Source organism: Phyllobates terribilis, unplaced genomic scaffold (assembly GCF_046119375.1).
Source record: "Phyllobates terribilis strain yellow unplaced genomic scaffold, ASM4611937v1 Scaffold_19__1_contigs__length_20705806, whole genome shotgun sequence".
Classification (NCBI taxonomy): Eukaryota; Metazoa; Chordata; class Amphibia; order Anura; family Dendrobatidae; genus Phyllobates; species Phyllobates terribilis.
The window spans coordinates 5,231,540-5,303,628 of NW_027362779.1; positions in this window are offsets into that span (position 1 = coordinate 5,231,540).

The following is a 72,089-nucleotide window of genomic DNA, read 5'->3' on the forward strand; positions in this document are numbered from 1 at the left end:
AGTACTCCATATAGTATGATGCACTCCCCATAGTCCTCCATATAGTATAATGCACTCTCCATAGTCCACTACATAGTATAACGCACCCCATAGTCCTCCATATAGAATAATGCACTCCCCATAGTCCCAAATATAGTACAATGCACTCTCCATAGTCCTCCATATAGTATAATGCACAACTCATAGTCCTCCATATAGTATAATGCACAACCCATAGTTCTCCATATAGAATAATGCACCCCATAGTCCTCCTTATAGTATAATGCCCTCCCCATAGTCCTCCATATAGTATTATGCACTCTCCATAATCCTCTATATAGTATAATGCATTCTCCAAAGTCCTCCATATAGTATAATGCACTCTCCATAGTCCTCCATATAGTATAATGCACTCCCCACAGTCCTCTATATTGTATAATGCACCCCCATACTCCTTCATATAGTATAATGCATCCCATAGTCCTCCATATGGTATAATGCACTGCCCATAGTTCTCCATATAGTATAATGCACTCCCCATAGTCTTCCATATAGTATAGTGCACTCTCCATAGTCCTCCACATAGCATAATACACTTCCCACAGTCCTCCATATAGAATAATGCACTCCCCATAGTCCTCCATATAGTATAATACAGTCTCCATAGTCCTCCATATAGTATACTACACAGCCCATAGTCCTTCATATAGTATAATGCACTTCCCCATAGTTCTCCATATAGAATAATGCACCCCATAGTCCTCCATATAGTATAATGCACTCACCATAGTCCTCCATGTAGTATAATGCACTCTCCATAGTCCTCCATATATTATATTGCACTCCCTATAGTCCTTCATGTAGAATAATGCACTCCCCATAGTCCTCCATATAGTATGATGCTCTCCCCCTAGTCCTCCGTATGGTATAATGCACCCCCATAGTCCTCCATATAGTATAATGCATCCATAGTCCTGCATATGGTATAATGCATCCCATAGTCCTCCGTATAGTATAATGCATCCCATAGTCCTCCATATGGTATAATGCACTTCGCCATAGTCCTCCTGATAGAATAATGCACCCCATAGTCCTCCATATGGTATAATGCACTTCCCCATAGTCCTCCAGATAGAATAATGCACCCCATAGTCCTCTATATAGTATAATGCACTCCCTATAGTCCTCCATATAGTATAATGCACTTCCCCATGGTCCTCCATATAGAATAATGCACTCCCCATAGTCCTCCATATAGTATAATGCACTCTCCATAGTCCTCCATATAGTATAATGCACAGCCCATAGTCCTGCATATAGTATAGAGCACTTCCCCATAGTCCTCCATATAGAATAATGCACCCCATAGTCCTCCATATAGTATAATACACTCCCCATAGTCCTCCATATAGTATAATGCAATCCCCATAGTCCTCCATATAGTATAAAGCACTTCCCCATAGTCCTCCATATAGAATAATGTACTCCCCATAGACCTCCATATAGTATAATACATCTCATAGTCCTTCATATGGTATAATGCACTCCCCATAGTACTCCATATAGTATGATGCACTCCCCATAGTCCTCCATATAGTATAATGCACTCTCCATAGTCCACTACATAGTATAACGCACCCCATAGTCCTCCATATAGAATAATGCACTCCCCATAGTCCCAAATATAGTACAATGCACTCTCCATAGTCCTCCATATAGTATAATGCACAACTCATAGTCCTCCATATAGTATAATGCACAACCCATAGTTCTCCATATAGAATAATGCACCCCATAGTCCTCCTTATAGTATAATGCCCTCCCCATAGTCCTCCATATAGTATTATGCACTCTCCATAATCCTCTATATAGTATAATGCATTCTCCAAAGTCCTCCATATAGTATAATGCACTCTCCATAGTCCTCCATATAGTATAATGCACTCCCCACAGTCCTCTATATTGTATAATGCACCCCCATACTACTTCATATAGTATAATGCATCCCATAGTCCTCCATATGGTATAATGCACTGCCCATAGTTCTCCATATAGTATAATGCACTCCCCATAGTCCTCCATATAGTATAGTGCACTCTCCATAGTCCTCCACATAGCATAATACACTTCCCACAGTCCTCCATATAGAATAATGCACTCCCCATAGTCCTCCATATAGTATAATACAGTCTCCATAGTCCTCCATATAGTATACTACACAGCCCATAGTCCTTCATATAGTATAATGCACTTCCCCATAGTTCTCCATATAGAATAATGCACCCCATAGTCCTCCATATAGTATAATGCACTCACCATAGTCCTCCATGTAGTATAATGCACTCTCCATAGTCCTCCATATATTATATTGCACTCCCTATAGTCCTTCATATAGAATAATGCACTCCCCATAGTCCTCCATATAGTATGATGCTCTCCCCCTAGTCCTCCGTATGGTATAATGCACCCCCATAGTCCTCCATATAGTATAATGCATCCATAGTCCTGCATATGGTATAATGCATCCCATAGTCCTCCGTATAGTATAATGCATCCCATAGTCCTCCATATGGTATAATGCACTTCCCCATAGTCCTCCTGATAGAATAATGCACCCCATAGTCCTCCATATGGTATAATGCACTTCCCCATAGTCCTCCAGATAGAATAATGCACCCCATAGTCCTCTATATAGTATAATGCACTCCCTATAGTCCTCCATATAGTATAATGCACTTCCCCATGGTCCTCCATATAGAATAATGCACTCCCCATAGTCCTCCATATAGTATAATGCACTCTCCATAGTCCTCCATATAGTATAATGCACAGCCCATAGTCCTGCATATAGTATAGAGCACTTCCCCATAGTCCTCCATATAGAATAATGCACCCCATAGTCCTCCATATAGTATAATACACTCCCCATAGTCCTCCATATAGTATAATGCAATCCCCATAGTCCTCCATATAGTATAAAGCACTTCCCCATAGTCCTCCATATAGAATAATGTACTCCCCATAGACCTCCATATAGTATAATGCACTTCCCCATAGTCCTCCATAAAGAATAATGCACTCCCCATAGTCCTCCATATAGTAAAATGCACTTCCCCATAGACCTCCATGTAGAAAAATGCACTCCCCATAGTCCTCCATATAGTATAATGCACAGCCCATAGTCCTCCATATAGTATAATGAACAGCCCACAGTCCTCCTTATAGTATAATGCACTTCCCCATAGTCCTCCATATAGAATAATGCACTCCCCATAGTCCTCCATATAGTATAATGCACAGCCCATAGTCCTCCATATAGTATAATGCACTCCTCATAGTCCTCCATATAGTATAATGTACTCTCCATAGTCCTCCATATAGTATAATGGACTCTCTATAGTCCTCCATGTAGTATAATGCACCCCGTAGTCCTCCATATAGTATAATGCTCTTCCCCATAGTCCTTCATATAAAATAATGGACTCCATAGTCCTCCATATAGTATAATACACTCCCCTTAGTCCTCCGTATAGTATAATGCACTCCCCATAGTCCTCCATATTATATAATGCACTCCCCATAGTCCTCCATATAGTATAGTGCACTCTCCATAGTCCTCCATATAGTATAATGCACTCTCTATAGTCCTCCATATAGTATAATGCACTCCCATAGTCCTCCATATTGTATAATGCACTCCCCATTGTCCTCCATATAGTATACTGCACCTCCATATAATATGATGCACCCCCATAGTCCTCCGTATTCGTATAAATCACAGCCCATATCCTTCATATAATATAATGCACAGCCCATAGTCCTCCATCTTAGTATAATACAAAGCCCATATCCTCCATATAGTATAATGCACTCCCCATAGTCACCTGTGTAGAAGTATGGTCACCATGTACTCACTGGTTTAGAAAGAAAAAAATAAATACTCCCCTGCCCTGCGCTCCCCCTCCGAGCGGCATCCTCTTCTGAAGCCGGCAGCTGACTTCAGAGTACAAGTGACGGGAGCGCATGACGTCAGCGTCTGGCCTCTGATTGGCTGGCAGCATGTATCGCCGTGCATGGACCCGAAGGGTCTGTGCGCTGCAATACACTTCAGCTGAATGTGTGTCCTTTTGACACATGACAGCACATACTCCTACATGTGACGCTATTCGTATGGCATTATACACACTACTGCTATCATAGCATGAGGACTGTCTGGCATTTGCCTTGTGACAGAGCCTTTTTCCCACCTGGGATCTATTATGCCTAACATCTTATTACCACTCATTTGAGATGGGATTTTTTTTGTATCAGTGATTGTCACCATACATGACTGATACACTCATGTGGTTTCATGTGTTATATATTTATTCAGTTGCTTCTGTTGTATTGACATCTGAACTTTGCCAGTGTGGTTACACTTTTTTGTGTTTTTCACCAGCAACCATGTATACTTTTCATGATACTCTATTATTTTTTTTTAAGTGTTTAATAAAGTTAATACATATTTTATGCGCATTATATTTGTTGTTGCTATTACTTATGGGGTATTTAGCTCCTGTTTTTCTCTACTGTTGTCCTAATTGCTTTGGGATTTCCCCCATTGGGGGAAGGGAGGACATAATCGCTGGAGTTCTGAGGGAAGAACGTTGACCCATTCTTGTCTGATGTCGGCTTCTCACTGCTCCTCCTTTGTCGGATTTTTTGTTTCATGATGCTCACAATATTTTCTATTGGTGAAAGGTCTGGACTGCAGGTGGCCGGTTCATCACCAGGACTCTTTTTCTGCAGAGCCGTGGTGTGTGATGTATGCAGGATGTGGTTTACCATTGTCCTGTCAACATATACAAGGTCTTCCCTGAAATAGACGTTGTCTGGATGGAGCAGATGTTGTTATAACATCTCTACACGTAAGGCTCAGCATTGATGGTGCATTTCATGTGAGTGCTGTCCCTATAATAGGCATTAATGCAGCCAGATACTATCAGAGATAAAGAACTGTGTGCCAATAACAAGCTGGATGGTCCCTCTCCTCCATAACAAGGTGGATTGACCCTCTCCTACATGATAAGGTGTATGGTTCCTCTCCTCCATATCAAGCTGGATGGTTCCTCTCCTCCATATCAAGCTGGATGTTTCCTCTCCTCCATATCAAGCTCGATGGTTCCTCTACTCCATAACAATCTTTATGGTCTCTCTCCTCCATAACAAGCTTTATGGTCTCTCTCGTCCACAGCAAGCTGGATGGTTCATGTCCTCCATAACAAGCTGGATGGTTCCTCTCTTCAATAACAAGATGGATGTTTTTTCTCCTCGATAACAAGCTGGATGGTCCCTCTCCTTGATAAAGGTCCCTCCCGTTGATAAAAAGCTGGATGGTCCCTCTCCTCCATAGCAAGCTGCAAATGCCCTCTCCTCCATAACAAGCTGGATGGTCCCTCTCCTCCATAACAAGCTGGATAGTCCCTCTCCATGATAACAAGCTGGCTGGTCCCTCTTCTCCATAACAAGCTGGATGATCCTTTAACTCCATAACAAGCTGGATGTTTACTCTCCTCCGTAACAAGCTGGATGGTCCCTCTCCTTGATAAAGGTCCCTCCCCTTGATAAAAAGCTGGATGGTCCCTCTCCTCCATAACAAGCTGCAAATGCCCTCTCCTCCATAACAAGCTGGATGGTCCCTCTCCTCCATAACAAGCTGGATGGTCCCTCTCCATGATAACAAGCTGGATGGTCCCTCTTCTCCATAACAAGCTGGATGATCTTTTAACTCCATAACAAGCTGGATGTTTACTCTCCTCCGTAACAAGCTGGATGGTCCCTCTCCTTGATAAAGGTCCCTCTCCTTGATAAAAAGCTGGATGGTCCCTCTCCTCCATAACAAGCTGCAAATGCCCTCTCCTCCATAACAAGCTGGATGGTCCCTCTCCTCCATAACAAGCTGGATAGTCCCTCTCCATGATAACAAGCTGGATGGTCCCTCTTCTCCATAACAAGCTGGATGATCCTTTAACTCCATAACAAGCTGGATGTTTACTCTCCTCCGTAACAAGCTGGATGGTCCCTCTCCTTGATAACAAGCTGGATGGTCCGTCTCCTCCATAACAAGCTGAATGGTCCCTCTCACTCTGAGGGCACAGCGTCTGTGGTTTCCATAACGAATTTCACATTTTGATTTTTCTGACCACAGAACAGTTTTCTATTTCGCCTGAGTCCATTATAAATGAGTGCAGAGAAGACTACAGCGTTTCTGGATTGTGCTGATATTCTGCTTTTTCTTTGCATGATAGAGCTGTCATTTACATTTGTGGAACGCATGGTGAACTGTGATCACAGACAATGATTTCTGGAAATTTTTTTGAGCCCATGCAGTGACTTGGATGACTGAATCATGTCTTGATATCATGCAGAGCCTTCTCAGGGTCCGTACATCATGAGCATTCAATATTGACCATCAGCCCCATTCTTTGTGCACATGGATTTTTCCAGAATTTTTTGATGATTTTATGGCCTGTAGATGGAAGATATTCAAAGTCTTTGTAATTTCACATTGAGGAAAAATTTCCTGAAATTATTCTACAATTATTAGACGCAGTTGTTCACAGATCGGTGACCTCTGACCATCTTTGCTTCTGGGAGGCTCTGCCTCTCTAACATGCTTTTTTTTATACACAGTCATGTGATTTAGTTAGAAATTGACCCTCCATTTGTTTTTCATTACTTATACTTACTTTTACAGCCTTTTATTAACCATAATAAATACATTGATCTGACATAGATAGATAACATAGAAAATGAGATACATAAAGATGAAAACTAGAAATTAGGATGATCTGGATAGATAGAGAAAAATATGTGAAAACAAATAATAGCCGCACCGTGGAATATTGGGTGCGATCCCCTCGAAACCGTAGTGAGGTCCACTGTATAAAATATAAAAAAGGCAGGTGTTAGAATCTATATTGTTTTACTATCGGCCATCTTGTTGTGGTTTGCTGGCTTCTAGTCTTTTCCTCTGGTGCTGGGTGTCTTGGTCACGTGATCTCTTCACTCTTTATTACTCAGCACCTGTCTCCCATTCCCCGCTAGACATCAGTGTTGTTACGCTTGTGCTCTGGCTAAGTTTCCTTGCTAAGTTCTCTGTGCTTTGGACAATTGATATGCTGGGACTTCTTGTTGCACCAGTTTTGTTCCCTTTAATCTTCGTTTCTGCAACTAACTTTTCTATTAGGAGGTCTCCTGTTTTTTCTCCTAGTCCTTAGATCTGTTAGGGACCCCTTTTCCCCTTCCTTCAGGTCTTTGTTTGAGTTCAGTGCAGGAGTTTCGGTGGGGCTATTCACAAGGAATAGAGCACCCACCCCAGCGTAGAGTTTAGCTGAGTCTCAGTGCAGGGACAGCTTTTCCCTCCTATTCTTTAGTTCTAAGCTGCAGAACATAACAGCAGTCAGCGCTCTGATAAAAGCTCGTGAATTTTCTGCATAGGAAAGCTAACAGTGTTTTTCATAGATAGCACTCTTACCTGTAATACGACCTGCAGGTTCAAAACCAAACAGGTTGATAGCGTTATCTGACATGACAACTTCCCTTTAAGTGCTCTGGGTGCGGCAGGCACTTTACGAGCCTCCGCCTCCTTGGGGTAAAAATTTCTTATCCCAAATATATATTATAAAATGTAATTGATTCTGTTGTCTATGTCTAAATGAGCGGTGCACATATTACATGTCTGTATACCTCCCACCTGTCTGTCCATACATTATATACAGCCCCCTGCACCACCATCTGCCAGTCCTCGCAGCACATGCCTGAATTATAGGCTTCTCCAGCGCAATGACATCACTCCATCGCACCGCCTGCAGCTACAGACTGCGGCACAAGGACAGCACCACTCGTTGTGGGAGAAGGGAGTTTTCATTTATTTTTATTTTATTGCCAGGGCACTGGATGGGAGGATGTAAAGGGGGGATTACAATTGTATGGAGGCACTAGTAATATATAGAATTACAGAGGAGCACTATGCCTGGTATATGGACATACTGCATATAGGCACAGAAGAGGCACTATCACTATATGGAGGAATAGAAGGGGCACTATCACTATATGGAAGCACAGAGGGGGCACTATCACTATATGGAAAAACAGAGGGGGGCACTATTACTATATGGAGGAATAGAAGTGGCACTATCACTATATGGAGACACAGAGGGGGGCACTATTACTTTATGGAGGCATAGAGGGGGCATTATTTCTATATGGAGACATGGAGGGGGCACTATTACTATATGGAGACACAGAGAAGGCACTATTACTATATGGAGACACAGAGGGGGCATTATTGCTATATGGAGGCACGGAGGGGGCACTATTACTATACGAGGACACAGAGGGGGCATTATTACTATATGGAGACACAGAGGAGGCACTATTACTATATGGAGGCACGGAGGGGGCATTATTACTATATGGAAGCACAGAGGGGGCATTATTTCTATATGGAGACACGGAGGGGGCACTGTTACTATATGGAGACACAGATTGGGCACTATTACTATATGGAGGCACAGAGGGGGCATTATTTCTATATGGAGACACGGAGGGGGCACTATTACTATATGGAGACACAGAGGAGGCACTATTACTATATGGAAACACAGAGGAGGCACTATTACTATATGGAGACACAGAGGAGGCACTATTTCTATATGGAAGCATGGAGGGGGCACTATTACTATATGGGGACACAGAGGGGGTATCATTACTATATGGAGACACAGAGGAGGCACTATTACTATATGGAGGCACGGAGGGGGCATTATTACTATATGGAGGCACAGAGGGGGCATTATTTCTATATGGAGACACGGAGGGGGCACTATTACTATATGGAGACACAGAGGGGGCACTATTACTATATGGAGGCACAGAGGGGGCATTATTTCTATATGGAGACACGGAGGGGGCACTATTACTATATGGAAACACAGAGGAGGCACTATTACTATATGGAGACACAGAGGAGGCACTATTACTATATGGAGACACAGAGGAGGCACTATTACTATATGGAGGCACGGAGGGGGCACTATTACTATATGGGGACACATAGGGGGGCATTATTACCATATGGAGACACAGAGGAGGCACTATTACTACATGGAGGCACAGAGGGGAGAGGGGGCATTATTACTATATGGAGGCACAGAGGGGTGCATTATTACTATATAGAGGCACAGAGTGGGAACTATTCCTTAATGTGCCTAGAAAGATTAATATTTCTATATAGTAGCACAATGGGGGCATTTTTACCATGTGGAAGCTCAGACGTGAGACTTTTAGTATATGGAGGCAGAGAGCTGGACACAATTACTGTATAAAGGCAAAGAGGGGTGTACTATTACTGTGTGGGGCAACAGAGAGGGCATTATTACTCTCCAGGGCACTAGAGATGGTTATAGCATTATGCAGTTTGTGTAGAGGTGGGAAAAAGTGGGAAAAGTGCCGGTTAAATAATAATCCAAAGACGTCTGTGCATTAAGTTCTGCAGAGACACATCGTGGATGGAAGAAGTTATCACGGTGATCTGGGCTAAATAGAGGAGAGAAGGGAAAGTGAATGACTATGATCAGCAAGAACATGTCACCGATAAGACTCTGGATTTATCTGTACTGTATATACTTATACCATTCAGAGGCTTCAGATCTACCATAGCTCTTCAGCCTCATTTGCATACCAATTTAAAAGCTGATTTCTCAGTAATGGAGGAACAGTCCGTGAAAGAGCTACATGTGCATATAAGTAGTGTGGAGGGTGCAGGGGTGGATTAAGAGTAGCAAGGGCCCCGGGCAGTTTAGAAGGCGCGCCCCCCCCCCCCACACACACACACACACGCACACGCACACCTGATGTATCACATGTCACATGATCACCTGTGATAGATCATGTGATAGTTCACGTGAAATTAATTTGGCACAATATTAATATATTAATTATAATAATAATTTATAATATTTTTTTTTAGGCTGTGTGCCCACTATGGGTTTTTTAAGCGTTTCCGCTTGGTATCATTGTGGAAAAATCCGCAGCACTACCAATTATTTTGCGGAAGAGCTGCGTTTTCGCCGCCATTGTCTTGCATTGGAACGCATGGTATCCGCATCACTGCATCTGTACATGCGGATTCCATGCGTTTCAATGTGCGGATGGTACCCGGGTTTGGAGAACAGAAGACTCTCCTCCGGACCCGAGTACCATGGAACCTGTAAAAAAATGAATAAAATAAAAAATAAATATTATACTTACCTTCTGATGGCCCCCGGTGTCTTTATCCGATGCGTCCTGCCTCGCCGGCAGCTCGCGGTAGACTAAAGGACCTGTGGTGACGTCATTTAGTCATGTGACGGGTCACGCGACCGCTGACGTCGGCAGGCCATCAGAAGGTAAGTATATTTATTTTTTACCATTCTTTCGGTCACACTATATAAATCCTTGCCGGTTGCATGTATTTATATAGTGTGACCAAGTTGTCAAGTACTTTTCCAAGTGATGCTAAAATCGCTTGGAAAACGCTTGACAACCCGCATGCGAAAATGCATGTGAAGAACGCATCACATCCGCTTGTCCCTGGCAGGAAAAACGCATGTACAATCCGCATGCGTTTTTTCTGCCAGGGAGATGCAGAAACGTTCAAAAAAAATCTGGAGCATTTCTGCATCGTGGGCACACAGCCTAACATTGGATGACTTAATATTGAGCACACGTAGCCCTCTATACTCAGCAGGAGGCCGCACGTAGCCATCTATACTCAGCAGGAGGCCGCACGTAGCCATCTATACACAGCAGGGGGCTGCACGGAGCCATCTATACACAACAGGAGGCTGCACGTAGTCATCTATACACAGCAGGAGGCCGCACGTAGTCATCTATACACAGCAGGGGGCTGCACGGCGCCATCTATACACAGCAGGAGGCTGCACGTAGCCATCTATACACAGCAGGAGGCCGCACGTAGCCATCTATGCACAGCAGGAGGCTGCACGTAGCCATCTATACACAGCAGGAGGCCGCACGTAGCCATCTATACACAGCAGGAGGCTGCACGTAGCCATCTATACACAGCAGGAGGCCGCACGTAGCCATCTATATACAGCAGGAGGCCGCACGTAGCCATCTATACACAGCAGGAGGCCGGACGTAGCCATCTATACACAGCAGGAGGCAGCACGTAGTCATCTATACACAGCAGGAGGCCGCACGTAGCCATCTATACACAGCAGGGGGCCGCACATAGCCATCTATACACAGCGGGAGGAAGCACGTAGCCATCTATACACAGCGGGAGGAAGCACGTAGCCATCTATACACAGCGGGAGGCCGCACGTAGCCATCTATACACAGCAGGGGGCTGCACGGCGCCATCTATACACAACAGGAGGCTGCACGTAGCCATCTATACACAGCAGGAGGCCGCACGTAGCCATCTATACACAGCAGGGGCTGCACGGCGCCATCTATACACAGCAGGAGGCTGCACGTAGCCATCTATACACAGCAGGAGGCCGCACGTAGCCATCTATACACAGCAGGGGGCTGCACGGCGCCATCTATACACAGCAGGAGGCTGCACGTAGCCATCTATACACAGCAGGAGGCCGCACGTAGCCATCTATACACAGCAGGAGGCTGCACGTAGCCATCTATACACAGCAGGAGGCCGCACGTAGCCATCTATATACAGCAGGAGGCCGCACGTAGCCATCTATACACAGCAGGAGGCCGGACGTAGCCATATACACAGCAGGAGGCTGCATGGCGCCATCTATACACAGCAGGAGGCCGCACGATGCCATCTATACACAGCAGGAGGCCGCACATAGCCATCTATACACAGCAGGAGGCCACACGGCGCCACCTATACACAGCAGGAGGCCGCACGGCGCCATCTATACACAGCAGGGGCTGCACGGCGCCATCTATACACAGCAGGAGGCTGCACGTAGCCATCTATACACAGCAGGAGGCCGCACGTAGCCATCTATACACAGCAGGGGGCTGCACGGCGCCATCTATACACAGCAGGAGGCTGCACGTAGCCATCTATACACAGCAGGAGGCCGCACGTAGCCATCTTTACACAGCAGGAGGCTGCACGTAGCCATCTATATACAGCAGGAGGCCGCACGTAGCCATCTATACACAGCAGGAGGCCGGACGTAGCCATATACACAGCAGGAGGCTGCATGGCGCCATCTATACACAGCAGGAGGCCGCACGATGCCATCTATACACAGCAGGAGGCCGCACATAGCCATCTATACACAGCAGGGGGCCACACATAGCCATCTATACACAGCAGGAGGCCTCACGGCGCCATCTATACACAGCAGGAGGCCACACGGCGCCATCTATACACAGCAGGAGGCCGCACGGCGCCATCTATGCACAGCAGGAGGCTGCACGTAGCCATCTATACACAGCAGGAGGCCGCACGTAGCCATCTATACACAGCAGGAGGCCGCACGTAGCCATCTAACCTACCTTTCCTTTACCTGACTTTTACTAACCTACCTATATCTGACTTTTACTATCCTACCTATACCTGACTTTGCAATTTCTTTTAGGTGGTGCCACCATAACTCCCACACATGTCACCTGCACCTTAAAAACATATCCAGAATTCAACCTTTTCGCACCTTTGATACTGTAAAAACTCTTACTGTGTCTCTGATTAATTACTGCAGCTATCTTCTAATCAATTTCCCTCTAAACAAACTCTCTTCTCCAATCCTTTCTGAATGTAGCAGCCAGAGTCGTATTTCTATAAAGGGCAGCACGGTGGCTCAGTGGTTAGCACTGCAGCCTTGCAGCGCTGGGGTTCTGGGTTCAAATCCCACCAAGGACAACATCTGCAAGTAGTTTGTATGTTCTCCCTGTGTTTGCATGGGTTTCCTCTGGGTTCTCTGGTTTTCTCCCACACTCCAAAGACATACTGATAGGGTATGTAGATTGTGAGCCCCAATGGGGACAGTGCCCATAATGTCTATAAATTGTCTGAATTGTAAAGCGCTGTGGAATATGTTGGCGCTATATAAATAAAAAGATTATTATTAGTGTTGAGCGAGTATGTTCTATTAACCCTTTCGGCGAGTATGCTCGGGCCGAGCTCCGTGTATTTATAGCTGCTCGGTGATATGGTTGAATCGCTCCCGTGTGCATGATTTGCGACTGTTTTGACAGTTTTATTACATGGAAGTAATGTCTATTTCTTACACATTCCTCACAAGTAATAAAGCTGTCAAACAGTTGCAAATCATGCACCCGGGAGCGATTCAACCATATCACTGAGCAGCTGTAAATACTTGGAGCTCGGCCCGAGCATACTCGGACAGAACATACTCGCTCAACCCTAATTATTATTATTAAGCCGCTTCACCGAAGCCTCTACCCTTTGCGAGTCATTGCACTGGTTAGGTTAAACAATCACTACAGAATACAATACAAACTCATCTCTTTCACCCACCAAGCTCTCCACAGTTCTGCACCGGCCTATATCTCTTCCCTCATTTCTGTGTATCACCCCTCCCATGCCCTCCGTTCTGCAACTGATCTAAGACTGACATTCTCCTTAATCAGAACCTCACACCTCTGTCTACAAGACTTCTCTCGTGCCGTGCCAGTTTTCTGTAATGCCCAAGTCGGCTTGTGTGCCAGACTGCCAACAGCCAAGACTTCCCTGTTCTCATCAAGAGGACTTTTGTCCATGTTCTCTTCCTCCTCCTCATTATCACCCAATCCGCGTCGGGATGAGATGAGGCTGGGCTGAGTAGCATAACCCTGTATAGCTCCTTGCTCCACCTGCAATGCCTCCTCTTTAATTGTGAGCAGCGATTGTTCCAGTACACAGAGAAGCGGGATGATGATGCTAATTATGGCGTCATCGCCGCTCACCATCTTGGTGGAGTCCTCAAAGTTTTGGAGGACGGCACAGATGTCAGACATTCATGCCCACTCATCAGCTCTTATGTGCGGAGGCTGACCTGAATGCCGACGGGCGTATTGAAGCTGGTACTCAACTGCTCTCTGCTGCTCAAAATCATTCCAAACATCTGCAACTTTGATTTCCAATCCGTGGTCACATCGCACACTAGTCGGTGATCTGAAAGCTGCTGAAGCCCTGCCAGAGCGGTGAAAGCTGTAGCTGACTTTCTGAAATGGGCACACATGCAGCGTACTTTCACAAGTCGCTGTGGCAGACCTGGGTAGGTTTTGAGAAACAGCTGAACCACTAAGTTGAGCACATGGGCCAGGAATGGCTCGCGTGTGAGCTTGCCTAGCTTCAGAGCCGCCACCAGGTTCTCTGACACAGCTTTCAACAACTCTGCAATGGTGTGTGGTTTGTCAACTAAGCATACAGTCCTGCTTATTGTTATTGGCACCTACAAAGTTTTAGTACATAATCTGGAATATCTCCTGAAAGAAATGAATCAAGTGATGGAGATGGAGGCTGAAGAGGAGGAGGTGGTGCAGGAGCTGTAGAATGTGGGGGCAACCCTGGTTGACCCAGGGCTTGCAATCCTCTGCGTCGGGAGTACGCATTCCGTCCCAAGGTCCCACTGGGTCCCGGCTTCCAGAATATTAACCCAGTGAAATGTGTCAGTGAGATGTACCATCCCTGGCCACATTCACTTGTCCATGTGTTTGTGGTTAGGCGGTCCTTCACACTAAGTGCGCTGAGGAGGGCACGGGTAAAGTTCTGGGACCCGTGCTGGTGGAAGGCGGGGACAACACCAGGAGAAATAATGGTGGCTGGGGACGTGTATGGATACCCGGCTGGAAAGCTTCCACCTCCACGAGCCTAAAAGGCCATATTTCAAGTGCAAGTGTGTCACCCTGGCCTGGATGCCACAAGTGTAAATAAAGCTGTGTCTGAGAGCAAGGGGGAGGTTCTCTAGTCAGGGGAACATTAGCATGCAATGCCTCCTGTCTCAGGCCAGTAGGGGGAGCAGGCTGCCCCTATAAAAGCTGGTGCTGGGGGCAGGGTTAGGGAGAACTTGATGGCCTGTCTCAGCAATGAGACGTGTCCCAGAGCAGAGCAGGGACAGACAGTTGTATTGCACCTAAGAGGAAGTGTGGCAGGACGAGAGCCACAAGCCAGAGACAAGAGGCGAAGAGAGCCTGTCCTGGCAGATAAAGGACTTAATTTACCAAACTTTGGTGTCTGAGGCTGGGAGGATTCTACATCCTCCAGCAGATAACCAGTCCGCAGGGGACTGTATATTCCTTGGCCTAAGAAGCCTGGAGGCCCTGCCACAACCGAAGGGACCAGTAAAGCCGTACAAGGCTGGGAGCAGAAAGGAACCCACGTCGCAGACCATACAGGCGAGAATACACCGAAAGCTCGGAAACGTGGGCAGTTACCCTATAACGAGGAGATAGCCAGAAGGAGCGCAGAAAGCACGGTAGGCCTACACCCTCACCCTGACCAGGGCCAATTTCCCCGTTGCTCTCAGACATCCAGGTCCCCTCCTAGCTGGGACTGTTTGTGGGTCAGTTTACCTGTTTTAGTAAAGACCCTGGACTGCAACCTGTTGTCTGTGTGCTCCTTGCTCCTCCAGCACTATCAGCACTGGGACTCTCACTACCATCACTCCCACCATCCACTATACTGCCCTGGGGCCGCACTCTTCCCGTGGGGAGTCACACTACCCTAGCTGCACACCTCATCAGCCCCAGCGGTCTGCATGCAGCGGCGGTTCCTAATAACCGCAATCCACGGGTGGCGTAGTCGGACATAAACATCAGCACATAACGGACTACCACTGGCCTGACCACCCTGAGCCACGGAACCGGGTTGCCACTACTACTCCCACCGTTTCCCTAATTGCCCGGATCCGAGTGCCCCACGGCTCAGGGGGCGAGTCAGCTTTGGCGTAGTCGGCAGGATTTCGTGCCCGCAACCACCGGGTACTGCGTGCCTGAAAAAGACTTTTGTAATTTACCTGTGGCGAAGTTTCCCACCGTCCGGAGTCGTTTCCCGCCATCCGGAGCCGATTCCCGCCATCAGACGCCATCTTGGACCTTTTCCCGCCGTCTTCTGCCGTCTTCCCGCCATCTGCAGCTGTTTCCCGCCATCGGACGCCATCTCCAGGACGCCGCGCGGGAAGAAGAGGGGCGTGGACGTCAAAACCGCGCGAGATCCGAAGCTCCGCCCCACGCACCGACGCTGCGCAAGGTCCTGGAAGGGAGAGAGAGCGATGCTGACGTCACCAGGATGCGACGCCAGGTCCTCGTCCATAGCAGCAGCAGCGGAGCCGCGGCCTACAGAAGAGGATCGTCGGAAGGTAGGCCACGCTTGACTAGGGGGGAGGAAGATGTCGGACACAGAGGCCCCCACTACCACCAAAGCAGCTGCAGCAGCGCTGATGCCCTTTTCCCTGCCCTACATCCCTGGAGCGGCCTGGCTGCCCAAATACTCAGGGGAGCCCCATGCCCTAACTGACTTCAAGGAAAGGCTATACAGTTTGTTCCACGTTTACCCCCTGACAGAGGAACAGAAGGTCAGCATATTGACAGGGCAGTTAACTGGCGCAGCCCAAAGGGAGGTAAAATCATGGCCCACTGAGGAGAAAAGGACTGTGAAGGGTATTCTGGCCCGGCTGCGGGGTACCTTTGACACACGTACCTCCGCTGAGATTAAAATGAGGTTCTATGGATGTAAGCAGCGGGCACAGGACAGCATCAGAGACTATGCCCTAAATCTGCAGGAAGCCTTGAGGGCTATTCAACAAACTGACCCTGGCAGTGTGCAGGAAACGGATAAGCTGCTAACAGAACAATTCATAGAAGGTCTGCTGTCTAGCACCCACAGGGCCCAACTGCGCCTCATGTTCTTTCAGAACCCCGACCTGACCTTTGCCCAATTTAAGGACAGGGCCATAAGGGTGCTCCGTGAATCTGCAACTAGTGGCGCTATAAACCCCCGGTGCCCTGCTCTCACCTACCACCAGGAGGCGGCGCCCTCCTCTATGGACTCCGTGGAGGCTGATGCACAGGCCCTGAACCAAGCCCCGTCGAAAGACCTGCACCACCAAGTCCAGGAGCTGACCAGGAGTGTCGCGGCGTTGACCAGGACCGTCCAGGCGTTGCAAGTGGACCCGTCAAGACCCATCGAGCTGGCTTCAAGTCCGGAGGATGTCCCGTGGCGTCGACAGAGGAGGATCCCGTCGTTCCGAGGGAGGCCCACAGACCGCTACGCAGAGGATGGACAGCCCATTTGCCGTCGATGCAACCAGCCCGGACACATTTCCAGGTACTGTAATTTAAACGGGTCCAACCTGGGGCAGAGGGCCAACCCCCAGGCATAAGATCACCAGGCCCTTATAATTGGCGTGATAAGTACGTTGGGGGGCGCCCGGTTTTACCCGTGGTGCTGGACGGTATCCCCATGAGCGCCTTGCTGGATACTGGGTCGCAAGTAACCACTATCCCTTATGTACTTTTTAAGCAGTATTGGACTGATGCTGATATCACACGGTATCCAGACAGTAACTTGAGCATCATCGCTAGTAATGGCTTACCCGTGCCGCAGATGGGGTTCAAGGAGATGACCATTAAAATTGGTAAAGTTGAACTGCCGGCACAGGGAGTAATTATTGTGGACATTGACCGTCGTGAAAGTCACCCTAAAATAACTGTGGGTACTAACGTAATTGAAAATTGTCTTTCAGAGGTAATTGTAATCTTACAACAGGTGGCGGTGAATGCTAGTTCCAGCCAACAGAGAGTCCTCAACAAGGAGATAAAAGCCCTGATGAGACGGCAGCAGGTAGAACTGTCTGGTGGTGAGATCGGTAGCGTAAGACTGAGTGACCCATTCCCCATTTCCATGCCTCCCAAAAGTGAAATGATGATCTGGTGTCGGACTGCAATCGGGTTGAGAGGTAGAGACTACCAAGCCATGGTAGAACCCATGTACTCAGACAGCAGGCCCACCATTTTGACAGCCCGGGGGGTGGTTGATGTCCGTCATGGGAGGGTGCCCGTCCGCATCCTCAACATTGGGGAGAGGGAGGTTCACTTACCCAGGTACACTACACTCGCCAAACTGTTTGTTGTCGAACACAAAGCTATCAGGGCCGTGGAACCCTTGCCTCCATCTCCTCAGGCGGAGGGTAATGGCTCCCAGAAACAAAAGGAGGACTGGTGCCAGAAACTCAATGTGGGTGCTGACTCCACTCCCCTGCACCAAAAACAAGGAGTCTACCGGGTGGTACAGGAGCACGAGAGAGTCTTTAGTAAGCACCCGCTAGACTTCGGCAGAGTAAAAGGGATAGAACACCACATCCCCACAGGGAGCCACCCACCAATAAAAGAGAGGCACAGACCTGTACCCCCTGCACATTATCAGAACGCAAAGGGCATGCTAAGAGAGATGAAAGAAGCTGGGGTCATTAGAGACAGCTGTAGCCCCTGGGCAGCCCCCTTGGTTCTGGCCAAAAAGAAAGACGGCACCATGAGAATGTGTGTAGACTATAGACAAATCAACCGTATCACCCACAAAGACGCATACCCGTTGCCTAGAATAGAGGAGTCTTTAGCCGCACTAAAATCAGCTAACTTCTTTTCTACTTTGGACCTTACTAGCGGGTACTGGCAGGTTCCTGTGGCAGAGGCTGACAAGGAGAAGACCGCCTTCACCACCCCGATGGGACTGAGTGAGTTCAACTGTATGCCTTTCGGGCTCTGCAACGCACCAGGGACCTTCCAGCGGTTGATGGAATGCTGTCTAGGGCACCGAAACTTCGAGACGGTTCTCCTTTACCTGGACGACGTGATCGTCTATTCGAAGACCTACGAGGACCACCTAAAGCACCTGGCCGAGGTGTTCGAAGCCCTGGCAGGCTACGGCCTGAAGGTGAAACCATTGAAGTGTCACCTGTTGAAACCAAAGGTCCAGTACCTAGGGCATGTGGTAAGCGCGGAAGGAGTGGCCCCCGACCCTGACAAGGTCACGGCAATCAAGAGCTGGCCAAGACCCTCGAACATCAAAGAGGTGAGACAGTTTCTCGGGTTGGTAGGCTACTACCGAAGGTTCATCCCCGGGTTCACCAAGATGGCAGCTCCTATGCAGGACCTCCTGATCGGACAGTCTAAGTCCAGGAGCCAAAAGCCGCCCTTCAAGTGGGATAAACCGGAAGAGGAGTCCTTCCGCCAGCTAAAGATGGCCCTCACAGGGGACGAGATCTTGGCCTACCCTGATTATGGCCAGCCTTTCATTCTCCACACAGATGCCAGTAATGTGGGACTGGGAGCTGTACTGTCCCAAAACCAACAGGGCAGAGAAAGGGTGATTGCGTACGCCAGCCGGAAGCTGAGGCCCACCGAGAGGAACCCGGAGAATTACAGCTCCTTCAAGCTAGAATTCTTGGCGGTGGTATGGGCCGTGACGGAACGCTTCAAGCATTACCTGGCCTCCGCGAAGTTCACCGTGTACACGGACAACAACCCGTTGACACACCTGGACAATGCAAGACTGGGTGCCCTAGAACAGCGGTGGATGGCCCGTCTCTCAAACTATGACTTCGTGATCAAGTACCGGGCAGGAAAAACCAATGCCAACGCGGACGCCCTATCAAGGATGCCTCACTTACCTGAAGGTGACGAAGACCCAGAAGAGCTGGAGGAGGTAGAACTCCCCGCGTTTCACCGGTATGGAGCCGCTCAATACTCTCACCGCGTGAAGGAGGAGGATCTAACCACTGTGATAATCAATCCCCTACCTCACCACAGCTGGGCCGAGACCCAAGATAGTGACCCTGCAGTCCGCCTGGTGAAAGATCTGCTGACCCGGGAAGACGCCCGCTTAGATCCAGATGCCCCAGAGGAAGCCAAGCAGCTATGGAAGGAGAAGAGCAAGCTGTTCCTCTACGAAGGCAAGTTGTGCAGAAGGATTGTTAACCACCGGACGCACGAGCTGACCTGGCAAGTCGTGGTCCCAAGACGGGATGCAGCCATGGTCCTGGGGGCTTACCATGACAGAGCGGGACACTTCGGATGGAAGAAATTGGAGTTCCTGCTAAGAGGAAGGTTCTTTTGGGTCGGCATGAGAGGAGCTGTAGAAAAGTGGTGCAGAGATTGTGGCCCTTGTCACCTGAGGAGGAAGGACCGCACCAGCCAGAAGACACCCTTGAGGCCCATCGTCACCACGCAGCCTCTTGAGCTGGTAGCTCTGGACCACGTCAAATTGGCTCCAAGCCGGTCTGGATACATCTATGCCCTGACAATCGTGGACCACTATTCCCGTTTTCTAGTGGTGGTCCCGGTAAAAGACTTGACAGCCCAAACAGCGGCCAGAGCCTTCCAGCAATATTTCTGCCGTCCACACGGGTATCCGGAACAGGTCCTGACAGACCAGGGTCCAGCGTTCGAGGCTGAAATCTTCCAGGAGTTCTGCAACCTCTATGGCTGTAAGAAGATTCGGACAACGCCTTACCATCCACAAACCAACGGGATGTGTGAGAAGATGAACAATATGGTCATTGATCTCCTGAAGACGTTGCCCCTGGAGGAACGCAGCCTGTGGCCAGAAAAACTGCCGGACCTAATAGACCTATACAACAATATCCCGGTGAATGCTACAAACTGCACCCCGGCTTACCTGATGCGAGCTAGACCAGGTAAGCTGCCCGTAGACCTGGAGATGGGAGTCCTAATACCTGAGGACACCTCCCCGGATGCGGACTGGGATACGGAAAGGCAACTGCAGTACAAGAAGGTACAGGAGAGTGTGGAGAAGAGCCTGGCCCAGGTGAGAGAGAGGCAAGAAAAACTCTTCAATCAACACGCCCCTGCTGGTCCCCTAGAACCTGGTGAGCAAGTCCTAAAGCGAAAAAGAAGGCTACATAAGTTGGACGACCAGTGGGAAAGGGAACCCTACACCGTACTGCAGTCTGACCACGACAACCCAAAGGTGTGCGTAATCACCAAGGACGGAGGAGAAACCACTAGTGTCGTCTCCAGAGACCACCTCAAAAGGTGCCCCGAGCAACTCCGTAGTGCAGAAGAGGATCAGAGTGACCTTGAACCCGCAGAGGACAAGGAAGAAATGATCAGCACCGTTCTCGGAGAGTTCCCTCAGTCCTGGACTCGCATAAATGATGCCATAGTGGTACCCGTCCTGCATTTCCTGCAACCGGCACAGCAACAACCAACACCAGAGCCGGAAGGTGAAGAGGAGCAAGCAGTTCCAGGGCAGAAGAGCCTGTACCAGCAGCCCAGGAGAGTCAACCCTCTGCTGACAGTGAGCCTGCCATGCCTGCGGTAAGCCAAAGGACTCGCAGATAGCTGCCTGCCCTACCTGTACACCCAGCTGGTAGCTGTACCCCTAACGCTAGTGGGGAAAGCCAGGTTGGTCCACCACCAGACAGTGGGCTACGTAGGTCAACCAGGAGCACAAAGGGGCAGATACCCGCTCGCTGGAGAATATAGAGCGCGCTAAAATTGTAAATGACCCTGTTGCCAAATGTTGAATTGTTTGCCAAGTTACATGCTTGTTTGGTAATTCTGTGTTTCAGTTTCTTGCAGCTACCGTAAGGACTCAAAGGTTATGGACTTTTTATAACCGGGACCTTGTATGGACTGCGTTTGGAGCCTAACCCAGGAATGAACTAAGACTGTGAAGGACTTGGGGTAGGACAGACTCCCACCTGGTTATGGCTCCCCGTTGTGCTGGTGATATGGACACCCGGTCACAGACCACACTGTGACCTTAAGAACTCAATTTGTGCGTCGTCTGTCTATTAATGTTTTATTGTTATGAATATTGTCTTTGTTTATTGTTTAGTCCCGGAGTACTAAATTTCACTAGGGGGGAATGTGTCACCCTGGCCTGGATGCCACAAGTGTAAATAAAGCTGTGTCTGAGAGCAAGGGGGAGGTTCTCTAGTCAGGGGAACATTAGCATGCAATGCCTCCTGTCTCAGGCCAGTAGGGGGAGCAGGCTGCCCCAGAAAAGCTGGTGCTGGGGGCAGGGTTAGGGAGAAATTGATGGCCTGTCTCAGCAATGAGACGTGTCCCAGAGCAGAGCAGGGACAGACAGTTGTATTGCACCTAAGAGGAAGTGTGGCAGGACGAGAGCCACAAGCCAGAGACAAGAGGCGAAGAGAGCCTGTCTTGGCAGATAAAGGACTTAATTTACCAGACTTTGGTGTCTGAGGCTGGGAGGATTCTACATCCTCCAGCAGATAACCAGTCCGCAGGGGACTGTATATTCCTTGGCCTAAGAAGCCTGGAGGCCCTGCCACAACCGAAGGGACCAGTAAAGCCGTACAAGGCTGGGAGCAGAAAGGAACCCACGTCGCAGGCCATACAGGCGAGAATACACCGAAAGCTCGGAAACGTGGGCAGTTACCCTATAACGAGGAGATAGCCAGAAGGAGCGCAGAAAGCACGGTAGGCCTACACCCTCACCCTGACCAGGGCCAATTTCCCCGTTGCTCTCAGACATCCAGGTCCCCTCCTAGCTGGGACTGTTTGTGGGTCAGTTTACCTGTTTTAGTAAAGACCCTGGACTGCAACCTGTTGTCTGTGTGCTCCTTGCTCCTCCAGCACTATCAGCACTGGGACTCTCACTACCATCACTCCCACCATCCACTATACTGCCCTGGGGCCGCACTCTTCCCGTGGGGAGTCACACTACCCTAGCTGCACACCTCATCAGCCCCAGCGGTCTGCATGCAGCGGCGGTTCCTAATAACCGCAATCCACGGGTGGCGTAGTCGGACATAAACATCAGCACATAACGGACTACCACTGGCCTGACCACCCTGAGCCACGGAACCGGGTTGCCACTACTACTCCCACCGTTTCCCTAATTGCCCGGATCCGAGTGCCCCACGGCTCAGGGGGCGAGTCACAAGCAGCTGTCAAAAATTTGGCAGTATAGTATTGCAGCCTGTGGGTGGGTGGGTGAGCGACTGGCTATATACTTGCGCTTGCATTCCAGGGACTGGGGTAGGGACAACTGAACGCTGCAAAGGGACAAGACGTGGACGGTGATGGTTGCAAGTCTGCAATGACAGGTACAGGGTGGGAGGCATCTTCACATGCACCATGGAAAAGGATTGGAGTGCACGCACAACAGCGGAAGAGGCAGTGGTGTCACCCACAGACACTGTTTCTGGACCTTGGCATTCGGCCCAGCTAGTCAGGTTCTTTGCTGTCATGCGCCTGAGCATGCTGGTGGTGGTCAGGCTGGTAGTTTTGGTGCTCTTGGTGGCCTGGCAGATGTTGCAAATGGCCTTTTTGGGGTTATCTAAACAGTCTTTAAAAAAGAACCAGACTTGGAAAGACCTAACAGTTGAACTGGCAACTTCCGTCATGTTGGTGTTCCGCGGAGCAGTTGCCCGCCTTGTGTCTGTGGCCACCACACTGCTTGTTCCTGCCTATTGTGGTGCTACGCCTCCCTCCCCCTGTATGCTGCTGTCCTCGCTCTGCATGTCCCCTTGCCAGGTCGGATCAGTGACTTCATTGTCCACCGCTTCGTCTTCCACTTCCGCACCCTGGTCCTCCTCCTGACTTTCTGTCCATTGTGTCTTATCATCAATAGTGTTGAGCGATACCTTCCGATATCAGGAAATATCGTATCGGATTGGATCGGGCCGATACCCAAAAAGTATCGGATATCGCCGATTCCGATACCGGAAACCAATGCAAGTCAATGGGACACAAATATCGGAATGAAAATAAACCCTTTCTTTCCTTGTAGGTTAATTCTACATGAAGTAAAACAACTAAGAATAATGTAGAATGACATGAAAAGCCGGCAATTCATCAGCGGCATACACCGGTACCCGACAATTTACAACAGAAAGAATAGAGCATCACACATAGATTAGATAGATAGAAACATGTCAGTCACATATATATGAAGTACAGTGACAGTGTTGCTTACTGTACTTGTCATTTAGTGTAAAGGATTTATTAAAAAAAATATTAGTGTTTTCGTGCACCGTCTCTTTAAAAAAGCCGGCCGGCAATTCAGCAGCGGTACCCGACAATTTATAACAGACAGAATAGAGAATCACACATAGATTAGATAGATAGAAACATGTCAGTCACATATATATGAAGTACAGTGACAGTGTTGCTTACTGTACTTGTCATTTAGTGTAAAGGATTTATTTAAAAAAATAATAGTGTTTTCATGCACCGTCTCTTTAAGAAAGCCGGCCGGCAATTCAGCATCTGTACCCGACAATTTAGAACAGAAAGAATAGAGAATCACACATAGATTAGATAGATAGAAACATGTCAGTCACATATATATGAAGTACAGTGACAGTGTTGATTACTGTACTTGTCATTTAGTGTTAAAATAAAGGATTTATTTAAAAAAAAATTGGCGTGGGGTTCCCCTTAATTTTAGGCTCTAGCGGAGGTTAAGCAGACAGCTGGGGCAAATGTTTGAAGCCTGGGAAGGGGGTAATACCCACGGAGCTTCCCAGGCTACTAATATCAGCCCCCAGCTGAATACCTAGCCTTTACTAGCTATTAAAATGGGGGAACCCCCCCAAAAAAATAACGTGGGGTCCCCCCTAATTTAATAGCTAGCACAGGCTAGGCAGACAGCTGGGGGCTGATATTAATAGCCCAGGAAGGGTGCCATGAATATTGGCCCCCTCCCAGGCTAGAAACACCAGCCGTCAGCCGCCCCAGAAATGGCGCATCCATAGGATGCGCCAATTCTGGCACTTAGCCTCGCTCTTCCACGCTGCCCTGGTGCGGTGGCAGGGGGTAATAGGGTTGGGGTTGATGTCAGCTTATAATGCCAGCTGACATCAAGCCCAGGTTAGTAATGGAGAGGCGTCTATAAGACACCCCCATTACTAACCCCATAGTCAAAGTTAAAAGAAAACACAAACACCCAGAGTAAAGTCCTTTAATTGAAATAAAGACACAATTCTTTATTGTTCTAAATTAAACCATACTTACCATCACACCCATTCCAGCTGAAGCCAACGATCTCCTGCAATAAAAGAAAAATAATAAAGCAACCTCATCCTTACCTTTCGATGGTTCCCAGGACAGCTCCAGCTCTGCTACATCGAGATGACAGGCTGGACCGCAGCAGAAAGCTGCCATCCAGCCTGTCATCCCGCAGACACTGAGAAGCGCAGGCATGCTTGCGCTCCTCAGTGTCTCTCTGTGACGTCATCCAGATGAGCCGAGTTCATGTCCAATGAACTCAGCTCACCTCATGCACGTCACTGACAGCGTGGGAAAGTTCTCCTGCACTCAGCGCTTCAGCGTGAGAATTCTCCCACGCTGTCAGTGACATACATGAGGTGAGGTCATGTCCAATGAACTCAGCTCACCTCATGCACGTCACTGACAGTGTGGGAAAATTCTCACGCTGAAGTGCTGAGTGCAGGAGAATTTTCCCACGCTGTCAGTGACGTACATGAGGTGAGCTGAGTTCATTGGACATGACCTCGGCTCATCTTTATGCCGTCACAGCCAGACATTGAGGAGCACAAGCATGCCTGCTCTTCTCAGTGTCTGCGGGATGACAGGATGGATGGCAGCGTTCTGCTGCGGTCCAGCCTGTCATCTCGATGTAGCAGAGCTGAAGCTGTCGTGGGAGCCATGGAAAGGTAAGGATGAGGTTGCTTTATTATTTTACTTTTATTGCAGGAGATCGTTGGCTTCAGCTGGAATGGGCGTGATGGTAAGTATGGTTTAATTTAGAACAATAAAGAATTGTGTGTTTATTTCAATTAAAGGACTTTTTTCTGGGTGTTGTGTTTTTTTAAATACTTTACTAGAAATTCATGGTGGTCATGTCTAATATTGGCGTGACCCCATGAATTTTGGGCTTAGGGCCAGCTGATAATACCAAGCTGGCCTTAACCCCTTTATTACCCAGTGAGCCACCGCACCAGGGCCCTGGATGAGTTGGGTACAGCGCCAGAAGATGGCGCTTCAATGAACGCGCCATTTTCTGGGGCGGCTGCGGACTGCAATTTGCAGCGGGGGTGGCCCAGAAAGCTTGGGTCTCCCTGCGCTGCGGATTCCAGCCCCCAGCTGCATAGTTGTATCTGGCTGGGCACAAAAATAGGGCGAAGCCCCAAGCATTTTTTTTTTTTTAATTCATGAAATTCATGGAATAATTAAGAAAAAAAGGGCTTCCCTATATTGTTGTGTCCAACCAGGTACAAATAGGCAGCTGGTGGTTGGGGGCAGCCTGTTCCTGCCTGCTGTACCTGGCTGGACACAAATATAGGGCGAAGCCCCACGTCAATTTTTTTTAAAATAAATCCTTTATTTTAACACTAAATGACATTTGAGGACTTAATAAAGATGCAGTCCCTAAATTATTATTTATTTTTTAATTAATTTTTCCCAAAATTTTTGACGTGGGCTTCGCCATATTTTTGTATGCCAGCCAGGTACAGCATCCAGCTTCTATGAACGCGCCATTTTCCGGGGTGGCTGCGGACTGCAATTTTCAGCGGGGGGGGGCAGAAAGCTTGGGCCTCCCTGCGCTGCAGATTCCATCCCCCAGCTGCCTAGTTGTACCTGGCTGGACACAAAAATAGGGAGAAGCTTCACGTATTTTTTTTTTTTAATTATTTCATGAAATTCATGAAATAATTAAGAAAAAAAGGGCTTCCCTATATTGTTGTGTCCAACCAGGTACAAATAGGCAGCTGGTGGTTGGGGGCAGCCCGTTCCTGCCTGCTGTACCTGGCTGGACACAAATATAGTGCGAAGCCCCACGTCAATTTTTTTTTAATTATTTCAGGAAATTCATGAAATAATTAAAAAAAAATTATGTGGGGCTTCGCCCTATATTTGTGTCCAGTCAGGTACAGCAGGCAGGAACGGGCTGCCCCCAACCACCAGCTGCCTATTTGTACCTAGCCGGACACAACAATATAGGGAAGCCCTTTTTTTCTTAATTATTCCATGAATTTCATGAATTAAAAAAAAAAAAACGTGGAGCTTCGCCCTATTTTTGTGTCCAGCCAGGTACAACTAGGCAGCTGGGGGCTGGAATCTGCAGCGCAGGGAGGCCCAAGCTTTCTGGGCCCCACCCGCTGCAAATTGCAGTCCGCAGCCGCCCCGGAAAATGGCGCGTTCATAGAAGCGCCATCTTCTGGCGCTGTACCCAACTCATCCAGGGCCCTGGTGCGGTGGCTCACTGGGTAATAAAGGGGTTAAGGCCAGCTTGGCATTATCAGCTGGCCCTAAGCCCGAAATTCATGGGGTCACGCCAATATTAGACATGACCACCATGAATTTCTAGTAAAGTATTTAAAAAAAACACAAACACCCAGAAAAAAGTCCTTTAATTGAAATAAACACACAATTCTTTATTGTTCTAAATTAAACCATACTTACCATCACGCCCATTCCAGCTGAAGCCAACGATCTCCTGCAATAAAAGAAAAATAATAAAGCAACCTCATCCTTACCTTTCCATGGCTCCCACGACGGCTCCAGCTCTGCTACATCGAGATGACAGGCTGGACCGCAGCAGAACGCTGCCATCCATCCTGTCATCCCGCAGACACTGAGAAGCGCAGGCATACTTCCACTCCTCAGTGTCTGGCTGTGACGGCATCCAGATGAGCCGAGGTCATGTCCACGGGAGTAGTAGTGTCACATCGGCCTATGTCTGCCTGCACGCACAGACACCCCGCACACACACCCCGCACACACACACACCCCGCACACACACACCCCGCACACACACCCCGCACACACACACACCCCGCACACACACACCCCGCACACACTAATCATGACGGGTCTGGGAGGTGAGGCTGACCTGTGCGGCCGTGGGAAAGTTCATGTGAGTTCATGCAGTCAAGCATGAACTCACATGAACCCTCTGAGGGCACCGCGGCTACTTCAAATGAACAGCTGATCGGCATTACCTGATACCTCAGCTGTTCATTTGAAATAACCGGCGGGAAAGCGCAGCACAGAACGGGAAAGCCGGCGGTGAAGTCTTTTCACTGCCGGCTTCCCCGCCCGGGTCCTTCGCTCCTTGGTGCTGCGCTCCCCGCCCGGTCCTAATTTACGATTGGGATTGGAGGTGGCGAGGGGAGCGGAGGATCGGGGTGGGAGGCTGCGGGGAAGCAGTATGGGGCTGTGTGATTGTTTAAAAGCCGGCGGCTTTTTACCGCCCGCCGGCTTTTAAACAATCAGGAGAATTCTCCCACGCTGGGATGGCATTCTGATGACAAGCTGGATCGCAGCTGAGCGCTGCCATCCAGCTTGTCATCCTTCACAGACACTGCAGAGCGCAGGCATTATGGGAACTTCCGATTCCGGTATTCGATATTATAAAAGTATCGGAATTAAGTATCGGAATTCCGATACAGTGAATATCGGCCGATACCCGATATTTCAGTATCGGAATGCTCAACACTAATCATCAACCATCTTTTCAACAGTAATTGCAGTTTCCCACAGTCACCTTCGGGTGACCAATGCTGCTCAAATCGCTACATGCGATCTTCTGTTGCCCTGCTTGAAACTGGCCGTCCGAGGGGCCCGAATCTATCAATGGAAAAGTGAACAGCTCTTGGGGTAACCCTGGACTCTAATCTCTCCTTCAAACCACATATCCAAGCTCTTTCCACTTCCGTGCGGACCGAGCGAGAGGCCAGAATCTATAAATGGAAATATGAACAAAACAGCTCTTCGGAGAGTCCAAGTATGGGATCAGTTGTCTCAGGGCACTCGGAATGGTGGGAGGAAAGAGGGTGAGGAAGATGCCGACTTAAGTAAAAAAAATCTCCTGGATCCGCACATTCCTCAACCACGAATCTACAAAAACACTAGTGCACGCCCTCATCATCTCCCGTCTCGATGACTGCAACCTCCTGCTCTGTGGCCTCCCTTCTAACACTCTCGCATTTCTCCAATATATCCTAAACTCTGTTGCCAGACTAATCCACCTATCCCCCCGCTATTCCCTGGCCTCTCCTCTCTGTCAATCCCTTCACTGTCTCCAGTTCAAAACCCTAACCTTGGCATGCAAAGCCATTCACAACCTGTCTCCTCCATACATCTGTGACCTAGTCTCCCAGTACTTACCTGCACGCAACCTCCGATCCTCACAAGATCACCTTCTCTACCCTCTTATCTCCTCTTCCCACAATAGCATACAAGATTTCTCCCGTGCATCCCCCCAACTCTGGAACTCTCTACCCCACCATTTCTGACTCTCACCTACTGTTGAAACTTTTAAAAGGAAGCTGAACACCCACCTCTTCCGACAAGCGTACAACCTGCAGGAACCCTCGCTCCACCACACCGTTGCACGATCAGCTTTGTCCTCACCTACTGTATCCTCATCCATCCCTTGTAAACTATGAGCCCTCGCTGGCAGGGTCCTCTCCTCTCCTGTACCAGTCACTGTCACATTTTTGTTCAAGATTATTGTAATTGTTTTTGCAATGTATACCCCTTTTTCACATCTAAAGCGCCATGGAATAAATGGCGAAAAAGTAACAATAATAATGTGGTCCAGACTCACGGCTAATGAGACTGGACCACATTATTATTGTTACTTTTTCGCCATTTATTCCATGGCGCTTTAGATGTGAAAAAGGGGTATACATTGCAAAAACAATTACAATAATCTTGAACAAAAATGTGGAAGACAGGGTGGTGGTGGCAAAGTGACTGGAAGCATTATCTGCTATCCAACCAAAAACCTTTTCTCACAGCTCTGGCTTCAATAGTGGTGTTCCGCGGCCCCCTAGAAATTGGGACAGGAAGGTAGTTCGACATGATGAGGGTGTTTGTTGTGCTCCCTCAGCAGGCACAGTTTCATCTTGCCCACGGCCTCGGCCTCTGCGTGCACAATCACCATAACATCCACTTCCCCGTCCCTTGCCACACAGTTTAATATTTGTCACGTTGACAAAAATGTCTGTATTATTACCGCAGTAATATAGGATCAAGTCTGATGACCACAGTGTTAGGCAGTGACCTGGAAGTCAGAGATGCTTCCAGGGGTCTTCCCCATGCTGTTCCCATGTCTTTTCAGCAATGTATGCATGTGTCTGATGATGTGTCACACACCACATGGCCAAATAAGGTAGTAAATAGTGATGAGCGAGCATGCTCGCTACTGCTCGGTGCTCGCCCGAGCATCTCACTGCTCGAGATGCTCAGTGCTCGCCGAGTATTTTCGGGTTGCTCGGGGGGGAACTCGGGTCCCCTCCCTGCATGTTTGGCGCTCTTTAGAGAGCCAATGAACATGCAGGGATTGCCTGCCATGCACTGTAATGCAGTAGCCATGTTGGTTGTGGGCATTACAGTGATTGGCTGGTCGCACAGTGTCATCAGGTCTATATCAGACCTGGCGCCGCCATGTTCGTCACAGTCCCTTCGGAATCAGGCAGTGTAGGGAGAGCTGCTGCTGCGATAGGGAGAGATTTGATTGTGTATTAGGTAGTGTAGGGAGAAAAACCGTACATTACACATATCCATCTTAACAAACAGTCCTTCTGAGGACTAATTCATCTGCAGAGATATCAGGCAGGCAGGGTGTATAGGCAGACGGTGTATATAGCAGACTGCAGTACATATAGCACAAGAGTCTCCATTCCATTTCTGCCTTCTGATGCTGTTAGATATTTCTATACAAAGGCCCAGGTCTCAGGGGCCAGGAATACTTTTCTTTGGATCTTAATCCTCATTATTTGCTTAAAAAGCAATCCAGAGAACACGGGATTTTTTTTGCTTGTTGGCACGGCAGAATACAGCCAGGTCCTTTCCATATTAGAGCTCAAGAAATTCGGCTATTAAAAACTGTGTTTTCTCCGTCAAACGGATCACATATACGTTGTCAGAAAATACTGCCATTTCTGGCCTCCATTAAAAATTTCCTTTAGTGTGTCAGTGAAGCAATTCACAGCAGTTTGCTGTTCAAACTACTTACCTACAGGCCAGGTATTTAAAACTTTGTTTTCTCCATCACACGGATCACATATAAGTTCAGTCCAAACTCAGTCATTTGTAGTGAGCATGGAAGATACTGTCCTCCATTTAAAATGGGCAAGGCACGTGGCAAGGGACGGGGAACTGGACGTGATGGTAATGGTGCATGCAGAGGCCGAGGACAAGGCCGTGGGCAAGCCAAAATTGTGCCACAACAAACACCCACATCTTCTCGCCTGACCTTCCTGTCCCAATTACTAGGGGACCGCAGCACACCACTATTGAACCCAGAGCAGTGTCAAAAGGTTGTTGGTTGGATAGCGGATAATGCTTCCAGTCACTTAGCCACCACCACCACCACCCTGTCTTCCACACGGTCAAGTCTCAGTAGCCGTGAGTCTGGACAGCATATTCCTCACCCTGATCCTCCTTCCTCCCACCATGCTGAGTACCCAGAGACAACTGATCCCACACTTGGACACTCTGAAGAGCTGTTCACTTTTCCATTTATAGATTCGGGCCTCTCGCCCTGTTCATTTGAAGCGGGGCAAGAGGAGATCGCGTGTAGCGATGCCCAAATAGAGTATTTGAGCAGCCACGGTCACACCAAGGCGACGGTGGGAAAGTGTCACAAGAGATGGATGATGATGAGACACAATTGCCAGAAAGTCAGGAGGAGGACCAGGGTGCGGAAGTGGAAGACGAGGTGGTGGATGATATAGTAACTGACCCAACCTGGCAGGAGGACATTCAGAGAGAGCACAGCAGCACACAGGGGGAGGGAGGCAGAGCACCCCAACAGGCAGGAAGAAGCAGTGTGGTGGCCGCAGACAGAAGGCAGGCAACCGTTCCCCGTAACACCAACACGAAGGAAGTTGCCAGTACAACTGTTAGGTCTTCCCGAGTCTGGTTGTTTTTTAAAGACTCTGCCGATAACCCCAAAAAGGCCATTTGCACCACCTGCCAGGCCAGCATCAGCAGTTGTGGCAAAACGACCAGCCTGACCGCCACCAGCATGATCAGGCACATGGCAGCAAAGCACCTGACTTTGTGGGCCGAACCCCAGGGTCCAGGAACAGTGTCTGCGGGTGGCACCATTGCTTCTTCCGCTGTTGTGCATGCAAGCCAATCCCCTGTCCATAGTGCATGTGAAGATGCCTCCTGCCCTGCACCTGTCGTTGCACACTCTCAAGTAGCAGCATCAGGAAGCAAGTCCATGTCCTTGTCCCAGCGCAGCGTTCAGTTGTCCATACCCCAGTCCTTGGAATGCAAGCGCGAAAATGCAGCCAACGCCCCACAGGCCACACTGCTAAATTCTCACATTTCACGACTGCTTGTGCTCGAAATGTTGCCTTTTAGGCTCGTGGAGGCGGAAGCATTCCGCATCCTGATGGCGGCGGCCGACCCTCGGTACTTGGTCCCCAGCCACCACTATTTCTCCCGGTGTGCCGTCCCCGCATTACACAAGCACGTGTCCCAAAACATTAGCCGTGCTCTCAACAATGCAGTTACCGGTAAAGTCCACCTAACCACGGAGACGTGGATAAGTGTGTTAAAGATAAGATTCTAAAATCTACTAGAAAACATTATATGAAACTCTGATGTATACTAAATATCTATACTTATATTCTGTTATATGTTATGAATCTTGTTTTGCATATATCTGTTATATTGGATATCATTTAGTCATATATACCCTCACTTTAATATATATTATGAAAACCTTGATATATATATATATCAGATATCTGTACTCGTGTGTCACTATATAAATATCCTGAAAGGATTAGTTGGAGCTGGTTATAGAGGTGGACTTTCAAATTGTTTACAAGAAGGAGACGAGACAAAGGATTCAACATGACACCTCCCAAGAGAATATCCTGAGGAATGAGGAGAATATCTGGGGAGGAAACATTTAACCCCATAGGACAAGATAATGAGACTTATCTATACCATGGGCCAGAGACCACTGTGATTGCTCAATTGCCTCAGGGCAACACCCTATTGGGACTTTCCTCCATACTGAACATATATATGTTATGCTGGAATAATAAACACATCTTTCCTGCGCCATTTCTCTTCAAGAGAAGTTCAGTATCTGACTTTGTCTGTCCGATATCAAAGCTTCACGTATACACTTGAATAATTTAATTTGGCAAGGGATAAGCAAAGGGTTGGGGTCCTTTGAACCTCACTTCCACAATTGGCGCCCAACATGGGGCACCACACGGGCACCACACCAGGGCAGACCGAATGAAGGTGTCCAGCTGTGGATCGTGGATGACTGGATGGGCCTGATCACCCCCCTTACACGGTAACTCTAGTTAATTACACTGTAATTACAGACTTGCTTGTGTTTCCAGTCGTTCATAGATTAGCAGAGGGCACGAGTCGGTCTGTTGTGGTAATCCTTAAGTGGGGATAGGGGTGACCCTGCTGGTGTTATCGAAACCCACTCACATTCCAATCCACTGTAACCTTTGCTTATTCTAATTTGTTTGTGTTTGAGACTGACTTAGTGGATGAGCTGTCGTGTGTGACTTGTGAACGGAGTATTCTCCTGGATGGAATCCCACATTGCATTTCCATATACCTCCTGTTCTTGAGAGAACGTAGGGGGGATGATGTGAGGAAGGTTTAAAAAAAAAAAAGAAAGTTTTGCAGTTCTGTATCGCTCCCTAAAAAAACATCCTGTTCTTGGAAGATAGAACGCACGAGGGTAGGAAACAGAAGCTAGGCTGGCCAGCTAGTATCTGCGGTTATTAATAAGGAGATTATTCTGTTTCATTGAGTCATACTGACACAAGAATTCACTTTGTCTGGTCCGTCTTTCTGTTTGTATTGTGTCAACGTTCGTCAGCCATGCATAAATTCTTGAGACTGTTCACAAAGAAAGTTGGTGTCGAATAACAGCTATACGGCTCAAACACTGGTAGCTGACAGGGAAGGGGTTTAAGTATGTTGCTAGGGTTAAACAGTTAATGGACATTGTAGGAATGAATAGGAGGGGAAGACTTCAGCGGGGGCTGTGGAAAATAGCTTTAAAGAAAAAAAAAAAAAAAAGGGTAAACTAGAGGAAACAGGTTTATTATCTGTGGCTATGGCAAATGACATAGCAAAAGAGGGATGGGAAGAGGAAGAGAGAACAGATGATAATGATGATGTATATTACATGTATGTTAAGAACCATGTTTTTAATGTTGCTTTGAAAACTGTTGAGCCACCACCTTATAATGGCCTCAGGGGGTGGACATGTTCTAGGAGTGATGTGCAAACTTTAGACTCTGGGGACAATGGTTTACATTGTGGAGTTCATAGACCATCCCCCCTCCCCACTGACTTTGTAGCCACAGCGCCTTCTCTTGACTGCTCTTGGACAGACACACCACCCAGGTGCCCTCCCACCTTTGGAATGCATGACTCAAAGGAAGTCCCACCCACAGGTACTTTCTGTGGCGGCCATCTTACTCCACCCGGAAGGCCTGATAACAATGAGACGACAGATATTCCAAAGCCTAATGCCCAATTAGTTTCTCCACCAGTTTCTATATATCCGGTTGTGACTATGCAAGGACAATATTACACCCCACCTCAGCAATCTACCTCAGCATCTTCCCCACCTCCGACACCAATGTTCCCAGCTCTTACATCACCTGTCTCTCATTCAGGTGAAGGGGCTCCATCTGTTGCCCCATCATATCAACATGTGGATAATGGCAGCTTTGTGTCGGGCCCCCCAGAGGACTGGGATCCTATTTTTGAGAAAATGATTGCCCAGTGTCAGACAGGGGCTGGGGTACTAATCTCTGTGGGTGTAGGGAACATGGTCACTCAGCGGGTGGATGCTATAGTGAATGCTACCAATAGCCACCTGCAGCACAGGGGTGGCCTGGCTAGAAATATTGTCATGGCAGGGGGAGACAGTATTCAAAGGGAAAGTGATAATATTGTATGACGACATGGTCCTTTCCAGCCAGCAATGGTCACAGTTACCGAATCAGGCGATTTACCCTGTAACACTATTATTCATGCAGTGGGGCCCATCTATGACCCTTCCTATCCAGATAATAGTGCACGGCTCTTGTGCCAGACTGTACACGCAGCATTAGACATTGCAAACAAGACTGCTGGCATTAAGACTATAGCACTTCCTTTAATTAGCTCCGGTATCTTTGGATACCCAGTCAGAGCATGTGCAAGGGAGCTAGTACAGACAGTGATAGAAGAGGCCTCTAAGCCTTCTTGCCATCTAACCGAGATATGTCTAGTCAGTAAACAGACTGACACTGCAAGGGCAATGAAAGATGCTTGTCAAACACATGTGACTCCCATCACACCAGTACCAATTAAAAATGATGTGGATGAAGAAAAGTTGCTGCCAAGCCTACCTAGACCACCATCTAATTTAACCCTTAAGCCTATCATACCACCACCTGCTCTTGGCAAACCAGAACCTATCATGTATGTAAAATTCACACCGACTCAAGCCATGACACTCTGCAACCAATTGCCAGACCCAGAGAAACAACCCATGCCTTTCTACCGTGCAGTTTTGGCTATTCAGAAGACATACTCAGCTACTTGGCAAGATTTGTCCTCTCTTGTGTCTGTTAAAGCAGGAGATGCATATCATCCACAAGTGCTTGTGGGCAGGGACGGTACATCTCGCTGGTGGCACACTGGGTTAACATAGTGGAAGCCAGGACCCAGTCGGACCTTGGGACGGAACACGTCCTACCGACGCCAAGGATTGCGGGCCCTAGGTCAATCAGCGTTGCCCCCACGGTCTACAGCTTCTGCACCTCATCCTCCTTAGCCTCCTCCTCCTCTTCAGCCTCCATCTCCGAAATGACCACATCAGTCACAAGCTGGAAGCACTGCAGCACTGCCTCGGCCAAGCTGCAACAGGCTGTGCTGAAGCTAATATGCTTGGGTGAAAAGACCCACAATGCTGAAGAGTTGTGGACAGCTCTGAAAGAGCAGGCAGATCTGTGGCTCACACCGCTGAATCTTCAGCCAGGCATGGTCATGTGTGACAATGGCCGGAACCTGGTGGCGGCTCTGAGGCGAGGCGAGCTCACACACGTACCATGCCTGGCCCATGTGCTTAACCTCGTGGTTCAGCGGTTTCTCAAATCCTACCCGGAGCTGCTAGATCTGCTTGTTAAAGTACGCCACCAGTGTGCCCATTTTAGAAAGTCAGCTACAGCTTCCGCCGCCCTTGCAGTGCTTCAGCAGCGTTTGCAGCTACCGGCTCACAGACTGCTGTGTGATGTCCCCACGCGTTGGAACTCTACACTGCAGATGTTGGGAAGGAATTGTGAGCAGAAGAGGGCAGTTGTTGACTACCAGCATCAACAAGGCCGTCGGTATTCAGTTCAGACTCCACACATAAGACCTCAGGAGTGGACATGGATGTTAGACATATGTACCATCCTCCAAAACTTTGAGGACTCCACCAAGATGGTGAGCGGCGATGACATCACAATTAGCGTCACCATCCCACTTCTCTGTCTTCTGAAACGCTCTCTGCTCACAATCAAAGAGGATGCATTGCAGGCAGAGCATGATGAGATGGAGCAAGGAACCATACAGGGTGATTACACACAGCCCAGCCTCATCTCATCCCAACGTAGATTGGGTGACAATGAGGAAGAGGAGTAGGAAGGACAGGAGCTAGTTTCATGCACTATAGATGGTACTACCTGCACAGCTGTCATACCGTCTGTTCAGCGTGGATGGCCAGAGGACAGAGAGGAGGAGGAGGAGAGCATGGTCAGTCATCCTCTTGGTGAGGACACTGAAGTCTTGCCTGTTAGTAGTCTGGCACGCATGGCTGAGTTTATGTTACGCTGCCTTTCCCATGACCCTCGCGTTCTCAAAATTTTGGGTGACAGTCATTACTGGTTGGTGACACTTCTAGACCCACGCTACAAGGAGAACTTTATATCTGTTATTCCTGAGGCAGACAGGTGTACAAAAATGGGGCAGTACCAGAAGGCCCTTGTTGCGGAACTATTAAGAAAATTCCCATCTGAAAACGCTGGGGGCAGAGGGCACACTTTGTTGGACAACCAAGGAGCACAGGCAAGAGAGACACAACTTCAATCCAGCAGAGGCAGCGGAACACTGTCAAAGTTCTGGGAGAGTTTTCTCAGACCCTCCCATCGCACAGGCCCTGAAGCGCGGGGTACTATCACAAGGAGTGCAAAGTTTGGGAAGATGCTGAGGGAGTACCTTGTCGACCGTACCAACGTCCTCCGTGATTCCTCTGTGCCTTATAATTATTGGGTATCCAAGCTGGATACGTGGAATGAACTGGCTCTCTATGACTTGGAGGTCCTGGCCTGGCCTGCCCTGTCGCCAGCGTTTTATCAGAGCGGGTTTTTAGTGCCGCTGGTGGAATTATAACTGATAAGCGCATCTGCCTGTCAACTGAAAATGCTGACAGGCTGACTCTTATAAAAATGAACAAGGGGTGGATTGGGCCAGACTTCTCATCACCACCAAATGATAGCAGCGTAACATAAACTCCAATCCAGTGTCTTTTCTTGGGAGATGTATTGCCATGCACCTTTTTACACCCACACATGGGTATACACTTACTGATTTTGGCTATTTGCTCTTGTCCTCCTCCTTCTCTTCATCCTCCACCACCATATCACCAGGGTGAACGTGGTCCGTGATGCAACACCCACATAATTTTTTTAAAGGGTGTTTATGATGCCCGTAAAAAATTTTTTTTATACAGTATGTTCATGTATACCCCCCAGGGGTAAATGTTTGTCAGCCCATACACTTAGTGCATGGGCATTACAAGTATAGGAGGCCCGCTGCTTTCTAATGGGAACATTTTTTATGAGGCCCTCCTCCACGTCTCTTCCAAGGGGCATTGAAGTGCCTCCAAATTTTTGGCAGCTCTTGCATTCACTGCATAGGCCAACACTATGGGAGACTCTCTCCTTTCTAATGGGAAATTGTCATTACTGTGGCCCTGCTCTGTGTGTCTTTAAATTCTTAGTGGGGTTTTTCCTAAAATTGGTCAGCCGTTGGACTCACTGCATACCTTATAACTGTATAGCAGACCCTCTCCTTTCTAATGGGAACATGTCGTACCTTGTTACTGTGGCCCTGCTCCGTGTGTCTTTAAATTTTTAGTGGGGTTTTTCCTAAAACTGGTCAGCCGTTGGACTCACTGCATACCCTATAACGGTATAGCAAACCCTCTCCTTTCTAATGGGATCATGTCGTACCTTGTTACTGTGGCCCTGCTCTGTGTGTCTTTAAATTCTTAGTGGGGTTTTTCCTAAAATTGGTCAGCCGTTGGACTCACTGCATACCCTACAACTTTATAGCAGACCCTCTCCTTTCTAATGGGAACATTTCGTACCTTGTTACTGTGGCCCTGCTCTGTGTGTCTTTAAATTCTTTGTAGGGTATTTCTTAAAATTTTTCAGCCGTTGGACTCACTGCATACCCTATAACTGTATAGCAGACCCTCTCCTTTCTAATGGGAACATGTCGTACCTTGTTACTGTGGCCCTGCTCTGTGTGTCTTTAAATTCTTAGTGGGCTTTTTCCTAAAATTGGTCAGCCCTTGCAGTCACAGCATGGGCATTACCACTATAGGAGACCTGCACCTTTATAATGGGAACATTTTTTTTACTGAGACCCTCCTCTATGTCTCTTCAAAGGGGTATTGGGTTGTGTCCAAATTTTTGGCAGCCCTTGCAGTCACTGGATACGCAAAAACAGTATAGGAGACCCACTTGTTAATAATGGGAACAACAAAGCATAACCGGCTGATGGCTGTCTAACAATAGCTAGGGCAGACTGCTGACCTTTTAAGAATAGTGAGGGCCATCTGATGTCCCTATAAAAATAGGCTTTATGACTTTCAGAGTCCCTCCATCATAAATAAAACAGGATGTGTCTGATGATGTGTCACACACCACATTGCCAGATAAGGTTGTAAAATGTTAAAATGACATTTCCCAGTGAATGCATTTGTCTTAAAAAATAACGTAAACAAAACAATAGGATATTTCTTTAGTATAAAAAGCAGCGTCACCAATTTAACCTTAATGTAATCACATTGTTCAGCTCCTGCACCTCCTCCTCCATCTCCGAAATGACCACATCAGTCACAAGCTGACAGCACTGCAGCACTGCCTTGGCCAAACGGCAACAGGCTGTGCTGAAGATAACATGCTTAATGCTTAGGTGATAAACCGCCCAGCTCTGCAGAGTTGTTGAAAGCTGTAACACAGCAGCCTGATCTGTGGCTCTCACCGCTGAACATACAGCCAGGCATGGTCGCGTGTGACAATGGGTGGAATCTGGTGACGGAGAACTGACAGCCGGGGTAGATACGGTTTCACTCTATGCCAGTCCTTTCACCGAGCTAAAGAATATGGCTGTGGTGAAATACAACTCCCACTGATAAGCTGTTTCAGATTGAAAAACATTGCGCCCACCAGAGGATTTGATTCTGACCTTTCTCACCTGCTCAAGAGCCCCATAGCAGCTGCAAAGTTAGCGCTATCATGAACTCTCCTGAGGTAGAAGCCAAGGCACACCAGAGGATTCTCTGCTGGGACCGTCCAACCCTGCCGAAAAGCAGTCCTAAGAAAAGTGTGTGGGAAGGTTCCCGGACACTCTATGGCTGCTTTTTTACTGAGGAGGAAACACACGCAAACACGGGGAGAACATACAAAGTCCTTGCAGATGTTGACCTTGCTGGGATTTAAACCCAGGATCCCAGCGCTACAAGTCTTCAGTGCTAACCACTGATCCAATGCTGCCATTCACCCTCTAATATCTAACAGGCTGGAGAAACTTGCACCTACTGCCATGCTATCTTCAGCTCCTTTGTGAGAAAATGTATTTGGGCAGCCACTCAGTCTACCAAATAAAATTCCTGAGAAGGAAATTGGGGAAGGCTTCGCTACTGGTACTGGGGCAGTGCTAATACCATGGCGTCGTACCATAGTTTACTGGAAATATTCCAGGCTGGTAGGAGGCAAGCAAATTCCCACAGAAAAGTACCAGCAGTAATATTCAGGCCACATTTCAAGTGCAAGCACCTTTAGAGGACTTCCTGGGAGAAATGACATGCAGGGTAGATACGGTTTCCCTCTATGCCAGTCTTTTCACTGAGCTAAATACAACTCTCAGCAAAAAAAGTTGTGGACTGGCTCCATACCGTCCCTGGCCACATTCACCTGTCCACGTGTTTGTGGTTAGGCGGTCCTTCCACTGGGGAGGGCATGGGTAATGTTGTGGGACCCATGGTTGTGGAAGGCGGAGACGATACCGGGAAAAATAATGGCGGCTGGGGACCGAGTATGGATACCCAGTCGCCACCGCCATAAGATTGTGGACAGCTTCCGCCTCCATGAGCTTAAAAACCCATATTTCAAGTGCAAGCAGCTGCCCACAAATCTGGCAGTTTAGTGTTGCGACCTGTGGGTGGGTGGGTGGCTGGCTGCATACTTGCACTTACATTCCAAGTAACAGAAAACTAAGAAGATGGTGGCCTCTATCATCATCATGGCCTCACCTCGGCACTATGAACTCTCCTGAAGGAGAAGCCAGGGCCCGCCGGAGGAGTCTCCGGTTCTCTGGTGGGCCCGTCCAACCCTGCCGAAAAGCAGCCCTGGATACGCAATAACAGTATAGGAGACCCACTTGTTAATAATGGGAACAACAAAGCATAGCCGGCTGATGGCTCTCTAACAATAGCTAGGGCAGACTGCTGGCCTTTTAAGAATAGTAAGGACCATGTGATGTCCCTATAAAAATAGGCTTTATGACTTTCAGAGTCCCTCCATCATAAATAAAACAGGATGTGTCTGATGATGTGTCACACACCACATTGCCAGATAAGGTTGTAAAATGTTAAAATGACATTTCCCGGTGAACGCATTTGTCTTAAAAAATAACGTAAACAAAACAATAGGATATTTCTTTAGTATAAAAAGCAATTTAACCTCAATGTAATCACATTGTTCAGCTCATGCACCTCCTCCTCCATCTCCGAAATGACCACATCAGTCACAAGCTGACAGAACTGCAGCACTGCCTTGGCCAAGCGGCAACAGGCTGTGCTGAAGATAACATGCTTAATGCTTAGGTGACAAACCGCCCAGCGCTGCAGAGTTGTTGAAAGCTGTAACACAGCAGCCTGATCTGTGGCTCTCACCGCTGAACATACAGCCAGGCATGGTCGTGTGTGACAATGGGCGGAACCTGGTGACGGAGAACTGACAGCCGGGGTAGATACGGTTTCCCTCTCTGGTGGGCCCGTCCAACCCTGCCGAAAAGCAGCCCTGGCTAATAAAAGTGTGGGGGAAGGTTTCCGGACACTCTGTGGCTGCTTTTTTAATGTTGATCGGCCATGCTTATGCATGTTATTTCTCAAAATGCATTACAGATCAGGCCATTGTCCAACTCTGTATTCAAGAAATTAAATGCGCAAAGAAAGATGTGTGTGTGTCAAAGCACCACCGACAAGTGCGAGTTGATGTTGGACGGGCTGCCATTGCTTCTGCAACAAGCTCAATTACAGGACTTCCTGGGAGAAATGACACCCAGGGTAGATACGGTTTCCCTCTATGCCAGTCCTTTCACCGAGCTAAATACAACTGTCAGCAAAAAAAAGTTGCGGACTGGCTCCGTACCGTCCCTGGCCACATTCACCTGTCCACATGTGTTTGGTTAGGCGGTCGTTCCCAGTAAGTGCACTGGGGGGGCACGGGTAATGTTGTGGGACCCGTGCTTGTGGAAGGCAGAGGCGATACTGGGAAATATATTGGCGGCTGGGGACCGAGTATGGACACCCAGCCGCCGCCGGCATGAGGTTATGAAAAACTTCCGCCTCCACGAGCCTAAAAGGCTACATTTCAAGTGCAAACAGCTGTCAAAAATTTGGCAGTATAGTATTGCAGCCTGTGGGTGGGTAGGTGGGTGGCTACCTGCATACTTGCGCTTGCATTCCAAGGAATGGAGAAGGGACAAGTGAACGCTGCAGTGGGACAAGGACGTGGACGGTGATTGTTGCAAGTCTGCAACGACAGGTGCATGGCGGGAGGCATCTTCGCATGTGCCAAGCATCTCTTATGATGGGCACACTTTTAGGCAGTGACCTGGGAGTCAGAGATGCTTCCAGAGGTCTTCCCCATGCTGTTCCCACGTCTTTTCAGCACTGTATGCATGTGTCTGATGATGTGTCACACACCACATGGCCAGATAATGTTGTAAAATGTTAAAATGACATTCCCAGGTGAATGCATTTGTGTTGGTTAAAAGCAATGCAAAAGTGTAAAAACGCATCAAAAACGCTACGAGTGAACATAGCCCAAGGTGTGGAGGAGAATTTTTGTTTTTGGTTATTTATTTTGCCTTATATACAAGTCATTATCCTGGAAAGGATGTTCCTTAACATATTTCCCAGGAAAATCCATTTTGGTTTCGTTTTTGTAAGTTTTATTGTGAGTCTGTAAAAGTGGCGTAATACCTCTGACCACGTTGTTGACAGCAGTGATCTGGGAGTCATAGATGCTTCCAGGGGTCTTCCCCATGCTGTTACCATGTCGTTTGAGCATTATTCCCATCGATTTGGGCAATTTTTAGGCCCTCTGTAGACCGCCGGGGAGAGCCGCCTGAAAAATGCTCGAGTTTCCCATAGACTTACAATGGGCTCGTTACTCGGGTCGAGCACCCGAGTATTCCAATGTGCTCGACCCGAGCAACGAGCACCCGAGCATTTTAGTGCTCGCCCATCACCATTAATGACGTAAATGATTGATCACTTGGGTCACTTATCATTAATTCTTCAATATTTGTCACAGTTGTTAATAGTAAACTCTCCAACCAATGAGGTAAATGTTATTTGGTAAAAAAAAGACACGCGAGGAATAAATATACACAATATTTCCCATAATATGACTATTATATCTTTGGGGAATGTTCACAAGTGGCATTTTTTTCAGGGTTATTTTTCTGCTGCTAAAACATTGCGTTTTACAGTACCAGCTTAGTGAATGAGATTTCTAAAGTCTCATTCACATGCTGCGTTTTTTTCCTTTTTTTATTTTAAATTTGCAGGATGTTAATTCTTTCAGGGGTTTTGCAGCATTTTTCACCCATTCAAATGAATGAAAAAAAAACAACACAAGTATAAACACTGCAAAAACACAGCAAATAAGTGTGGATTGTATGCAGTGTTTTTCCTCAGTACAACCTGGTTTTTGGTGTGGAAAAAAATGCTGCAAAAACGCAACGTGTGAAAATTCCCTTATCCTGGTTGTGTTGTATTTGGAAATAAAACAGTACGGCCAAAAAAGCATATTGCTAGGCAGCAAGTATGTTTGTAGAGCCACTCCTTGAAGATTCCATCACAAGATTCCATGATGACATCACAGGTCATGGTCGGGCATTATGACATCACAGCTCACAGTCACTATATATACAATGTACACAGGGTCGCGGCTGCCTTTATTGGCTTCATAGTGACTGAGCGCACTTGCAGTTTCTCGCTATTCTATAGTGACTGATCGCACTTGCAGTTTCTCGCTATTCCATAGTGACTGAGCGCACTTGCAGTTTCTCGCTATTATATATAGTGACTGATCGCACTTGCAGCTTCTATGGCTGAATTACTTTTGGACAATCTTCAAGTAGAAGCTCTATGGGAGATTCTTACCACCAATCGCCCTGAGATTGTGCTTCAACCACCCGATGGCGTCCTCAGCTTCACTCACCGGCTGGTGGTGGAGCTTGTAAGGGACTGCCTGACCAAATACCACCGAGGTCATCTCACCTCAGAGTATCTGACGGATTTACCTCAGAACATCAGGACATTACTACAGCAGGTAAGTGGTGGACGCTCCGCATAAAACTTCTCAATAATGGATAATAATGGTGGGATAGAAGCAGGGGCTGATTAAGAGTAGCCAGGGCCCTGGGCAGTTTAGGAGCCGTGGGCCCCCAGCACCCGATGTATCACATGACATGGCACATAATTCCCTTTGATAGATCATGTGATAAGTCATTCGATTAACATGCAGGTGCTCGGGTGCACTACACATAACAGAGCGCTATACATAATAGAGCAGGGGTGGGAAAGTAATATTACTGAGGGGCCACATGAGAAATGTGACTGTTGTGCAGGCCGAATCAATAGGCTGAAATTAATTCTGCTCAATATTAACATATTAATTATATTTTATATTATTAACTGTATCACTTATTATTGAGTAGAATTAAGTGTGCTGGCATCCCCCTACATACAGTAAGAGCCCACACACATACCCTATATACAGTAAGAGCCTACACACAGCACCCTTTATACAGTAAGAGTCCATACATAGCACCAATGTACAGTATGAGCTCACACACAGAATCCTATTTAGAGTATGAGCCCTCACATAGCTCACTATATACAGCCTAGCTCTCACATAGCCCTCTATATACAGTATGAGCCCTCACATAGCCCGCTATAAATAGCTGAGCCCTCACATAGCCCCCTATATACAGCATGAGCCCCCACACACTTTAAATATTGCTTGGCAGCATGTATTTGTGCAGAGCAGCCGCTATAAGATTCCATCACAAGATTCCATGATGACATCACTAGTGATGGTCGGCCATTATGACATCAGAGCTCACAGTCACTGTGTACAATCTACACAGGGTCATGGCTGCCGTTGTTGGCTCCATAGTGACTGAGCACTTGCAGTTTCTCGCTATGGAACATCAGGACATTACTACAGCAGGTAAATGGTGGACGCTCCGCACAAATCTTCTCCACAATAATGGATAATAACGGTGGGATAGAAGCTTCTTCTTTCTTCCAATATAAGACAGGACAAGACCCCAGATATGTAGTCAATGTATCTGCAGAGAGGAGCAGACGTCAGATACAATGGCCGCCTTCATTGTGATCTTTCTCATCTCGAGATTTTTCATTTGTGTTTCTTTTCTTCTTTTTTAGGCTGAAAAAAGATCTCAATATAGAGATTTGTCTTTTGTTAAAGAACTGGCCGAAAAAGTCCTGTGTGTACTGGAAGGTCCGGCCCGCTCATCGGAACGCCCGGTAAGGATCCATCATCTTCTCTATCACACGTCCTTGTTTTCTGATCTTCTCCAGATCACCAGCCAGATATCAGAAGATCTGGTGTTAGATCTTATCGGCCTCCCTGTCAGCTCCTGGCAAGCACAGGAGGTAATATGGCCGCCTGTCTCTGCTGATGGCAGTCTGTATTCTGCTGATGTAGTCACAGCTCAGTGGTGGGAAGTCTGTATTTCCGCCTCTGTCTCCCTCTATTATCCATATTAATGTTTTTGCAATGTTACCTCATCTTAATCCATTTTATCTGAGAAAAGTCCTCATGATGGCGTTTGATCTGTATAGTTACAGTTGGTGTGTCTGTAAATGCAGGTTCAGTCCTTCCTGATTTGTGGATTTGGTGATTTAGTGGAAGGTTCCTCGTGGTAATTCTATATATTCTATCAATCAGGAGACACCAGAAGGCGACACCGAAGGTGAGCAAAATGTGACCCCAGAAACCCCTGACCCTAATACGAGTCAGCCGGGACCGAGCAGCGATCTGACTACAGGTGAGCCGATCACACAACCTTCTACAGGAAAAATCCGGATATTATAGAGAACAGGGGATCATTTCACATTTACTCTTTCCACTCTCTAATCAAACATACAGAGAGCCAAAATGAAAAACTTGGAAAAAGTCACGAGCCAATCAGTATACTGGGTACCACAAAGTCCTCCATAATGAATAATGGGTCCCACATAGTCCTCCATGCAGAATAATGGGCCCCACATAGTGCTCCATGCAGAATAATGGGCCCCACATAGTCCTCCATACAGAATAATGGGCCCCACATAGTCCTCCATACAGAATAATGCCCCACATAGTCCTCCATACAGAATAATGGGCCCCACAAAGTCCTCCAAACAGAATAATCGGCCCCACAAAGTCCTCCATACAGAATAATGGGCCCCAGATAGTCCTCCATACAGAATAATGGGTCCCACAAAGTCATCCATACAGAATAATGCGCCCCAGATAGCCCTCCATGCAGAATAATGGGCCCCACATAGTGCTCCATGCAGAATAATTGGCCCCACATAGTGCTCCATGCAGAATAATGGGCCCCACATAGTCCTCCATACAGAATAATGGGCCCCACATAGTCCTCCATGCAGAATAATGCCCCACATAGTCCTCCATACAGAATAATGGGCCCCACAAAGTCCTCCAAACAGAATAATCGGCCCCACAAAGTCCTCCATGCAGAATAATGGGCCCCAGATAGTCCTCCATACAGAATAATGGGTCCCACAAAGTCATCCATACAGAATAATGTGCCCCAGATAGCCCTCCATGCAGAATAATGGGCCCCACATAGTCCGGCACACAGTATAATGGGCACCACATAGTACTCCATACAGTATAATGGGCACCACATAGTCCTCCATATGGAATAATAGGCCCCACATAGTCCTCCATACAGAATAATGGACCCCACATATTCCACCGTACAGAATAATAGGCCTCACATAGTCCTCCATACAGAATGATGGCCCCACATAGTCCTCCATACAATATAATGGCCCCACATAGTACTCCATAAAGAATAATGGCCCCACATAGTACTCCATAAAGAATAATGGCCCCACACAGTCCTCCTTACGGAATAATGGCCCCACATAGTGCTGCATACAGAATAATGGCCCCACACAGTCCTCCACACAATATAATGGCCCCACATAGTCTTCCATACAGGATAATTGACCCCACATAATCCTCCATACAGAATAATGGGCCCCACATAGTCCTCCATACAGAATAATGAGCCCCACATAGTCCTCCATAGAGAATAATGGGCCCCCCATAGTCCTCCATACAGTATTATGGGCCCCACATCGTCCACCGTAGAGTATAAAGGGCCCCACATAGTCCTCCATAGAGAATAATAGGCCCCAGATAGTCCTCCATACAGTATAATGGGCCCCACATAGTCCTCCATAGAGAATAATGGGCTCCACATAGTCCTCCATACAGTATTATGGGCCCCACATAGTCCACCATACAGTATAAAGGGCCCCACATAGTCCTTCATAGAGAATAATAGGCCCCACATAGTCCTCCATACAATATTATGGGCCGACATAGTCCTCCATAAAGTATTATGGGCCCCACATAGTCCTCCATAGAGAATAATAGGCCTCACATAGTCCTCCATACAGTATAATGGGTAACACATAGTCCTCCATGCAGAATAATGGCCCCACATAGTCCTCCATAAAGAATAATGGGCCCACATAGTCCTCCATACGGAATAATGGGCCCCACATAGTCCTCCATACAGAATAATGGGCCCCACATAGTCCTCTATACAGTATAATGGGCACCACATAGTCCTCCATACAGAATAATGGGCTCCACATAGTGCTCCATACAGTATAATGGCCCCACATAGTCCTCCATACAGTATAATGGGACCACATAGTCTTCTATACAGTATAATGGCCCCACATAGTCTTCCATACAGTATAATGGGCCCCACATAGTCCTCCATACAGTATAATGGGACCACATAGTCCGTCCTCCTTGCATTATAATGGGTCCCACATAGTCCTCAATACAGTATAATGGGCCCCACATAGTCCTTCATACAGAATAATGGGCCCCACATAGCCCTCCATACAGTACTATGGGCACCACATAGCCCTCCATACAGAATAATGGGCTCAACATAGTGCTCCATACAGAATAATGGGCCCCACATAGCCCTCCATACAGTATAATGGGCACCACATAGCCCTCCATTCAGAATAATGGGCCCCACATAGTCCTCTATACAGTATAACGGGCCCCACATAGTCCTCCATACAGTATAATGGGCCCCACATAGTCCTCCATACAGAATAATGGGCCCCACATAGCCCTCCATACAGTATAATGAACACCACATAGCCCTCCATTCAGAATAATGGGCCCCACATAGTCCTCTATACAGTATAATTGGCCCCACATAGTCCTCCATACAGTATAATGGGCCCCACATAGCCCTCCATACAGAATAATGGGCACCACATAGCCCTCCATACAGAATAATGGGCCCCACATAGTCCTCCATACAGTATAATGGGCCCCACATAGTCCTCCATACAGAATAATGGCCCCACATAGTCCTCCATACAGAATAATGGGCCCCACATAGTCCTCCATACAGTATAATGGGCCCCACATAGTCCTCCATACAGAATAATGGGCCCCACATAGCCCTCCATACAGTATAATGGGCACCACATAGCCCTCCATTCAGAATAATGGGCCCCACATAGTCCTCTATACAGTATAATTGGCCCCACATAGTCCTCCATACAGTATAATGGGCCCCACATAGCCCTCCATACAGAATAATGGGCACCACATAGCCCTCCATACAGAATAATGGGCCCCACATAGTCCTCCATACAGTATAATGGGCCCCACATAGTCCTCCATACAAAATAATGGCCCCACATAGTCCTCCATACAGAATAATGGGCCCCACATAGTCCTCCATACAGAATAAGGGGCCCCACATAGCCCTCCATACAGAATAATGGGCACCACATAGTCCTCCATACAGTATAATGGCCCCACATAGCCCTCCATACAGAATAATGGGCACCACATAGTCCTCCATACAGTATAATGGCCCCACATAGTCCTCCATACAGAATAGTCATTTCTCCTTTATATTGCTGTATTATGTCTGTAGGATTAATATCCTCTAATACATTTTATTTCTTCATCATTTTATCACTATTTTAGAAACAACTGAGCTGTTGGATCCTGACAGTGTAATCTTAGAGATCCCGGAGATCCAAGAACCTGCCGGTGTAAGTATTATAGAGGTAGATGTCTGTGTATCACCAGATCACGGGGTGTAAATGACCCGTCCAGTATTATCCCCCATATAACCAGGGGACGCCTCTATTATTAGAGGAGATGACACTATTGCATTAGATAATAGCGTTTATATTATAGGGAATCCGTCAGCAGGTTTCTGCTCACCTATCGGATCAGTGACATCAGCTGGGACATAATATAGGAGGAGACGTTTCTGCATCTGGAGATTTTCTCCAGCAGCTTCTAGATCTTAATATCATTTCTTCTTCTTCTTCTTTTCTAGGACTTGATGGAATCATTGATCCCGGCGAGAAAGCCGCGTATGAGCGACTACGAAACATCTAAGCTGATCAGCAGCGGATCTTTTGGGTGAGATTTCAGCTGGCATAAGCCACATTTCTCAGGGTTCCCTATGACAATGCTTCAGCCTCTGTGCTCTGCCATTCAGTGTTATCATAGGGATATGATCTGAGGTGAAAGGTGATAATGTGACCTGGGTGAGGGTCCGGCAGACGTGGCATTGTGCAGACTTCCCATAGGTGATAATGTGACCTAGGTGAGGGTATGGCAGGCGTAGCATTGTGCAGACATCCATAGGTGACAATGTGACCTGGGTGAGGGTGTGGAAGATGTGGCATTTTGCAGACCTCCCACAGGTGATAATGTGACCTGGGTGAGGGTCTGGCAGACTTGGCATTGTGCAGACCTCCCACAGGTGATAATGTGACCTGAGTGAGTGTCCGGCAGACGTGGCATTGTGCAGACTTCCCACAGGTAATAATGTGACCTGGGTGAGGGTCTGGCAGACGTGGCATTGTGCAGACTTCCCATAGATGATAATGTGACCTGGGTGAGGGTCTGGCAGACGTGGCATTGTGCAGACCCTCCCATAGATGGTCTATGTAGTATTATTTCATGTCTTTCTAGATGTGGATTTCCAGTAATGGTCGGACTTCTGGTATTAAACATTAGAACAGAAGATCATATAATGACTTCTATAGACGGACTGTTAATAAGGATTCACTATAAACCATGGTTTCTTCTTCTCTCCAGGTCCGTCCACTTAGTTCACCATAAAGACTCACAGAAGATCTTCGCTATGAAGAAAATTTCCAAGCGGGACCTGGATACTCCAAAACATGTGGAAGGGGCCTATCTGGAGAGGGACATCCTGACATTCGCTGACTGTCCCTTTGTGGCCTCCATGCTCTGCTCCTTCCCTACTAGATCTCACCTGTGTATGGTCATGGAGTATGTAGGAGGTAGGACATGTACATGTATTATATTCAGCCCATGTCTGCTGACATCTTATCACCGCTCATATCATTAGGACTTGTCCCCGTGGACGGTTACATCCCCGCAGAGCATTTACTATAGATATTATGGAAAGTCATTGATGTGTGTGATCTCCCTGTATGTCCGCACTGAGCACGTCAGTATCGCCAGCTGTAGACGAGATGAGACATCACTCTATTAGTGACATGGACGACATCTCACCATGACCTCAGACTAATATTCTGTGCTCTATACATTATATCTGTATATATTCTCTCCTGCCCCAATGTCTCCGCTCACTTCTCATGATCCATCGTGGTGATCTGCTGTATAAACCCCTCACCGCTCATATTTCCTTTCTTCTATAGGTGGAGACTGTGGGACCCTCCTAAGCACCAGGGGTCCTTTATCTGTCCCCTTGGCCCGTCTGTATTTTGCAGAAGCGATACTTGCTGTGGAATACCTGCACAGCTATGGTGTGTTGCATAGAGACCTGAAACCAGAGAAGTAAGTGCCCCCTGTAGTATAATAAAGGGGGGAAGTTATTTATTACCACACAGCCTGTGAGACTAAAACCATCTTCTCTTTCACAGCCTCCTGATTACACCGGCTGGACACATTAAAGTCGCCGATTTTGGGATTTCAAAAGTTGGTGTCATGATACCAGAAACCAACACCCACAGGGAATCATTGGAGGACATCGCCAGAGAGTTCCAGGACCATGAGGTTGGCATCACTTACAGGAACTTAGATGGTTCTTTACAAATCTCATCACACTATTGTCTCTTCTCTACGTTCTTCATTTCTAGAGAACTTTTCCACTGATATTTTATCTTCTGTCATTGGCTTTTTATGTAGAGAACTTGTCATAATAATCATTTCATCGATTCTTATCTTTATCTTCTGTTGGTTTCCAGGACTGTGGCACCCCGCTCTACATGGCCCCAGAAATCATCCTGAAGAAAGGCTATGGAAGACCTGCGGACTGGTGGTCAATGGGGATCATCCTGCATGAGTTTCTGGTGGGATATGTACCATTTCATGGGGATTCCCTATCTGAGCTCTATAAAAATATTGTCACTGGTAAGTAGAATAATCCGATCATTGCTTTGACTGGTTACATGAATTTACTTATTTCCTCTACTTTATCTTACAGTCCAAAACAGAGGTTTTATTTTCTGTAATTTTCTATATAACAGGAGACATAATTTGGGATTGGGATCGCTCTCCTCCCCCCGATGCTCAGGACCTCATTAATGACCTGCTCAGAACAAATCCTGCACAAAGACTTGGGACAGGTAACTGATATACTGTATTAGTATTAATATTCACTTTTTACAACGAGGACTCATCGCTCCTGTCCATGAGGATCAGCACTCCTCTATCTGCTTGCCTATTTCTAGTTCTCCATAATATAACTTTTAGTTTGTTTCCTTCGGTTTTGTCATTACTTAAGATATACTGTTCAGATATGGAGCAGCCTCTAGCAATGTCCGCATCACTTTTGTTTTTCTTTTTCCAGGAGGAGCATTTGAGATCAAGAGTTATCCATTCCTGAGTGACTTAGAATTTGAAAACCTTCTAAGTCAGAAGCCAGAGTACATTCCTCGGCTGGTGTCAGATATGGACACCAGCTTATTTATCAGTAAGTAGAAGACATCATCTAGACTAAGCGGCTGTTTGTCTCATCTTCCATAATATGTGACAATCGGTTCCCATTAATAGTAGTGATAAATGGTGACTGTGTTATACTGACAACCACTAATAACACTTCATTACCTATGTATTGTAGATCACGCTGATTCAGACAAGCCTATTGTCTCAGAGGAGGAGGACACAAGTGAGGATAATGAGAGCCTTTTCTTCCAAAATTTTACAACATCCTCTAAAAGGCTTTCTAAAGTAAGTGATCAATAAATCCAGAATACATAAAAAGACCTCTAAAAGTAAAAAATAGAATTTCATATCTTATTTTTGTCCTTATTTAGCTCTGTACCACCGTTATCAAGTCCCCTCCAGAGTGTACCCCAGCATCCAGCAGAAACATCTCAGAAATGTAAGTAGATTGTGGAGTCATTACTGGGAGCTCCAGACTAATATATGTGCACAACACCAAATATAGGACATAAATACCATCATATCGAATGCAGCATCCACCGCCACATGATCAGCGGTCATTGCGCTTTTGGCTTCAGAATCCGCTGGAGATAACAGCCCATAATTGCTGCCGGTCAGGCATTGTTAGTATTGCCCACATTGTGGGACAGATGTAGTATTACATGCCGGCCATTATTGGTAGTTGTTTTCCGCTCTGCTCCATAGAAGGTAGTTTTGAGCAGGAGACTTCCCCACTATGACTTTCATATGTCCTATTAGGCCTTATAGTTGGGGTTCTTCTAGTGAGACAATCCCTTTTATACTGAATTTACTTGTGATTGACACGTTTTTCTTCTTCCTAACAGGCAGAAAGGATCTTCTCCTGAATCTGCTAGAGACGATGCTATAACCAGCTTGCCGTCCTCGTCCCCATTGTCAGGTATGTACATGTCTATAGCACAAACAATGTGAATGTTATCATCAACGGTGAAATATTTCCACATGGTTTTTCTGTAATAGGTCTCCTATGTTATCTATGTTCCATGGATCCCAATTACTTTGCCCATGGGCCCATACTGTGTCTCCATTTCTGTAACTTTGTACAGTATTATCATGGATTCTGTGATACATTGTTGCATCCAGTAACCTCTGTCATCATAATGAGACATCGTCTCCTATAGTAGAATATCGCTCATTAGGTATGCACCACATGGCGGCACACAGGGCGCTCACTGCTCCATATTAGTGACACATCTAATGCCCCTCATATTAGGTCATGTCCGGTATATAGGACTTATTCTGCCCTATTGTGTAATACCAGATTATCAGGACTATAGGGGAAAGGACTAGAACAATCTATATACTATATACAGGAGCGATACAATGCAGACCCCATAACAATATGTCTTTAGTGAGTTGTTGTTTTTTCTTTTTTCTGATCAGAATTTCAAGCTGATGACGAAAAATCAGAAAATGGGAAAAAGGGGAAAAAGAGACGAGGTAAGTGTGAGAGTCATCTCCATGTTGTGTGATGTCGTCAGTGAGAATAATTCATGTGGAGCAGATGTCATCTGTCGGAGATGGGATTGTCACATGTATGATGGCTGACGATGATCCCTGACCTCTGTGTGATGAGATTCCTCTGCCATCCGGCCACAGTGACCGCACAGTAGTATCATGTCATATGGAGTCCCATCACTTACATTATATTTCCTTCTCTTCTCATAGGTTCCATCTTCCGCCGGATCCTATCATCCTGCCGGCGTGGATTATCCAGGGCTGCTCGCGTATTTGCGTGTTGTCACCGTTCCCCTAGAGACATCTAAAAGACGGTAAACCTCCGCATCCAGCTCCCTGAAGTCCAGCAGATCCACCATCACTGCTGGAGCTGTACAGAAGGACCTTCACCATCTACCGGTGGCCTTCTGACTGTTACATCTCTGCCGGGACAATCTCAGTATCACCTCTGTCACCAGGCTCCGCGGTATTCATACTGCTCGCAGACGTGGCGGTTACTGATCACCTGGTATCTGACCCCGGCTGTTTTCCTGATTATAAGTTTGCCTACTGATTCTGTTCCTGGTTTTGTCCCTCCCTTCTATCCTATTATTAATAAAAAAAAAATACAATTATTATTACTGAGATCTTGGTTCATCCATCAAACTTTACTCTGCATTTTGTTAACTGATAAAAATAATTTATTAACACTTCTGCTTTTAAAAGGATATATACAGTATGCTTATAATATATATACAGTATGCTGATTATATATACATGGTGACAAAGTCACTGGCAAAGTGCTGGAGGGGAGGTATGTTTCACTGAGGCTATTAGCTTCAGTGATTTGAAACCCATAAGTTTTACACCAGCACACTATGTGTTGAGAGGGATTAATCGGCCATTTTAAGGGCTGGGTTTTTGTGAACGACCATAGAACGGGTTGGGAGGTCATTCATCATATCTCCACCCCTGGGTGAGGACTAGGATATATATAGACGGCCTTCTAAGGCATTCAGTGTTCAGTAGGGCTGTAGAGAGGAACTCCAGCGCTTTGTGTCTTGAGAAGGAAAAGCTGAACTAGTGGATGGTTGTTCTCCTGAGCGGGCAGATCCCCACAGCAACACGGCTGTATGTTATGTTTTGTTTTTCCTTAGGTCAGAAAGCACGTATTTATTTTTGCTAACTCTTCACTGGCTTATGCAGCATCTTCAAATAAACCAGTGAGAGACTTAAGGAGACAGTGCTCCGGTGGCTACTTCTGTGTGCAACTGAGTGGGCCGATCTACCATAGTATATATAAGGCGGCATGCGTGTCTCTGTCTGAAGCTTCGATAGACTGCGCATGTGTGATGCGCAGCCTGGCTCCAGAGAGAAGCAGGCATCCAGCCGTTACAGGTAAGAGGAGGTGTATGGCGCCGGAGATCGCGGGATGCGTAGACACTGAACGCATACCGCGATCTCCGGCGCCATACTTACATACTTACCTGACCGGGAGGAGCGTTGTCGCAGCGCCTCTCTTCGCTGGAGACCGGGGGTGGAGTGAAGGCGTCAGATCGACGCATGCGCATTGCGCTATCCGGCGCCATTTTACTGAAGACACATTTACAGTGTGTCTTCAGAAAAATGGCGCCGGACAGCGCGGTGCTCCAGCGCCGCACTTCTCCCTCGGCCTCCGGCAGAAGAGGACGCAGCAGTGCTGGAGTACAGAGAAGAAAGGTGAGTATAACTGTTTTTTTTTTTGTATGTGTGTACAGTGTGAAAGGGATGAGGGGGCCACACATAACAGGATTGTGGGTTGAGGGGACCATGCATATATCAGGATTGGGGGGTGAGGGGTACCACATATACCAGGATTGGGAGGTGAGGGGTACCACACATACCAGGATTGGGGGTGAGGGGTACCACGCATACCAAGATTGGGGGTGAGGGGTACCACACATACCAGGATTGTGGGGTGAGGTGTACCACGCATACTAGGATTTGGGGGGTCAGGGGTAACACACATACCACGATTGGGGGTGAGGGGTACCACGCATACCAACATTGGGCGGTGAGGGGTGCCACACATACCAGGATTGGGGGGTGAGGAGTGCCACACATACCAGGATTGGGCGGTGAGGGGTACCACGCATACCAGGATTTGGGGGGTTAGGGGTGCCACGCATACCAGGATTGGGGAGTGAGGGGTGCCACGCATACCAGGATTGGGGGGTGAGGGGTAACACGCATAACAGGATTGGGGGGTGAGGGGTAACACGCATACCAGGATTGGGGGGTGAGGGGACCATGCATACCAGGATTGAGGGTGAGGGGTGCCACGCATACCGGGATTGGGGATGAGGGGTGCCATGCATACCGGGATTGGGGATGAGGGGTGCCACGCATACTGGGATTGGGGATGAGGGTTGCCACGCATATTGGTATTGGGGGATGAGGGGTGCCACGCATACCGGGATTGGGGATGAGGGGTGCCACGCATACCGGGATTGGGGGGTGAGGGGTGCCATGCATACCGGGATTGGTGGTGAGGGGTGCCACGCATACCGGGATTAGGGATGAGGGGTGCCACGCATACCGGGATTGGGGATGAGGGGTGCCACACATACCGGGATTGGGGATGAGGGGTGCCATGTATACCGGGATTGGGGATGAGGGGTGCCACGCATACCGGGATTGGGGATGAGGGGTGCCACACATACAAGGATTGGGATGAGGGGTGCAACTCATGCCGGGATTGGGGATGAGGGGTGCCACGCATGCCGGGATTGGGGATGAGGGGTGCCACGCATGCCGGGATTGGGGATGAGGGGTGCCACGCATGCCGGGATTGAGGATGAGGGGTGCCACGCATACCGGGATTGGGGATGAGGGATGGAGTGCCATGCATACCGGGATGAGGGATGGCGTACCATGCATACCAGGATGAGGGATACCATACACACCAGGATAGTGATGAGGGGTACCATACATACCAGGATAGGGATGAGGGGTGCCACGCATACCAGGATAGGGATGAGGGGTGCCACGTATACCAGGATTGGGGATGAGGGGTGCCACGCATACCAGGATAGGGCGTGAGGGGTGCCACGCATACCAGGATTGGGGGTGAGGGGTGCCACGCATACCAGGATTGGGGGTGAGGGGTGTCAAGCATACCAGGATTGGGGGTGAGGTGTACCACGCATACCAGGATTGGATGGTGGGGACAGGATGGGGACAGCACAAATACAAGGAGGGGGGCAGCACATACCAGCATGGGAGACCATATACCAATAAAAATGCTGTCCACCCGGGCGTAGAACGGGTTCAATAGCTAGTAGTATATATATATTGAATGCATATACCGAATATTTCGGACTATAAGACGCACCGGACCATAAGACGTACCTAGGTTTTAGAGTAGGTAAATAGAAAAAAAATGTAAGCAAAAAATGTGGTCATTATGCCCTGTTAAGGGGGAGGGGGTCTGCTGCTTACACTGTTATAGGGGTAATGTCCCCCAATTCTGTTAATATCCCCCATCCTGGTATATTTATATACACACTGCTCAAAAAAATAAAGGGAACAATCAAATAACACATCCTAGATCTGAATGAATGAAATATTCTCATTGAATACTTTGTTCTGACAACAAAATCACACAAAAATCATCAATGGAAATCAAATTTATTAACCAATGGAGGCCTGGATTTGGAGTCACCCCCAAAATTAAAGTGGAAAAACACACTACAGGCTGATCCAACTTTGATGTAATATCCTTAAAAAAAGTCAAAATGAGTCTCAGTATTGTGTGTGGCCTCCACGTGCCTGTATGACCTCCCTACAACGCCTGGGCATGCTCCTGATGAGGCTGAGTATTGTGTGTGGCCTCCACGTGCCTGTATGACCTCCCTACAACGCCTGGGCATGCTCCTGATGATGCTGAGTATTGTGTGTGGCCTCCACGTGCCTGTATGACAACCCTACAACGCCTGGGCATGCTCCTGATGAGGCTGAGTATTGTGTGTGGCCTCCACGTGCCTGTATGACCTCCCTACAATGCCTGGGCATGCTCCTGATGAGGCTGAGTATTGTGTGTGGCCTCCACGTGCCTGTATGACCTCCCTACAACGCCTGGGCATGCTCCTGATGAGGCTGAGTATTGTGTGTGGCCTCCACGTGCTTGTATGACCTCCCTACAACGCCTGGGCATGCTCCTGATGAGGCTCAGTATTGTGTGTGGCCTCCACGTGCCTGCATGACCTCCCTACAACGCCTGGGCATGCTCCTGATGAGGTTGCAGATGGTCTCCTGTGGGATCTCCTGCCAGACCTGGACTAAAGCATCCGCCAACTCCTGGACAGTCTGTGGTGCAACGTGACATTGGTGCATGGAGCAAGACATGTCAAATGAGCAATAAAAGAGAAGAAATCCGGCACCACCTCTGCTTTAAATACACCTCTCATTCAATGAAATGAAACTCCCGGATACATGGTGGTGCATGTCCAAGTAAACAGTCTAGTAATGCAGAAGCAAAAATAAAGGTAGCACTCAACAAAAGTTCCGAAGATGTCCTTTATTAGTACTAACAGTACATGTTGTCTGGCGGCATAGGATGGAGACCCCTAAGGGTGTGCGGGGGAGTGAGAGAGAGGACGATGGCCGTTTCGCTCCCTTCCGGATCTTGAACGGGTCCCAGGGAGCAAGACATGATGTCCCAGATGTGCTCAATCGGATTCAGGTCTGGGGAACGGGCGGGCCAGTCCATAACTTCAATGCCTTCATCTTGCAGGAACTGCTGACACACTCCAGCCACATGAGGTCTGGCATTGTCCTGCATTAGGAGGAACCCAGGGCCAACCGCACCAGCATATGGTCTCACAAGGGGTCTGAGGATCTCATCTCAGTACTTAATGGCAGTCAGGCTACCTCTGGCGAGCACATGGAGGGCTGTGCGGCCCTCCAAAGAAATGCCACCCCACACCACTACTCACCTACTGCCAAACCGGTCATGCTGAAGGATGTTGCAGGCAGCAGATCGTTCTCCACGGTGTCTCCAGACTCTGTCACGTCTGTCACATGTGCTCAGTGTGAACCTGCTTTCATCTGTGAAGAGCACAGGGCGCCAGTTGCCACTTTGCCAATCCTGGTGTTCTGTGGCAAATGCCAAGCGTCCTGCACGGTGTTGGGCTGTGAGTACAACCCCCATCTGTGGACGTCGGGCCCTCATACCACCCTTATGGAGTTGGTTTCTAACCGTTTTTGCAGACACATCCACATTTGTGGTCAGCTGGAGGTCATTTTGCAGGGCTTTGGCAGTGATCCTCCTGTTCCTCCTTGCACAAAGGCGGAGGTAGCGGTCCTGCTGCTGGGTTGTTGCCCTCCTACGGCTCCCTCCACGTCTCCTGGTGTACTGGCCTGTCTCCTGGTAGTGCCTCCAGCCTCTGGACACTACGCTGACAGACACAGCAAACCTTCTTTCCACAGCTCGCATTGATGTGCCATCCTGGAAGAGCTGCACTACCTGAGCAACTTCTGTGGGTTGTAGAGTCCATCTCAAGCTACCACGAGTGTGAAAGCACAACCAACATTCAAAAGTGACCAAAACATCAGCCAGAAAGCATTGGTACTGAGATGTTGTCTGTGGTCCCCACCTGCAGAACCACTCCTTTATTGAGAGTGTTTTGATAATTGCCAATAATTTCCATCTATTGTCTATTCCATTTGCACAACAGCATGTGAAATTGATCGTCAATCAGTGTTGCTTCCTAAGTGGACAGTTTGATTTCACAGAAGTTTGATTTACTTGGAGTTATATTCTGTTGTTTAAGGGTTCCCTTTATTTTTTGAGTAGTGTATATATATATATATATATATATATATATATATATATATATATATACTGTGGCTCTGGGTGGTGGGGGGAATGGCAGTGGCGGAGGAGCGGGGCACTGAAGGCAGCATGGCTGCGGTGGCTGCAGCCTTTACCTGAACGGGATTCGGGCATATGATCTGACGTGGCCATAGACTATAATGGTCCAGACAGAGTGAATGTGCCCTCTGTCGTACAGGGGGACATTAAGTCATAGGGGGCACACCAGGCAGGGACCCGATATTACAGGGTGGCAGGAGGGCGACTATTGCAAACAACATAATTAGAGCTATGGGCCCTTATGTGCAGCGTATTCAGGGGCCCCATTATGCAATGCAGGCGGGATACAGAGTCCCAGCAGAGCTCAACAATGACGGATACAATGTTTTATAATGGAATTGACCTAATAACAAGGCACCAGTGTAATGGTATCAGGGGCCCCGGCAGCCGCCTGTACTCAGCTCCTATATATCAGGTGTAAGGGCCACATAGTAATGGTATCAGGGGCCCCAGCAGCCGCCTGTACTCAGCTCCTATATATCAGGTGTAAGGGCCACATAGTAATGGTGTCAGGGGCCCCAGCAGCCGCCTGTACTCAGCTCCTATATATCAGGTGTAAGGGCCACATAGTAATGGTATCAGGGGCCCCAGCAGCCGCCTGTACTCAGCTCCTATATATCAGGTGTAAGGGCCACATAGTAATGGTATCAGGGGCCCCAGCAGCCGCCTGTACTCAGCTCCTATATATCAGGTGTAAGGGCCACATAGTAATGGTATCAGGGGCGCCAGCAGCCGCCTGTACTCAGCTCCTATATATAAGGTGTAAGGGCCACATAGTAATGGTATCAGGGGCCCCAGCAGCCGCCTGTACTCAGCTCCTATATATCAGGTGTAAGGGCCACATAGTAATGGTATCAGGGGCCCCAGCAGCCGCCTGTACTCAGCTCCTATATATCAGGTGTAAGGGCCACATAGTAATGGTATCAGGGGCCCCAGCAGCCGCCTGTACTCAGCTCCTATATATCAGGTGTAAGGGCCACATAGTAATGGTATCAGGGGCCCCAGCAGCCGCCTGTACTCAGCTCTTATATATCAGGTGTAAGGGCCACATAGTAATGGTATCAGGGGCCCCAGCAGCCGCCTGTACTCAGCTCCTATATATAAGGTGTAAGGGCCACATAGTAATGGTATAAGGGGCCCCAGCAGCCGCCTGTACTCAGCCCTTATATATCAGGTGTAAGGGCCACATAGTAATGGTATCAGGGGCCCCAGCAGCCGCCTGTACTCAGCTCCTATATATCAGGTGTAAGGGCCACATAGTAATGGTATCAGGGGCCCCGGCAGCCGCCTGTACTCAGCTCCTATATATCAGATGTAAGGGCCACATAGTAATGGTATCAGGGGCCCCAGCAGCCGCCTGTACTCAGCCCTTATATATCAGGTGTAAGGGCCACATAGTAATGGTATCAGGGGCCCCAGCAGCCGCCTGTACTCAGCTCCTATATATCAGGTGTAATGGCCACATAGTAATGGTATCAGGGGCCCCGGCAGCCGCCTGTACTCAGCTCCTATATATCAGGTGTAAGGGCCACATAGTAATGGTATCAGGGGCCCCAGCAGCCGCCTGTACTCAGCTCCTATACAGTGGTGGCCAAAAGTATTGGCACCCCTGCAATTCTGTCAGATAATACTCAGTTTCTTCCTGAAAATGATTGCAATCACAAATTCTTTGGTCTTATTATCTTCATTTAATTTGTCTTCAATGAAAAAACACAAAAAGAATTGTCCTAAAGCCAAATTGGATACAATTGGCAATAACTAAATCACACTTGCAGCCAGTTAACATGGATTATGTTATGATCTGCAACATAAACTAAGGAAAGAAAGGGAAAAGCTGTCCCTACAGTAAGACTAAGCTGAATCCCTACGATGTAGCGGGCAGCCTGTTCCTTGTGAACAGACCCGCCTTCGTCCTCGGCTAGTCTGAACAGAGACCTATAGAATAAAGGGAGGGGTCCCTAAAAGAGCTAAGGACTGGGACAAAAAATGGAATCCTCCTAACAGAAGTTGTTGCAGAGCAAAAATACAAACTGAACAAAAAGTACTAGAGGTCCAGAGGACCAAGCAAACTAGACAGAGATAGGCACCGAAGCACCTGGCTAGAGAGACAGGCAAAAAACACTGAAGTCCAGCAAAGCCAGAAGGGCGGAGCTGGAATATATAGGCAGCTAGTCACGTGACCGCAAAACACAAGATAGCAAAAACTAACAGGAGGGTTCTAACAGATTAAAGTTGACTCAGCCTCTGTCCTGTGTCCTTGTGTGTACCACATTGAGCATGGAGAAAAGAAAGAAGACAAAAGAACTGTCTGAGGACTTGAGAAACCAAATTGTGAGGAAGCATGAGCAATCTCAAGGCTACAAGTCCATCTCCAAAGACCTGAATGTTCCTGTGTCTTCCGTGCGCAGTGTCATCAAGAAGTGTAAAGCCCATGGCACTGTGGCTAACCTATCTAGATGTGGACGGAAAAGAAAAATTGACAAGAGATTTCAACGCAAGATTGTGCGGATGGTGGATAAAGAACCTCGACTAACATCCAAACAAGTTCAAGCTGCCCTGCAGTCCGAGGGTACAACAGTGTCAACCCGTACTATCCGTCGGCGTCTGAATGAAAAGGGACTGTATGGTAGGATACCCAGGAAGACCCCACTTCTTACCCCGAGACATAAAAAAGCCAGGCTGGAGTTTGCCAAAACTTACCTGAGAAAGCCTAAAACGTTTTGGAAGAATGTTCTTTGGTCAGATGAGACAAAAGTAGAGCTTTTTGGGAAAAAGCATCAACATAGAGTGTACAGGGAAAAAAAAGAGGCATTCAAAGAAAAGAACACGGTCCCTACAGTCAAACATGGCGGAGGTTCCCTGATGTTTTGGGGTTGCTTTGCTGCCTCTGGCACTGGACTGATTGACCGTGTGCATGGCATTATGAAGTCTGAAGACTACCAACAAAGTTTGCAGCATAATGTAGGGCCCAGTGTGAGAAACCTGGGTCTCCCTCAGAGGTCATGGGTCTTCCAGCAGGACAATGACCCAAAACACACTTCCAAAAGCACTATAAAATGGTTTTAGAGAAAGCACTGGAGACTTCTAAGGTGGCCAGCAATGAGTCCAGACCTGAATCCCATAGAACACCTGTGGAGAGATCTCAAAATGGCAGTTTGGAGAAGGCACCCTTCAAATATCAGGGACCTGGAGCAGTTTGCCAAAGAAGAATGGTCTACAATTCCAGCAGAGCATTGTAAGAAACTCATTGATGGTTACCGGAAGCGGTTGTTCGCAGTTATTTTGGCTAAAGGTTGTGCAACCAAGTATTAGACTGAGGGTGCCAATACTTTTGTCTGGCCCATTTTTGGAGTTTTGTGTGAAATGATCATTGATTTGATTTTTGTTTCATTCTCTTTTGTGTATTTTCTTTGCAAGAAAATAAAATGAAGATAATAATACCAAAGAATTTGTGATTGCAATCATTTTCAGGAAGAAACTGAGTATTATCTGACAGAATTGCAGGGGTGCCAATACTTTTGGCCACCACTGTATATCAGGTGTAAGGGCCACATAGTAATGGTATCAGGGGCCCCAGCAGCCGCCTGTACTCAGCTACTATATATGGCCACGGCCGAAAGTGTTGGCAATCTTGAAATTGTTCCAGAAAGTGAAGTATTTCTCCCAGAAAATTATTGCAATTACACATGTTTTGTTATACACATGTTTAATATTCTTTGTGTGTATTGGAACAAAAGAAAAAAACAAACAAAAGGAAAAAAGGCAAATTGGACATCATTTCATACAAAACCCCAAAAATGGGCAGGACAAAATTGATAGCACCTTTCCAAAATTGTGGGTGAACAACTTTGTTTCAAGCATGTGATGCTCATTCAAACTAACCTGTGGCAAGTAACAGGTGTGAGCAATATGAAAATCACACCTGAAACCAGATAAAAAGTGGAGAAGTTGACTCAATCTTTGCATTGTGTCTGTGTGTGCCACACTAAGTATGGAGAACAGAAAGAGAAGAGAACTGTCTGAGTACTTGAGAACCAAAATTGTTGAAAAATATCAACAATCTCAAAGTTACAATTCCATCTCCAGAGATCTTGATGTCCCTTTGTCCACGGTGCGAAACATAATTAAGAAGCTTACAAGTCATGGCACTGTAGCTAATCTCCCTGGACGTGGATGGAAGAGAAAAATTGATGAAAGGTTGCAACGCAGGATAGTCCGGATGATAGATAAGCAGTGCCAATCAAGTTCCAAAGAAATTCAAAGTTGTCCTGCAAGCTCAGGGTGCATCAGTGTTAGCGCAAATAAGCGCTAAGGCAGGAGACCCAAGAGAACCCCACTGCTGACACAGAGACATAAAAAGCTACACTGAAGTGTGCCAAAATGTATGCAAGCCAAAATCCTTCTGGGAACGCATCTTTTCGACAGATGAGACCAAGACAGAGCTTTTTGGTAAAGCACATCATTCTACTGTTTACGGAAAATGGAATAATGCCTACAAAGAAAAGAACACACTACCTACAGTCAAATATGGTGTAAGTTCAAAGACGTTTTGTGGTTGTTTTGCTGCCTCATGCACTGGGTGCCTTGACTGTGTGCAAGGCATCATGAAATCTGAAGATTACCAACGGATTTTGGGTCGCAATGTAGTGCCCAGTGTCAGAAAGCTGGGTTTGCGTCCTAGGTCATGGTTCTTCCAGGAGAATGACCCAAAACATACTTCAAGAAGCCCGCAGAAATGGATGGAAACATAGCGCTGGAGAGGTATGAAGTAGCAGCAACTATGAGAGACATGGAGCAGTTTACAAAAGAAGAGTGGTCAAAATTCCAGCTGAGAGGTGTAAGAAGCTTGTTGATGGTTATAGGAAGCGATTGATTGCAGTTATTTTATTCCAAAGGGTGAGCAACCAAATATTAAAGTTGAGGGTGCCAACAATTTTCTTCAGACCATTTTTGGGGCTGTGTGTGAAATTATGTCCAATTTGCCTTTTTTTCTGCTTTTTTTGTGTTGTTGCAATACACACAAAGAAAATAAAGTGTGTATAGCAAAACAGATGTAACTGCAATAATTGGGAGAAATACTTCATTTTCTGAAACAATTTCAAGGGAGTGAACACTTTCGGCCATAACTGTATGTGTAATATATACATATATACATACACACACACACACAGTTGAAACCAGAAGTTTACATACACTATATAAAAAGACACATCTGCATGTTTTTCTCAATATCTGACATGAAATCAGAATAAACCTTTCCCGTTTTAGGTCAATTAGGATTACCATAATTTTTAAAATTTGCCAAATGCCAGAATAATGAGAGAGAGAGAGAATGTTTAAGTCATTTTTATTACTTACTGCAAAGTCAAAAGTTTACACACACTAAGATTACTATGCCTTTAAACAATTCTGGACTGCCCATATGATGATGTAATGTGTTTGGAAGCTTCTAATAGTTTTTTTGGCAACATCTGAGTTAATTAGAGACACACGTGTAGATGTATTTTAATGCACACCTGAAACACACTGCTTATTTCTGTAGTATCATGGGAAAGTCTAAAGAAATCAGCGAAGATATCAGGAAGAGAATTGTGGACTTGCACAAGTCTGACTCATCCTTAGATACAATTTCAAGATACCTGACGGTGCCTCGTTCATCTGTACAAACAATTATACGCAAGTACAAACAAGATGGGAATGTACTGCCATCTTATCGCTCAGGAAGGAGACGGGTTCTGTGTCCCAGAGATGAACGTGCTTTGGTCCGACATGTGCATATCAACCCAAGGACAAAAGCAAGAGACCTTGTGAAGATGATGGCGGAAGCTGGTAAGATTGTGTCAATAACCACAGTGAAACGAGTACTGTATTAACATGGGCTGAAAGGCCACTCTGCCAGGAAGAAGCCATTACTCCAAAAGAAACATAAAAAAGCCAAATTAATGTTTGAAAATGCACACAGGAACAAAGACCTTAATTTTTGGAGACATGTCTGTGGTCTGATGAAACTAAAATTGAACTTTTTTGGCATAATGACCATCGCTACGTTTGGAGGAAAAAGGGAGAAGCTTGGAAGCCAAAGAACACCATCCCAACTGTGAAACATGGGGGTGGCAGCATCATGATCTGGGGTTGATTTGCTGCAGGAGGGACTGGTTCACTTCACTAAATAGATGACACCATGAGAAAAGAAGATTATGTGGCAATACTGAAGCAACATCTCAAGACATCAGCCAGGAAGTTAAAGCTTGGGCGGAAATGGGTATTCCAAATGGACAATGACCCGAAGCATATTTGACGCACACCTGGGCCGGTGTCGCGCAGCGTTGCGCACGCGGGAGCTTACCCGGAGCCGGATCTGTTGAGGGTTGTAGTCTCGTGGCGGTGACCCGGTCCGTGCCCAGGGAGTCAGACTAAGTGGCGCTGTATCAGCGGTAGATGTTGGACGACTATGCCACCCGTTGAGTACAGCTAAGGAGCTGCTGCTGCAGGGCAGACCGCTGAGGCCGGTGGTAGGATTGTGCAGCGTGATAGTATAACCCCCAACGGGAGGGGTATGGCCTCAGGGCAGCCGACGTGGATGATGGGGGTAGCAGGAACCACTCGGAGACGGTACGGTGTAGTTCAGGGTCTTTACTGGAGACAAAGATAGACCCTCCCGGAGTACTGGCTAGCGATTGGGGCCTGGTCAGTCCTTGAGCAGATGGGATCTCCCCTGACCAGGCGGAGTTGTAGGCCTCCCAAACTAACTGTACTCTTCTGGCTACCTTGCTAGAGGCGGGTATAAGTAGCCCACGTCCCTGAGTGTACCGTGTGGTGCTCACCCGTATGGCCGGTGACTCGGGGCCTTCTAGTAGCTTCCGCTCCACGACGGCGGTGCTGGTCCCATGCGTGTGACCGTGCCTTCGGGTTTCTTGGCCAGAGGACCTGAAATCCCCTGCCTGACGGATTCTGCTGCTGGGTAGGAGTTAGTCCCCACAGCCTCGGACTCCGGGTCCGGTAAGAAATCTTCTCAGTCAGGGCGAGCTCTGCAGCTGCCAGCCCCTGACTCCTTGTAACACTGCTCCCACAGAGCTCCTGTTGTTTCTTCCCATAGCTGCTTCTCTTCTCTGTCTCTTCTTCTGGCATGGCCCAGGAGCTGGGCCCAGCCGGAGCCACAGCTCCCTGTCAGCCCTCCTGGCTGAACTCTCCCTCTGAACTCCCCAACCCTGCCTCAGCCCCAGGTTTATATAGGGGAAGTCCTTCCCCTCCCAGGACTGGGCAGGAGGTGTGGCATGCATAGGATTCCTGACCAAGAGACCTCCCACCTGCTCTCAGACGTAATATCTCTATCACTGTGGCAACCAGACCCCTGGGGTGTCACATTCCCCCCTAGTGAAATTTAGTACTCCGGGACTAAACATATTTTTAGAAAAACATAACAAGGTATAAACAATAATAATACAATAAGAAAAACACATAAAGATGGTCACGGCGTGTCCGCAACCGGGTGCAGTTTTTGAAGAAAAGCAAGGTGTCCATTTCACCAAAACAGGGAGACGTATCCAGGTAGGGGTCTGTCCTGCCCCGAGTCCTTAACAGTCTTTAGTCCATTCCTGGGTTACGCTCCAACCATGTACAAAGGATTCCCGGTAAATCCACCAAAGACTCCCATAAATTACTAGAAACACATAATTATTTACAGGATATGGCCGCTCTCAGTCCTCGGCCAGTGGGGATAAGGAATGGCTGCTCACAGTCCTCAGCCTGGTTTAAGATAGGGGCACATGGGGAACAATTCACTAATCCCAACGGGGACCATATTTTAATTAGCAGCAGTCCTTGTACCCTTACGGGTAACTATTTACAGCTCTTTATTCACGCTACTTCCCTTCAGTAGCTATGTCCTCTGTGCTCCCTCCTGAGGGTAGTCCTCAGACCCGTCCGGGTCCTCTTGGCTTTCCTCGTATTGGTAGTACTGCAGCTCCTCCTCGGTTAGCTGGGTTAGTATCTCTGCGACAGTCCTCCTCCCAGGTGGCCAGGACTTTACCTCCCTTTGGGCTGCCCCGGTTAATTGGGCCACCAGGATGCTCACGTTTTGCTCCTCTGTGAGGGGATACACCTGGAAGAGGCTATCCAGCTTTTCTCTAAAGTCATGCAGGGTATGTGACTCCCCTGAGTACTGGGGTAGCCAGGCTGCCCCCGGGATATAGGGCATGGTGAAAGGCATGACCGCAACAGCGGTGGCGCTGGCGGGGGTTGAAGCGGTGAAGCTCTCCTCCGTATCCGACATCCTTCTCCCCCCTAGTGGACCGTGGCCTACCTTGCGATGATCCTCTTCCGTAGGCCGCGGCTCCGCAGTGGATCGTCAGGGTTGAGGACCTTCCGTCGCGCTCCTGTGACGTCGGCGTCTGCTGGGCTCCTTCCAGGACCTTACGCAACGTCCGGACGTGAGGCGGGGCTTCAGTTCTCGCGCGCTTTCGGAGTCCACGCCCCTCTTCTTCCCGCGCGGCGTCTTCAAGATGGCGTCCAACGGCGGGAAAACTCCACGGATGGCGGGAAGAAGGCAGAAGATGGCGCCGGATGGCGGGAAAACTTCGCGGATGGCGGGAAGAAGACAGAAGATGGCGCCGGATGGCGGGAATCTTCACCACTGGTAAGTTTGAACAGTCTTTTTCAGGCACGCAGTACCCGGTGGTTGCGGGCACGAGATCCTGCCGACTACGCCAAAAGTTGACGCACCCCTGGGCCGGTGTCGCGCAGCGTTGCGCACGCGGGAGCTTACCCGGAACCGGATCTGTTGAGGGTTGTAGTCTCGTGGCGGTGACCCGGTCCGTGCCCAGGGAGTCAGACTAAGTGGCGCTGTATCAGCGGTAGATGTTGGACGACTACGCCACCCGTTGAGTACAGCTAAGGAGCTGCTGCTGCAGGGCAGACCGCTGAGGCCGGTGGTAGGATTGTGCAGCGTGATAGTATAACCCCCAACGGGAGGGGTATGGCCTCAGGGCAGCCGACGTGGATGATGGGGGTAGCAGGAACCACTCGGAGACGGTACGGTGTAGTTCAGGGTCTTTACTGGAGACAAAGATAGACCCTCCCGGAGTACTGGCTAGCGATTGGGGCCTGGTCAGTCCTTGAGCAGATGGGATCTCCCCTGACCAGGCGGAGTTGTAGGCCTCCCAAACTAACTGTACTCTTCTGGCTACCTTGCTAGAGGCGGGTATAAGTAGCCCACGTCCCTGAGTGTACCGTGTGGTGCTCACCCGTATGGCCGGTGACTCGGGGCCTTCTAGTAGCTTCCGCTCCACGACGGTGGTGCTGGTCCCATGCGTGTGACCGTGCCTTCGGGTTTCTTGGCCAGAGGACCTGAAATCCCCTGCCTGACGGATTCTGCTGCTGGGTAGGAGTTAGTCCCCACAGCCTCGGACTCCGGGTCCGGTAAGAAATCTTCTCAGTCAGGGCGAGCTCTGCAGCTGCCAGCCCCTGACTCCTTGTAACACTGCTCCCACAGAGCTCCTGTTGTTTCTTCCCATAGCTGCTTCTCTTCTGTCTCTACTTCTGGCATGGCCCAGGAGCTGGGCCCAGCCGGAGCCACAGCTCCCTGTCAGCCCTCCTGGCTGAACTCTCCCTCTGAACTCCCCAACCCTGCCTCAGCCCCAGGTTTATATAGGGGAAGTCCTTCCCCTCCCAGGACTGGGCAGGTGTGGCATGCATAGGATTCCTGACCAAGAGACCTCCCACCTGCTCTCAGACGTAATATCTCTATCACTGTGGCAACCAGACCCCTGGGGTGTCACATATTGACAAAATGGGAACAAAGTGGCTTAAGAATAACAAAGTCAATGTTTTGGCGTGGCCATCACAAAGCTCTGATTGCAATCCTATTGAAAATTTATGGGCACTCTTGCTGCGAGCAAGGCGACCTACAAACCTGGATCTGTTACACCAGTTTTGCCAGGAGGAATGGGTCCAAATTCCGACCAACTATTGTGAGAAGCTTGTGGAAGGATATCCCAAAAGTTTGACCCAAGTCATTCAGTTTAAGGGTGATGGTACCAAATACTAATGAAATGTATGTAAACTTTTGACTTTATATATATCAAAAATTGATTCTGCTATAACCAGAACCCTGGTAGGATAAACAAAAACATGAACACTTCAAATAATATTAACAATATAATTTTATTAGAACATAAAATAACAATAATTAAAATACCAGGAGCCTCAAATGTGAGGGACAAACAAATGCTGTACCTTATTCCTGAAGGAATTGAGGGTAAACTGATTAAATTTGCTGATGACACAAAGCTAGGAGGGATAGCTAATACTAGAGAAGAGAGAGAGAGGATTCAAAAAGACTTAAATAAACTGGAGCAGTGGGCAGCAACCAACAGAATGGTTTTTAACAGGGAAAAATGCAAAGTACTACATCTGGGCAATAAAAATGAAAAAAGCATATACAGAATGGGAGGAATAGAGCTAAGCAACAGTACATGTGAAAAAGACTTAGGTATACTAATAGATCATAGACTGAACATGAGTCAACAGTGTGATGCAGCAGCAAAAAAGGCAAATACAATTCTGGGATGTATTAACAGAAGCATACAGTCTAGATCACGTGAAGTCATTATCGGTCTTTACTCCTCTTTGGTCAGACCTCATCTGGAATACTGTGTACAGTTTTGGGCACCACATTTTAAAAAAGACATAGACAAACTGGAGCAAGTTCAGAGAAGAGCGACCAGAATGGTGACTGGTCTGCAAACCATGTCCTATGAGGAACGGTTGCAGGATTTGGGAATGTTTAGCTTGCAAAAAAGAAGACTGAGAGGAGACTTAATAGCTGTCTACAAATATGTCAAGGGCTGTCACATTGTAGAAGGATCATCTTTATTCTCATTTGCACAAGGAAAGACTAGAAGCAATGGGATGAAACTAAATGGGAGGAGACACAGATTAGATATTAGAAAAAACTTTTTGACAGTTAGGGTGATTAATGAGTGGAACAGGCTGCCACGAGAGGTGGTGAGTTCCCCTTCAATGGACGTCTTCAAACAGAGGCTGGACAGACATCTGTCTGAGATGATCTAGTGAATCCTGCTTTGAGCAGGGGGTTGAACCAGATGACCCAGGAGGTCCCTTCCAACTCTACCATTTTATGATTCTATATCTGCGCAGCAAGAGTAATAACCATATATTACCCCATTACTGAAATAATGTGACTATACAAATGCATTGCAAAACATTTCAACCTGAATAACCGCTCATGTGGCAAAAATAGAAAGAAAGAAATGCATATGCTATTATAACGGTCACTAGACTATCACTGATGAGTTTGAGATACGCCTATAAAATGTAAAGCGGCAGTGCATATGATGATATAGAGTCGATTGTCCACAAAAAAAGTGCAAAGTGCTTAGATAAATATAACGTATTGTTTCCAGCCTCAAAGAAACTAATGCATATAGCAGTTAATAATGTTAGTATATCTATCAGGGGAGACTGGGTACATAAAAGAGGCTGGGTACGGTCCCATAGAATAACTATAGTGTAATAGTGGCACTGTCCACAAATAGACAAAACAGCTCAACACATCATGAGAAAGAAATACCTGGTTAGAATGGCAGCTTCTAGGCAGGGTAAGCACGCGTCCCTCCACCCCGACGCGCGTTTCATCAACACTTCCTCAGGGGTCGTGCCAGGGAGGGGAATGCCAGATGTTATATAGGGAGCCTAATCCAATCATGAACCGAGCCGGAGAGAAAAAGTGTGTCACCTGACTTTCCGGTATGTGTTCTGGCTGGTATACGGCGTGAGACATTCTGTGCCCGCCCCAATACATGTGACTCTGCGGCTTCTGGCATTTGACCCGCAAGCCGGCAGTGCAGTCACGGACATGACGGCAGTGCGTGCCAGCAGGGTCTAAGAGCCAGAAACAGCCAAGGTCAGGGGGAGGCGCCCATAAATGCTAGCGCTCAGCAGCCATACACTCTAACCTGATCATACATAATACTAAGATGTGAATAGGCAGAAATTATGGGATTCTATTGTGTAGTGAACAAATATGCAGACTGATTGTGGATTAGAATAATGTTAAGACTTTGCAGTAAGTAATAAAAATGCCTTAAAACACTCTCTCTCTCATTATTCTGGCATTTGGAAAATATCAAAAATGATGGTAATCCTAATTGACCTAAAACGGGAAAGGTTTATTCTGATTTCATGTCAGATATTGATAAAAACATGCAGATGTGTCTCTTTATATAGTGGATGGAAACTTCTGGTTTCATCTGTATATGTATTGATTTCATGGCTCTAATGATTTTTGGGGGAATTGCTCAAGTTTTTAATGTAAGCATCAAAAATTGTAAAAAATTTTTACACTTTTATATTTTTTACATATTTCTATGTCGCCAACAAATTCTGCAAAGTTCAGTTTTTTTCTCATTAATAAAACTTGCATTTTTCTAATCATTTATTGTATCATAAAATATTACACACAATGCAGATTGTTCAACTTTGCCAAAATTTGACTTTTCCCATGTGTCCACCAGTCTTGACCAGCACCGGCAAAATTTTGAAGCCTTGCGGAGCTTCTTGGGGAGAGGCTTAACAGCGCCGCAGGTTTTTCCAGCTAATCCTTCACTAAAACAGGCGTGTAAAAGGCCAATCTTCATGAAATGGGACATAATCTTGTGTAACTGTCTGCCCAGAAACAATGTAGGGCTGACAATTATCTAATAGGTTTGAGGCCTTAAAGGGACTCTGTCAGCACAGAATGACTGTTCAAACCAAGCACAGGCACTCGATGCACTCTTGCTGCGGCCAAACAGTTAAGTGCATCTTCTCATCTATTTCTATCCCTGTTACAAAATGGAGCGTCTGGTTGGATGCCCGACCACTGATCCATTCATTCTCAAAGGAGCTGTTGGAAAAAGCAGAGCGCTCTGCAGCCCCAAAGGGCAAGA